Source organism: Tamandua tetradactyla, chromosome 15 (assembly GCF_023851605.1).
Source record: "Tamandua tetradactyla isolate mTamTet1 chromosome 15, mTamTet1.pri, whole genome shotgun sequence".
NCBI lineage: Eukaryota > Metazoa > Chordata > Mammalia > Pilosa > Myrmecophagidae > Tamandua > Tamandua tetradactyla.
In genome coordinates this window covers 61,439,194-61,511,282 of record NC_135341.1, presented here as the reverse complement: position 1 = coordinate 61,511,282, position 72,089 = coordinate 61,439,194, and the positions used below count along the sequence as shown (strand labels likewise).

Below are 72,089 nucleotides of genomic sequence, written 5' to 3'. Positions count from 1 at the left end.
AGATCTTGTATTAGGCAATGGATTCTTAGATTTTACACCAAAGCATCAGCAACATCATCAAGAAAGTGAAAATACAATCCACAGAATGGGAGAAAATATCCAGAAGCCACATAACTGATAAGGGTTTAATAGCCAGAATATATAAATATATAGATATATATAGATAATATAAAGAACTCATACATCTCCACAATAAAAATGCAAACAGCCTAATTTAAAAATGAGTGAAAATGAGTTGAACAGACCATTTCTCTAAAGAGCATATTCAATGGACAATTATATATGAAAAGATACTCAACGTCATTATTCATCAGGGAAATGCAAATCAAAACCACAGTGTGATACCACTTCACATGCCCTAGAATGGCTAATACTATCAAAACAGAAAATAAGTATTAGCGAGGATGCAGAGAAATAGGAACACTTGTACACTGTTTGTGGAAATGTAAAGTGGTGTGTCCACTGTGGAAAAGATTCTTCAAAATGTTAAAATTCATATTACCATGTGACCCAGAGATCCTACTTCTCTCTACATACACAGAAGAATTGAAACCAGGGATGTGAACACATATTTGAATACCAGTGTTCATAGAATTATCAATCACAATAGCCAAAAGATAGAAATGACCCAAATGTCCATCAACAGTTGAATAGATAAACAGAACATGCTGCATACATTCAATGGAATATTATTCTGCCATACAAAGGAATGGAATTTTCATTTGTGATTCATGTTGACCTTTGAAGACATCATATTGAGTGAAAAAAGCCATTAAAAAAGGACAGGTATGGTATAGTTTCATTAATATGAAATAACTAGAATATATGCATTAATATGTACGTTAACATTAATAGAGACAGGAAGTAGTTTACAGCTTACCAAGGGCCCAGGTCAGAGTAGGGAATGTGGAGTTAACGCTTAATTAATCTGGGGATTCTATTTAGAGGGAAGGAAAAGTTTTTGTAATGGGTGGTGGTAATGGTAGCATAACATCGTGAATGTACCTAATGCCCCTTACTTGTATGCTTGAAGGTAGTTTAAATGGGAAATGTTATGTTGTGTATATATGTTACCATAATAAAAAAAATGAAAATAATTTTTTACGAAACATTGTCATATTCACACAATGAAATACTACTCAGTGATAGAAAAGGGATAAATGTATGATACATACAAAAAAACTGGCTAAATCTCAAAAACATTATGCTGAGCTAATGAAGCCAGAAACAAGAGTACAGAATGTATTATTTGATTTATTTGAAATTCTAGAATAGACAGAGCTAATATGTAGTGAAAACTGATCTATAGTTGCCTGTGGCTGGGGATGGAATTTGATTGGCTTCAAAAAGGCACAAAGGGACTTTCTAGGGTAATGGAAATGTCTTAAAACTTGATTGGGAAAATGGCTATAGTTATTAAATTGTCAAAATCACTGAATTACACAAATAAAAATGAGCATTTAATTTCGTGTAAATGAATCCTCAATAAAGTTGATTTAAACAAAATTGCAAAATGTGTATAGAAATGAATGCTTATTTAGAATTGATCAATACCACCAAATTACAAACTCTAAAAAGGTCACAAGTATCACAAATATCCCCATATCAGAAAAAATAACACTATTTTTCAGTATCAAATTATAATTATTGTCATCATTCTAACTGATCACCACTAGTTAATAAGCTTTACTTATGTTTCGTGACATAATCTGCAACTCTTTGATTGCCTTTTCATATAACAAAGGGCTTGTAATATTTCTGTAGAGAAACTGGAAAATTCATTATTTCCTCTGGAATAGTTGCATGGAATTTGTTTTCCTTATTGATCATTTAGAAGAGTTCCTTTTAGCTTCTTTCACCATCATTATTGGTGATGTCACATATCTGACTTTTCATACAGTTTTTGCTTAAGGAGGTGCTCCTTGCACAGGAGCAATCTCAGATGTTTCTAGTCATTTATGTCCCTTGGGAAATGTGAATATGTTAGTTTTACATGGTCCCTGGGACTTCACAGATGTGATTAAGTAAGGATTTTGAGATGAGGAGATTATCCTGGATTGGGTACAACCATTGTAGTCACAAGGGACCTTACAGGAGGGAGGCAAGAGGATCAAGTTCAGGAAAAGGAGAAGTAAAGCTGACCAGAGTCAGGAGCAGTGCTCTTTGGAGATGGAGGGTGGGGCCAAGAGCCAAAGCATGCAGGCAGCATCTAGAAGTTGGAAACTCAAGGAAATGGATTTCTCTGCCAAAGCCTCCAAGAAGGATGCAGTCCTTCTGAAGCTTGATTTTAGTCTTATGAACTCCAGAACTATAAAAGAACAAATTGGTGCTGATTTAGGGTACTAAATTTGTGATAATTTGTTAAGCAACATCAAGAAACTAATGAAGAAAGGCTCCTAAGGATCACTGCAGTGGCTGGTCTAGGTCAGCCAGATATTCTCTTGAGCCTATCCCCCACTGAAACCCCACCTCCCTGCAGCATTGATCTGGGGAATAAGATACCCATGAAGTCTTGGTTAAAGTAGTTCCTACCAGGGAGTGGAACCGCATCTCCTTCAGAATCTTCTCTTTATAAACAAAGGTGAAACCTAGATACCAGATGGTTGCCACCAGACACAAGATGCCAGGGTGTGCAAGTAATACTGGCAGCCCCAGGACCACCTCCCAGGCACAAAATTGATCTCCAGACTTGGGCATTGCTCCATTCCCCTAGCACATGACTAATGCTGTCTTTATCCTCTCTGCCTTCATTCACAGAGAGGAAAATTCTAAACCTTGGAATGGGTCCACGCAAGAGTTGGACACTTGAACTTGAGCATTATTAGCACTTTGAACCTAATATCTTTGTAAACTTATTTAAGCTTAACATCAGTTTCCTCATTTAGAAATTTGGGGTGTGCTGCTGTTGATATTACACAGCTAATAGGTTTGTTGAGGAAAATAAATGTATGTAAAGTATTTAACACAAAACCTGGACCATAGTAAACACTCACTGAATGTTGGTGTCTAGGTGACATTAATCTCTTTAGGATCTTTCATCTACAGTTGACCACTATTCCGAGTCTCCTACCTGTTTATTCAATATATATCCAAAGTAGAAAGCACCACATGGATGCTCTTATGAACCCTTCAAACTTAACCATGTCAAAAGCAGAACACTCAGTCATTCCTCCAGACCTTTCCTCCTTCTTTTATCTGTACTTCATTGATGACAGCACAATTCCTGAGTTTTCCAAGGCAGACATCCAAATAATAATTTCAAATCAGTTTCTGTCCGTTGGAAATATAACGAAGCCACGAATGTGAGCTACAGATGTAATTTTAAAATTTCTATGAACCACATTAAAAACAGTAAAAGAAACAGGTGAAGTTAATTTTGATAACATACTTTAACTCAACATATCCTAAATAGGATATCATTTTAACATATAATCATTATGCAACATTATTAATGAAATATTTTACATTCTTGTTTTCATGTTAAGTTTTCAAAATTAGATGTGTTTTTACACGTATGGCATGTATCAAATTGGATTAAGCACTGTTTTTTTGCCTGGGCAGGCACTGGGAATCGAACCCAGGTCTCTGGCACAGCAGGCAAGAACTCTGCCTGCTGAGCCACCATGGCCCACCCTGACTAGCCACATTTAAAGTGTTCATTACCTACTTGGGGCTAGTGGCTCCCGCGTTGGACAACAGAGCTCAGGACTCCTATAACTTGGCCCTCAAACCAAAACATTCAACTGATCACCTATTTCTACTGATGATACATACTTGACTTCACATTCTCTTGTGCTCTCCTTTTACTTCCCTTAGGTGAGGCTTTTGTCCTCTGAACTGATGCCTCAGTTTCCCCTTGTCTAAGCCAGCTGCTTCTCCTCTGCCTCATGCCTCTACTGGAGGATCTCCTGGTTAGAATGCATTCAGGATAAAGAACAAAACTCATCACACAGGGTTGCTGGTATACTGGGCCTAATGCATCCCCACGGTTGGATTGCTGTCTACTCTCTGACACACTAACCCTTAAACTTATGAATCATTCGAAATTCATTCAACAAACAGTTAGTGCTCAAAATAAGTCCCTGACCTCATTAGGCTCTATCCCATCCACATATGTGTGCATATGGAGGTCTCTTTCTTTGGCAAGACTGCCCCCTCTCCATGACTGTTCTCTAATGTTTTCTTTTCCTTCAGAGCTCAACTTCTGTAACTCTTCCCTCTGACAGATCACTCTCTCTGCCCCTTTAATCAGGATGCCCAACCATGTATTCTCAAAGCTTTCTCTGAATGGGACCATTAAAATGTTCGTTACACTGTTGTGTGCTTGCTGATTTACTCGTTTGTCTCCCACACTTCATTATACATGTGCAATGAGAGTAAAGACAATATTTTAAAAAAATTTCTGCCCTAGCACCATAGGGCATAGTAGGTCCTCAACGAATACTTTTTGAGCTGATGAGTGAAACCAGCACCAGAAGAAGAAACCCTGAGTCCTATTTGGTTTCACTTTTCATCAACAAAATCTAATGTTCAGTTTAAAAGATGAAATAAATGATTTCTTCCCACAGTTTAGCGAAAAGAACATTTCCTAACCCCATTTGCGAAGGTTACTAAATAACTGTAGGAGAACCTTTAAAATGTTTCAAAAACAATTGTCCACACCAAAAGCATCCCAAAGGAAGATAAATAAGCATTTACATAAGAAAAATCTGGCAATGGTATATTTATGTGGGCACATTCAGGGTTCCAAGGATTCCAACCAAGAAAAATATGAGCTCGTGTTTTTATCTGATTCTGTTCTTTGAAGAAAAAGTTTCACTTTTAACTCCTCTTCTTAGCATGTTGCATGAAGAGCAAAGTGGGCAGATGTGCTCCTCTTTTAGTCCACTGATTTATACAAAGTCTGGCTTTAAATTATAAAAGATTTAATTATAAAAGTAACGACTGTAATGAAAATAAACTCCTTCCTAACTAGCAGGAAAACTGCATGCATGCAAGCACATGCAAATACACACACTTTATGCATGAAGTTAAAATTGACCACATTGTGAAAATCTTCAGAAATTATGACAATAAGAAACATTACCTAAAATAATATGGCATAACCAAGATGAAGCTATCTGGCTTATCAATGAAAGAAAAAAAAGGCTTACTTCATCAGCTTAATAGAAAAAGACTTTTAGACTGGATCACAAAACAAAATTCAACTTTATACTATATTTAAGAAACACGCTTAAAACAAAGTGACGCAGAAGGTTTGAGGAAGAAAAAGTGAGCAAAGCTATACTAGGTAAGTGCAGACAAAAGGAAATCCAGGATGGTGCTCATAATATCAAAGCACAGGTCTAACTAAAAAAGTATTAAGTGAAATAAGAGAGGAGTACTTTTTAAGCCTAAGTGCCCAGTCCCCCACAGTAAAGATAAAATAGTTATGGATGTCTATGCACTAAATAATATAGGAGCGAAAATTTTAAAGGCATGAGTTACTAGCAATATACAGAAATATAAAAAGAAACGCTTAGGTCAAATGAGGCTTTATTTCACCTCTTTAGTTCCTGGGAGGCCAATTGAACAAAAAATAAGTAAGGATATGGAAGTTCTAAATAATATAATGAATTATGTGTGCCTTATAGTCCTATATTGAATTAAAATTAAAATTAGAGAATGCCTCTGCTTTTCAAGTACCCAAGAAACATTCATTTAATTGGACATTAATGAGCCAACAAATATAACATCAGGAAATTCTGGATAGTTGCAAAGCAGAGGCAATATTCTCTTATGTCAATATAATAAAATCAGAAACAGATAACAAAGTTAGGGGAAAAAATAAGGCTGTCCCACATTTTAAAAATTCTCTCTCAACCTAGGTTAAAAAAGGACATACCAACTAAAATCTAGAAAACAATGATAATAAAACCCTACATACTGGAACTAATGGGATACACCTGAAACAGTATTCAGAGGAAAATTGATAGCATTAAATACTTAAATCAATGAAAAAGAAAGAACGGACTCAAAAGAATGAAGCATATCACTCAAAAAGTTAGAAAATTAGTAAGATAAAATGAGGGAAACCAGAACTAAAGGATTAAAATGTAAAGCAAGAGAGTTTTCCATATTACTAAAATGTTTTTTTGAAAATATAAAAATTATAAAACTATAGCTATACTAGTTTAAAAAATACGAGAGAAAAGACAAATGAGAAGAGAAAGCATAGAAGAAGAAAGAACTAAAGGAGGAAATAAACCACAATAACAAAGGAATCTTGGTTGTATTTTAAACTGATAATTAGATTCTCTGAGGCCCTTCATCTCATCCCTAAAAATGTGTATAAGAGCTGCTGTTGTAAAGAATAGTTTCTAGGGATGCAAGAGGAGAAGCAGAGACAAGGCTATTGTAATACCCCAAGTGAGAGATGAAGGAATCTTGTTCTAGGAAGGAAACAGTTGAAGCAATAGGAAGAAATTCTGGGTACATCCTGAAGCTACTGCTCAGGGTTTGTTGATGGATTAGATGCCCTGGTGAAGATGGTACTGAGATTGACAGGGGAGCCATAAACGGTTCTGGGCTTTCTGGCCTGAGCCATAAAGCCATTTATTGAAAGAAGTAAACCTGTAAGATGGGTCGAAGACTGGCTCAATGGTGGTGAGGTAGATTCCTAGGATTTGGTGGGTCTTCCAGGGGGAGGGAGGATGCTACAGCTCTGTCTCAAAAGGGCACATTAGGGAGAAGTGACAGTTGCTCAGTGGCAGAATACTCACCTGTCATGCCGGAAACCCGGGTTCGATTCCTGGTGCCTGCCCATGCCAAAAAAAAGGGCACATCATCTCACAAGCTAGTGGACAAATGCTCGATTGCTCTCTGGGCCAGAGACAGGGTATATTAGAACTGGAAAGGTTTAATTATCCATTGCATTTCACATCTCCCATTTTCTAAAAATGATTATAATCTGTACATCGTATGTGTGTGTGGGCATGCAGGCCCACAAGTAGAGTTGGACCTTTGTCATGAGACAAAAATTGGAAGACTTTAATTGGAGAAGTTGAACCATGTATAAAGGAAAAAAAAAAAACTACTTCAAAGGTAAAGAAAAAAAAAACCTAATGTAAAGAAAGTACGAGGGGATGAGGAAAAACTTCCAAAAATGCAGGAGTTTCTGGACAGACATGGAAAAGACATCATGGGCAGCTTCTAGGGAGACTAGAGCATGAAATTGGATTAGAGGATTTGAGGACGTTTTGCCGTGTAATGTCCAATATAATTCTCTCCTTTGCTGGGCCTTTGGTAAAAATAATCATTATTCTTCATGGTTTAGGAGTTGGATTTCTGTTTTTGTTTGGATGCATTACCATATGGAGAAGAATTTCAAGCCTTTATTAGGGCTATAAGCATGTAATAAAAGGGGTGTGGAATTTGGTGTAAAATGATGTGCACGGCTAAAGATAAACACCATGTTTTAACAAAAATCCATTCACATAGAAGATATAAAAGCCATAACTCTAAATGTTTCAAACAATAGAGTAGATAGTTATACAAAATAATAATCTTCAAAATCTAAGGCACTTTAAATAAAATGCACTTGTAATAAGAGATTCATATACACTTTTTTTTTCAAAATTGGAGGAGGATCTAGCAATACAAAATGAATAAAATGCAAGATAAATGAAAAAATAAAGTAATAAATATGACAATGGATATATGGCAAACTTGCATATATCTATGAAACATTTTAAGAAAATAAAATCAAAGTTGACCACAGTGAAACCTAACTACTTATCACGTTTTTTCCTTTTCTTTTCTTTTTTTCATGGCAGGCACCAGGAATCGAACCTGGGTCTCCGGCATGGCAGGGGAGAAATCTGCCACTGAGCTCCCCTTGCCCCTCCTCACTATCCTCACCTGTCTTTTATTTATACTGTGATAAAATGACTAGCAAATAGTCAGAGTCACACGGTCAGAATTCAAAATCGAGCAGTCTGCCTCCAGCGTGCGCCCTCAGGTAGAAAGCAATTCTGTGGCAGCAGTTTTGAAAATAGAGGAAGAGGATGATTTCCTAGCAAAATGTAAATGATTAAAATTGATGCAAAAAAAAAGGGAAAGCTATACAAGAACTAATTTCATGAAAGGGATTGGGAAAGTGATTGATGAATATCCGTTGAAAGAGACACTAGCATTAGATTGGTTTTCAAATGAGTTCTAGTTAACTTTTAAAAAGTGATAATACTTTGTATCAATGTTGGTTTATCAACTGCAACAAATGTATCACATTAGCTTAAGATGTTAATAAGAAGGGATATTGTGTGGGGGGGTGCGTATGGGGATTTGGGAATGCAATAATTTCTGCTCAATTTTTGTATAAACTGAAAATTGCTCTGAAAGTAAATTGCATTAATTGAAGGTTTCAAAAAGGATAATTCCAAAATGATTGAATTTGTTCCAGGTCATAGAAAAAAAATCGACAGTAGCTCTCAAAGCAATTCACATAGCCAGCACAACTAAATCCTGAAAAAGATAGTGCAAAGAAAGAAAATTACATCAAAGTTTCATAACTAGGTGGGGAAACATTTAGAAGTGTAAAGGGGAAAATTCTGATTGTCATAAAGTCTGGAGGGCATGGTACTTGGATTTAGCGTAAGACAGCCAGTAGGCTAAAATCGTTCGAGTCACACAATTAAGAATTATCTTGGCTGAAATATCAATAAACACTGATATAATTCATCGTACCATGAAATACTAATCCTGTCCATAACTAAAGTTGAAGAATTTTAAAAATATGTATTAGCTAAATATTCTAGAAGTGCATCAAAGAATAAAAGTGTAGGGTTCAGTTCAAGGATTCAGTAATGCTTTACTATCAGAAAACTTAATAATCTATTACATCAAATTAAAGAACAAAATCAAATGATCAGATCAAAGGATTAAGACATGGCATTTAATAAAATTCATATATTCTTAATAAAATTCTAAATGAAATAGGAATAGAAATAAGCTAGTTAAAACCACTACTATTAACAAAACCCAATAGTGCATATTATTCTCAATTATAAAATAACAAAGCCATACTAATTAAAATCAGGGACAAGATAGCAATGCTACTGTCAGCATTATTATCCAACAAGATTCTGAGATTCCAATGAAGACAATGAGGTAATACAATGAAACAGCAGATAAAACAACTTATATAAAAAAACATGTAAGTACACGTTTATGAATTCTTCATTGTTTTACATCTGGATTGAGGATAAACATACAAAACTCAATAGCTTTTCTCTATTCTGGTTAAAGAAATAAAGAAAAGGAAATGGAAAAATATTCCATTCATAGTTACAAGAGCAATAAAATATTTAAGATAATTGATTTAAAGAAAGGCACAGGCCTTCTATGAAAATAACTTTAAAATCCTACTGGAAAAAATCCCACTGAAAAATATAAAAGTTAAACTAATGGAAGTATATAACATGTTCTTGCATAAGAAATTTTAGTATGATATAAACATAAATTCTTATATCAAGACTGGACATTCAGGAGCTATTAGAAGAGATGGGCATCTATGACTATATAGAAATTTAAATTTTTGTATGGAAAAAGCTAACATAAATCAAATCAACAGAAACAAAATATAGCAGTAAAATATTTTTTGATGCAGAGAACATCCTGAGGGTTCTTATCTAAACTATTAGTATGCAAATAGTTCTCTGCATGGGAAAGAGTGCTCAAATATCTAAAAGGAAAAATGAGCAAAAAGTGTGGGGAGTGGGTTCATATCACCAAAGAATACCAAATGGTCAATGGAGATATGGAAAGATGCTCAAGCTCAGCAGTTCCAGGAAAAATACAAAGTTATCAGATGCTACACTATCACTTATATCCATCAGACTGGTCAAAAATTAAAGTGAGAAATTGATTACTATGGACCAATCTAAAAAGAATGAGTTTGCTTTATGTCCATTGATTTGGGGGTATTTTCCTAGTATATTTTTGATTGTGGAAAGCAAGAGGCAGAAAAGCACACATCTTTAAGCTACATTTTATGAAAACAAATGACGATAAACCATATGTGCACGTCTGTATATATGATGCAGGTTTGTACACATTCTTTGAAGACTGAGAAAGAATGGAAGGATACCTACGAGAATGTTAACATGGATAAACTGGGCCAGGGCAGGGAAGGGGAGAAAAATCATGGTGTGGGGGAGCGTGGAGAGCTTTGGGAGAGGGAGCTAAGTGGGTAAGCACGTGAATTCTGGAGTCAGACTCTTTGGATTAGAATCCCAGCTCTTACAAGTCACAACTCTCTGCACAATAATTCCCTTACCTGTGCATCAGGGATAGTAATAGTGTCTACATCATAAGGCTATTGTAAAGTTGAATATAAAATGATTAGAATAAAGCCTGGCACATTGTAAGCATCACACAAATGTTTACTAGTTTTATTATATGTATGTGAAAATCAATCTTAAATTAAAATCCTGCAGTGCTTCTTTAGTCAAAAAAAATTCATCTGGTTTGAATTCTAGTCTTGTCACTTATTAATCTCTGTGCTCATGGCCAATGTACTTGCCAGAGGAACTTAACTACATAGGCTATGCACTGATCATCACTATTCACGGCAAAGAACAGTGGATACCTTCAGAAATTATATATAGTCAAAATGGTGAAGTCCCTGGAGGAGACGAAGTGGCCTAGTGAACAGGGCTTTGGGGAGAGATAAAAAATAGATTGTTATTTCAGTTCTGCTCTGTGTTTCTGAGCAGTTGTGGGCCAACTAGGCAATTCTCTGGGCCTCTCCTCCTTTGTATTTAAAACGAGATAATGTTATATACTTTGTACTAAACTAGGGAAGATTAAAGTAGGAAAAAACACATGTGAACATTGGCATAGTGTCTGCACATAGTAAGCCCTCATTAAGAGTTACTTTTATTTTTATGACTATTCAAAAGTGATAGAGAGACAGGAAGAAACAAAAGTTGGACGAAGGAAAATAGGGCAGATTAGTAGAAAACGCAGTAGAAGCTTCAGTTAGATTTTCTGAGGCACTGGACTAATTCATGATTTAGCTGTGGATCTGCACAAACATATGGGTTTGTTGAGACAAAAAGATTCCTTTGTGGCGGGTAGGAGTAAAGGGGAAAACCCCTTTGGAAGAAGAATTTGGCACAAAAATGAAAAGAGGTGGAAGAAGTTGAGAGAGAGAACACATCGGGCGCTTGGCAAAACTAAAATCCAAACCAATCCCTGTGAGTCTGCTGGAAGCATCATGGAAGCATTGCTGGGATGTGTTTTTCCTGCCCTTTTTCTATATCCTATCAGAAATGTGAAGTTTGGAATGTTTTTAAAGGCTGCTTTATGCCCTTTGCTCAAAGGCTTTGAGAATCATGAAAAAAACCTTACAACGAAAGCCATAACAACAACAACAAAGAGGAAAGTCATAAGAAGAGTACCACAGCCCAGCAAACCAAGCTGGCAGGATGCTAGGCTGCTTCTTCACAGGATCTGCCCCAGCTAGGCTCGGTGGTAATTTATAGTCCAGGATATGCATCTCGATATTGCTGGCCTCTGGTCAGTGAAGGACCACCAGCAGGGGCTGGGATTCTGATGCCCACACAAGGCCTTGGGCGTGATTCTGCGCCAAATGGTCTTACCATTTATTGAGTGTACACAGTCCCCATCGAACCACCAAGCTTTCCCATTCATTGTGAGGTTAGTTTTATCCTTCTACTTTGTGGAAAATTCTCCAGAAAGTTAAGAACTTGCCCCCAAACATTTAGCATCCAAATGTCAGGTCTGAGGCTAGAGCCCAAACATACTGATGGCAAATTCAATTCTTGTTGTCTGGCTGCAAATGGGTGGAAGATAACTGTGGGGATACGGTGGGCTCTGGGGATAGAGGCAGGCCAAGGCCTTAGCCAGCCTGAGGTTCTGGTGCTTCATGGTAGAAGGACCTACAGAGACCCCTCTCTCCTCATTTAAAAGGAGCCCCACAGTTTCATTCTGTTTTCTTTAAGAGTTCTGGAGGTCCAGTTCCTTCACTTGTTTGCATCTCAATTTCCTCTTCCAGAAAATAGCAACAACCTCACTCTAGTCGATATGCAGGCTGGTAATGAGAAAATGTCAGGAAAGTTTCCAGAAACTCAGTGACATTAAAATGAGGCAATAATTGCACAATTCTTTGGTAAACTGCAACTTTGTATACAGTCATGTTTTATTTTTCCTCATTTAATTACCATCATCATCGCAGCACAAGCTCGCTCAAATTATAGCATGCATCTAAATCACCTGGGTGGCTTGTAAAGCATAGATTGCTGAGTCTGCCTCCAGAGTTTCTGGCTCAGGTGGATCTGGAGTAGGGCCTGAGGATTTGCACTTTGCAAATTAAGATCTGATGCTGGTTTGGTACCACACTTTGAGGAGCATTATCCTAGCAGAAAGGCGTCTGGTTCCCGCTTGACTGACTATCCCAACCTCCTCATGAATCCTCACTTTGAAATCTGTTTAATCCATGGGTTGGAAGTTATAGGAGAAAGACTTTGGAGTCACTTCTTGGTCTACAGAGCTTCCCTCATCCCTGAAAATAAAGGGCTGAGGCCCCACTGAACCTATTCTGAGCATAAACATGATTCCTGGCCAGCAGCTGGGACCTCTTCCACTGTAAACCCTCTAAGTCCTCTCAGGATAACAGACAACATCTTTAATATACGTATTAATCAGAATAGGCTAACTACTGTAATACCCCGATATCCCAGTGGCTTACTCTAGTAAAGGTTTATTTCCTCCTTGGTCAGCTTCCAACCCAAAGAAGTTGGTAGAAAATAGGTCTGCTCCATGTAGTCATTTGGGGCCCAGACTCTTCCAACTTGTAGCTCTGTTATTTCCTAGAGCTTGGGGGTCCTGTGTTGGTTCTTCAGAGACCAACAGACAGACCGATAAAGGGGACATTTGAGAAGGAGCTTTCACGGGCCAGGCCTGAAGGTATTGTTTATTGCTTCCGCCATTGGTCAAAACTCGCTTAAATGGCTGCACTTAATTTCAAATTTGACCATGATCTCAGGAAGAAAAGGGAGGGATTTGGTGGAACATAGACATTTCTCTTAAATGTGGCTTTTAAGGCCTTTGGAATCTAGTCCAACCTATTTCCACAGGGCTTCCTTCCATTCCAGCTATAGGATGTATGCTTCTTTTTCAGGTGAAATATTCTTTATCTCACTGTTTCCTTCTAAGCTTCCAATCATTCTTTCAATTGTAAGGTGATTCTTCGGAAATACCTTCCTAGAATAGGTTATCCAATTATATACATTTCACAGAAGAAACTGCCTCTTCTGCATGAATTTTAAATTGTGGTAATGATGTTTGTATCTGTGTGATTGTTTCATGACTATCTCTATTCTCCATGAGGCTATAAATCCCAAGAGGATGTAGACTTGTTAGTTTTGTTTATTGGACCCCCACACCCTAGCAGAGTGTTGGGTCCAGAGCAGGCATTCAATAAATATTTCTTTAATGAAGGAAAGAAAGATAAGAAAGAAAAAAGAAAAAAAAGACTCAATAGGTCTGCTTTTTTTGTTAATGGTGGAATTCCACAGAGAAGTTCCTTGTTCTGATGCTTTTGAGATTCCTGTATTTTCTGATTCCTGGACAGTCAACAACTCCTTAAGTTCTCTAAGATTCCTAACAACTTTCTAATAAAGTCCATCTTTGAAGTTCAAGTTAAACAGAGCTAGTTTTTGTTGTTTTCTAACAAAATAATTCTGTCAGCGTTTCTTAAATTTTAGTGCATGCAAATACATGCACATCAGATTATCATGCAATTCTGGTTCTGTAGGTTTTGGAAAAGCTGGGGTCTGAGATTCTGTATTTCTAACAAGCTCCCAGGTGATGCTGCTCAATCATGGACCACACTTTGACTAGCAAGACCTGTTTTCACACAATCATACAACATGTTCATCACTCAAAGAACTTGGTGCAGAGTCCAGAAAAGGACTGTTGCCACTTGATTCATGGAGAAAGGAGTAATTTCTGTCCATCCATCCTGGCTTCCATGCTAGGAGTTGGTTTACACCATATAATTTCAGGTTAGCCACAAACTTTTCTGATGGTTCCTTCAACTCATTGTCTCATTTGACTCCTGTCTCCTCAGGTGATGCTAATGTAAAATATGGCATCATAGTCCATACTTTAAAGTCCACTAGACTGTATGAATATTTGCTCACAGGATTTAATTGACTAAGACAATAAAATAGCTATCAAAATGCCAAGCTTGGCAGATGGAGTATTTTCTGTAAATGACATTTTCACCACTGTTACTTTAAATGGCTGAGGAGCCATCTTCTCATGGGCACCAGGCGGTCTTTTGTCTTTGAAAAATAGCAACCTCTTTCAAAACAGAAACATTCTACAGAACATTAATGTCTCTCTGGAAAAAAATTAAAATACTTTATTTTGACTAGTTCTTCATACTTTACAAAGCATATTGGTGTATGTTATTTCATTCGAACTTCAACCCCTTAAAACTAGCTCATATTATTCCGATTTCATAAAAAAAGGACACGATGATTGTTTGAATTATTGAAAATATTTATACTCCCCACTCCAATGTCTATTTTCTTTCTCTCATTGATGTTGGGGTTAGCGACTTTTGCCAATGGAATGCTTGTGTATGTGATACAATCAAGGTATAAGCTCAGTTTGTGATGTTGTATATACCTTATTGTGCTTCTTTCATGGTCATGTAAATAGCTTCCCCCAGACAGCTGCTATTTCTTGCACCTTCAGTTTTGACTCCAGAATGAATTCAAATGGAGAAAATATGAGTCTAACCTATAGTGAGGAGACCAGTCCAACTGAATCCACATTTGAAGCAGAGACACTCAAAGGAACCCAGCCAAGATCAGCCAATCTAGTTCCAGATACTGAATGGAGATTAAATACTTGTAACTGAGTTTTGTTACGAAGCATTATTGTAGCAATAGCTGACTAGTACAGAAACTGAAGTTCAGACAAATTAAAAAACTTCTTCAACATTACACAGTTGGTAGGTACCTGCTATGACCCTCTGGAATCAGGTTGCCTAGATTTATATATTTGATTTTATATTTAATGTGTGAACTTGGGTAAGTTCATGAACTCTGTCTTCATTATTTCACTTTTATATAAAATAGGGACAAAAATTATCATCACATAGAATTACTGCACAGATTAAATATGGCTATAGAGTTTAACATGTAATACATGTTTAACACATATGAGCTATTATTTTTCACCATTAATTAGTGCTGATTAAATAGTGGTTTTAATTTTTTTTTTTTTTTGCATTATGTTTATTCTACTCTATACTACCACAGTGGATTGGAAAATTCTGGAAAATCCTGACTCCCTTTGCAGGATAAGTGTTCTGGTTATGAAACCAGTGCTGAGCATGTAAAGGAAATTTCCAAAGAACGAGTATATAGAAGCATAGATTCTCAAAACTAGAGTGAACCTTGATCAAATGTCATGTGAATGTTTTCGTTTTATAGAATGTTACAATGCAGCAAAATACCCTGTAGACCAAGTTCTCCCCTATTGATTGCAAGGTAAAATGTGTGGTGTGCACTTTATGTATATGTGCGTGTAAGAAACTCAAATGCACCTTCAAGGGGCAGGGAGGTAACATAAGTGCATATGAAATAAGGCAATAACAAGTTGTGAGTACTAGTGAAAATGGAAAATTTAAACCCTGCATCAAGGAGTTCAAAACAAACAGATTTTCAGGCCATATTCAACTGTGGGTCACCATTTCAGGGTCACTTTTATGTTGGCAGGTGAAGGCGAATGTTTCATATCCTTACTGCTAGTAGAGCTTAGTGAGACATATCTGTGCAAATTGATGCACCGGGGATGTCAGAAGTCCATGAGCATCTGCTTGCATGGATTGATTGGCTTGAAAAGGAACACTCTGAAGAAGTTTATGGATAGGTACCAGGCGATAGATCCTAGAAAGGGAAGGTGAGCTTGGCATCAGCTTCGACAATGCAATACCATTCGGCAGAGGTGGGCAGGTTGTACATTGTACAATATAAAGGAATCCATTTGCATCATCATCTATATGCATGGCACCTCCTAAAACTGGTGCATTGTCCCACTCAGGTACCACAGACTTAAGTATGAGCCTGTATAGAGATGGCTGTTTCCTGAGAAGTTCTGTGACCTGAGCAGCATGATATGAGCCCTTAACAGTTTCTAATACAAACAAGCAGGAATTCCTCTGCTGTACCGAGATGTACATCCTTCCAGGAAAGTGTTTCAGATGAGAGGGGGTGCATTAGTTTATAAAACCAGACTCCAAAATGATTCAACTCTGTGATTGGTTTTCAGCCATTGAAGTAACTTCAGTGGAAGGTAAAACATTTTTTACCCGTGTATTAAGGAAGCTTTAGCCTCACTCCTGTTCAGTCATATGATTCCAAGTGATCTGGGTCTGACTGTGGATACGAAGACTTGTTCAGGAGCACATGGGAGCCTTCCCCAGGGGACTCCAAGAAATCCACGCTGCTCGAGGCTGAGGACCAAGAACAGCAAGAACTACGGGAATTTGAATGTTACTGCTATTTTCTCCCTTTTTGCTCACAGCCTGGAAAATTCTCAGAAAGCAGGAAAATGTGGCCCAGACTTTGAGGAAATGTCAGTGCATGATTAGTTTAATACAAACTACTAATTTTAGTAAAAATGTAGACATTGTCATCTTGTAAGTATGGCTGTGTTTTATATGGACACACACACACACACATGTGTGCACATGTGTGAATTTACTCTTAAGAACCCTTCAAAATGAATTTTGTTATCTGCATTTTAAACATGGAAGAGCAGAGGCTTAGGAAAGATGAAGCAACTTGCCCAGGGTTACATGATTGGCATTTAAACCCAAGCCTGACTGACCTCAAAGCCTATTATTACAAACTCTGTTTCAGTAATTTGTGGACCTCCTGTGCAGACCATCTGACCAGAACATGCACATGACAAACTGGGATACAGGAAAGAGAGAACTCCAGGCTCCATTATTATCTCTACTGTTTATCCATGCTGAAATTATGTGAAACCTACTGAGCCTTGTGGTTCGCGAATTGAATGCCCAGTGCTTCTACAACATTCTACTGAGAAGCTGAAAATTGAATCTATTTTGTCAAATTCCTCATGGTCTGGAGAACTCCAAGTTGTCCCTGACTTGCTGAAGTGATCCTTGGAAGCTGTGCTATCACCTACCCATCCCTTCATCAGATAACCACTTTTTGCATTTGAATCAGAAACTGAGATTCTCCTGCCATGACTTTCCACATGAGAAACAGATTTCATGTGTCTGCCACGACCTTCCAAATGAGAAACAGATTTTGTGTATATAAACACGCACCCTTGCTGAACCATTCTACTCTTCACATATACGAATGGCAGAAAATTGTTCATCTTTTGAACTGAGAAGAGAGACTCTGTTTCCTTTTCACTATGAGTCCCTGCTTTGCCTCATTCTTTTCAGGTTGTTGGTGCCACTGGCCTTGGCACAGAAGCCTATTTGGCTCTTTGGGCTACTTTGGAGCTAAAGGACTCAGAGCTGAAAAAGAAATTCCACAAGGCTTGTCGATTATTTCCCCTACAATCCCTAAACTCAGAAAGGGGATAAAAAACATATGCAAAATAATCATAGAACTTTAATATTTAAAAAATGCATTAGCAAGTGCTTACTGAGTTCCAAAAGAAAGATATTTTTTTAAAGCTTTCTTTTAATAAAAGTACCCAGGGAAGAAAATGAAGGAACACAAAATGTGGAGATGTGGTTGAAAATAATGTTGCAGGGCTATTCTACATGGCCATGTGATGGAGGCATAGATGCTGTCACAAGCCAAGGAGCACCGAGGAGTGCAGATAACTGCCAAAAGCTAAGTCATGGAGCATATTCTTCTACATGGACTTTTAAGGAACCATGGCCTTGCCGACTCCTTGAATTTGGACATTAGCCTCCAGAACTAAAGATGTGACAATAAAACAATCTGCTCTTGGGTAAGAAGTGGAGTCAATGAAACTGAAGAGAAATTGGATGTTCCTGTTGACTGGAGAAGTACCTATGAATTATGGCAGGAAAAGCAAAATGGGTCACTGACAATAAGAGGTCAGAAGTTAATAAATAACTTCGAGAAGAGTTAGATAGGTCCAAATGACAAGAAATAAAGATTAGCATTTCTACTGGGTCCTTCGCTCATTGGAGAAATGACTAATGCCAGACCAAGGGGAAGAAATGTCCAAGAGGAGCTTGAAACAACTTGTCCTACGTGAAAGTAAGGATGTTATCGAAGACTACTGGAGTCATGTGAAAGGACTCAGGAGACTACTTGAAGAGCTTCTGCTGCCCAAAAAGAACAATTTGAGCATCATAAAAATAACTGATTCATAAAGATACCAAAAAAAGAAACACAATTTTGGGCAGATAAAAGATAGCCACAAAAGTTTTGACAGTATTCCCAGCTAGAAGTGGGTGCCATGTTCCTTCACCTATGACAGTTGTAACCAGTGGACTATGGCAAAAGTGATGCATGCCATTTGCTGGGCCCAGGCTTTAGGAGACCTGTGGCTTCTACTTCCTCTTTGGAAACCCTTTCTCCAGGAACCCCAAGCGGCCATGGGAGAAGATTGGCTACACTGAGGTTGTTCTGCTGAAGATGCCACTGCAAGAACTGAGGATGACAGTTGTAGTTGTGCCCAGCCTTCCAGCCATACCCATCGAGGTGCCAGATATGGAAACTAAGCCACCCTGGACTCTCTAAGCCAGCCCATCTGCCAGCTAAATGCAGAAGATGACCTCAGTCAGTGCCACATGGAGCAGAAGAATGCTCGGCCACACCCAGTCCAAATTCTTGACCCACAAGATCATGGAATGTACCCAAATGGGAGTTGTGTTCATTGCTAACATTGTTTCGCAATGGTGCATAACCAGAACATAGCTCATTGCACACCTAAGGAAGATGGTGGAGAACTAGCTCATTATTTTGTAAATTGATAAAGGGAAAGAATCAGGCATTTATTCTGTCTTTTCTGTGTAAATTGTTTCCCAGTGTATTTAAATCATTGATGAAGGGAAGTATTTCCTTACTGAAATATTCCAGTTAATAAATGAAAGAGGAATGAATAAGTAGAATATCACCTTTGCAGCTCCCAATGAGATCAGGGTATAGGCCTGACCAGTACAGTAGTCACTAACCACAAGTGGCATCCGAGCACTAGGAAGGTGGCATGTGCAAACGGAGATGTGCTGCGCATGTAAAACACACACCACGTTTTGAAGACTTGTATGAAGAAAAGAATATAAAATTTCTTATTACTAATTTTAGATTGACTTTAGTTTAAAAAGACAATATTTTGGCTATAATAGGTTAAATATTATTAATTATTTTCACCTGTTTAAAAAAAGAATTCAAGGGGGAATAGGTGTAAATTGTGATGAAACACTCCAGCATCTTAATTCTGATCAGCTTGTCAACACTTTGCGAGATCACATTTCAGAACCTAGGATCTAAATGATTAGTTTAGTGTTCCAAGAGCTAGATAATTGAGAAATACTTCACCTCATGGTGGACGTGTATTTAGTCATGGGAAGGAGCATAAATATATCTTTACTTCTCCATTCAGTAACTGAAAATCTTCTTAGACTGAAGCCCTCAGCCGCAGTCTGCCTGAGAACCAATTTCCAGTCTTTTAAAATGAATCTTTCAATGAATACTAATGTTCTCATAAGAAAACACCCAGAGGCCAGCAAAGCACCAACAAGAAAAATTTGCTTTGAAATGCACCAGACATTCAGGATCTTAAGCATCAGGTGGGAGTTGCTTAGGCAGTTGACAAATCCCAGAAGATACCAGGTGGAAAGTTTTCAGGAAATGGTTACATCTTACCGTGTAGAACTCTCCAGAAGGCCCCAGGTGCTGAGCCTGAAGGAAGTGAACTCACGTGATCTCCAAACCCGAGACTGTGCAGTGCCTTGACAAATCCAGTCTTCAGTGAATCTTATCCACAGAGTTTACAGACGCATCACCCTATTAAGCCCATATGGACACAGAAGGAAAGCATCTCAGGACGATGGTGAAGACTGGGAACTGCTTCCTGGAAACTGGACATCACAAAAGTAGGGGACCTGAGTGTCTCTTTGATACCAGTGGGAGCCCACAATGTGTTCACGGCCTCAGGGTGATAGAATGGGAAGAGTGCTAGATGGAGAGTGAGGGGTCCAGTCTAATGCCAGCTCAGCCATTCACCATGGCCTTCGCTTTCCTCTAGGAAATAAGTAAAGAATTCTCTATTGCCCAATATGACAGTTCCTAGCTACATGGGAATTAAATTAAATTAAAAATTTACTTTCTTAGTCATGCTAGTCACATTTCATGTGCTCGACAGTCACATGTGGCTAGTGACTGCCTTGTGGGATAGTGCACATTATAAGCCATACCCATCATCACAGAAAGTTCTGTTGAGCAGCCTTGGTAGAGATGGTGTATCTGGTCCTTTCTAATTCAATCATTTTGAATCCATGCCCATACACCATCTGTGTAAGTCATAATTATAAGGCATGGACTTCTGGCCCTAGGACAGCAGCCCTTGTCTGCTAAACATGATAATAAGGTGGCATTTGTAACAGAGTGGGGGGGTGTTGGCTGGGATTAGCATTCACCCACCAAGCAGCTGCAACAAGGAACACTAAGGAGAATCCGACTAAAGAGGAATGAGAGAGAAAGCTGACTGGCCAGATGGCACTCCTGGATTTTCACCCCTTAACCTCCTCCTTGGCCAAAGTATAGAACAGACCCGAAATATTAGGCCCAGCCCTCAGAGAACAATGCCTTTTATTGTATATTTACCCATAATGAGTTGACTTAGGATAATTCATGCCTTAGAACCTGGTTAATGCTATAAGATCTTAACTACTAAAGAATCTGCCTCTGTAGAAGCTAGCATCATGGATTTACTTTCCTGGAAAGCGGTAAGGAAAACGCAACCCAGAGTTACTATCGCTCTGTCCTGGAAACATGGTGCTCCCTGAGCCAAACCAAGAAAACTTGGCCTCTTAACTCCTAGTCTTTCCTAGGACACAGCTGATTTGGTTGCTAATGTGATTGTTCAGTTTTTAATTTTTGAGTCAAAGAGAGCTCTGAGACTAGAAGAGGGAGCTCTGTTGGTAGGATATAGGGATCCAGGCCAAATGGAAATAATTCCCACAAATTATTCCATCTAATAGGGTGCAACTAAATCCACAGCTGACTCTCATTTAATCATGGCCCCGGGGTCTGGAAAACTGAGCCAAAGGAAACTCCACTGCAGCACTCTTTCAACTCAAAGTTTACATTCTCTACACAATCTATGTCAGCGCTTCTGATAAAACAAGACTCATCGCTAACAATTATATAGCCCGAGTTATATACTTGGCATGCTTCCAAATGCTTTAGTTATATTTGCTCAATTAATCCTCACAGTAAGCTTATGGTTGCTGGCAGTGGGCAATATTATTATATGAATATTATAATAATGAGGGAGTAATCCTGGCCCTATTTTACAGTTTTGGAAACTGAGGCACAAAGAGTTTAAATGACTTGCACAAGGTCACACAGCTAGCAAATGATAGAAACAGATTTTGCACTCGGGCATTCTACTTTAGAGTCTTCATGCTTAACCACAATGTGATGTAGCCTTTCTAAATAAAACAGAAGCCAGCTTTTAAATAGAAAAATTTATTTAAAAGGTGTTGTGTCAAGGATAACACATCTTATATTAGAAAAAAAGCGACAGAAAGAGCAAAGCGACTATTACAGGAGCATGGGTGAACTTGGTTGACCCTGCTGGAAACAATTCAGTGAACACACAGCCCAGCAAATCAAAACCCAAAACACAGCTTTCCAACAGAGCTTCTTACCTAATACAGCATTAACCAACTGGACTTTTTCTTTGAGAAGAAAATTGCAACCGTGAAATTCTAAGAGTACTCAAACAGTGAAATAGTCATAAGGAAGAAAGTCAGAAGGAGGATGAAGGCAAAAAACAAAAATGAGAGAGAAAAAAGCAAGAAAGTGAGAGTGAATATAAGGCAGATGAGAAGAGCCCGCTTGAGGCCAGAATGATGTCTGTCATCCTTTTCAACCCTTTTAGATGGTTTACTATACTGAGGGGCACAGCAGGGCATGAGTTACTTCCTTGTAGGCTGGAGCCTGCAATTCAGGGAGCTGCCACCCCAAGGTTAGAGAACTTACTCAGCTACTCAGCTAGTAGAGTTAGTGTGAAGCCATGCCCTGAAACAAATGCCAAGACAAGTCATTAACAAAAGTTAAGGCACACTCAACACACCACCTATGATTTGGCAATAAAATTATCCCATCCTATAAAGCAGTAAAATGCAGGAGTTTAAGGATTTTACTACAACAGGAACAAGATAAGTAGCAACTATAAAAATTAATTTATCTGAGCGCTTTGTAACCTCTTCCGTAGTCACTTTGTATTGATTGCTACTTTATCTTATGTGGTAAACTGCCTTAAATTTGTTTTCCGCGGGCAAAGGTCTATCTGGGAAATTTTTCCTGCTATAGCTAGTCCTCTCATCTCCAAAAGCCCCATTTCCAGCACTCCTGCACACACAACTCTTAATCTGAGTTCCAGTGGCAAGTTTTATAAGCCTTTATCATTCTTCTTTCAGGCTTCTAAGATTTCTGTTCATTTCCTCTTGCACCCCACTGCTGTCCTCCGTTCTCTAAATGACGAGCTCCTCTCTAGAGCGAGAATATATATAATCATATGATTGTAGATCCAGCCAGTTTTAGATTTGGCCAGACTAGCTCTGTTGATATGGACTATTTTCTTATCCTCTGTGAGCCTCATTTCTCATCTGTAAACTAAGGCTGGTGTTTTCTACTCCACAGGGTTGCTGGGTGCAGATAAAATGCCTGGCACCTAATAGATGTTTGCACTATCAGTTTCTTTCAACTGTTTCTTCCTTTCTTATCTCCAGAGTCTGAAAAATATTGCATATTAGTAAGTGCTTGGTGAATGTGTGTATAAATGAAAGAACAAGTGAATGGAGGAGAGTTTTCAGTGGGCAACAGTGGTTTTGAGCTTGATGTGGTAAAAACACCCTCTGGATATACTTGTTAAGTAGATTCTGGCCCCTTACTTTCCAAAGTCCTTTTCCCTGTCTTTTTACAGAGGAAATGCACCACAATCGCCTTTGTTCATGTTATTATAATGATATGTCAGGCTATATAGATATGTGGAGTCTAACAAATCTGTGAGCTATGTAACCCTAGTAGCTGGGAAGATGATGAAAATAATTCAGAATAGAATCAAGCAGTTGGATCCAATCAAGTGTTAAGGTTGGATGGATTGCAAATTTCCTTGAATAGACAGAAAAAAAAGATATTGAGAGGACTGACACTCAGAAGAGGGGAATATGACCCCCTGCCATAATTAAGTTTTAGAGTCCCTGCCATGGTTACCATAAGAAGCCTGCAGATAAATTTTAATCAAGGTCCTAGACAGTATCTCTAGTTCTTATGTAACCTTCACTAGTTGAGAAAGGAGCTTCAAAATCATTTATATAATATAACTCTAGTTAGTTGATAAGAATGTTTTAACCTTGAGAAAATTTGGAATGTAGACATGTTTAGGACAATGAATGGTGTTAATATTTTGTTATTAAATATGTGCTTATATTTTAAGAGTCTGTAATATTTAAAAGAATTTTGCCTTTGAGACTAACATATTCGTTTTATGATTTCAATGTGAAATGTGCAACTGAGTAATTGATTTTGACATGTGATGAGGTTGAAATCTTACTGAATATCTCTCTATATATTTGGTAGGGCTGATTTATGCAATTTAAAATCTTTATTCTCAGTAAATTTAATCTATAGATTTGAAAGTTATTTTGGCGCTTAAGGAGATTTATTTTGCATGTTAGTTATTTAAAGATCTAAAAGAGGAAATTTAATATATAAATTTATAACAAGTTTAAAATATTTAAAAGAGTTTAAAATTTACTAAATTTTAAAATGGAACAGATGAAGTCCTTTAAAACCAAGAGTTAGATTACATTAAATTTATATGTATACAATAAGAGATTTTTAATGGAACTTAAAAACTTAAGAAAAAGCCAAATGATTGAATTAATTTTAATAAATTAATACTATTAAAACAAATTAACATACAGAAAATCTTTTCTGTTAACTCATGTCTTCCTAGGGAACCCTTACCTGAATAGTTCTCTACAACTGGCTTTTTCACCTTCTTTTGGCTGACTCTCCCAGAAATGGATTATGCAGCTGCCTGCCTCTCGTTTCCCTGAGCAACATTGTCCGTTATAGAAGAAATGCAAATGTAGCCAACTCCCCAGGCAGTTTGCGGTGCCCACATGCCCCTGAGATGGGGATGGGTAATGGGGAAGGTAGATGAGGAGGAGAAAAAGTGAAAATGACAAAAGTGAAGAAAACTACAAAACCATAGCGATAGGAAAACTAGACCAAACTAAATCACCAATCCTGAGCACATACTAACCAGATGGCAAAGTCAAGCCTGAGGTTGGTTAGGTCAAGCAAAAAAACAGAGCATGTGCAGGGGATTCTCACTCCTGAAAGGAGATTGAACCTAACATCTAAATGTCAAGCCATTTCAAGTGCACTACAAAAAAAAAAAGAAAAGAAGGAAAACTGGAGGGAAACCAGGAACTAGCAAATATTTAACCTGCATGAAAGCATTTTGGAAGTTATTTCTTGATGTTGTGCAAGCAAGTTACTTCTGTCCAAAATGAGTAAAAATAACTGCCTGTAACCAGTTACGTGTGTCAAAAAATTGTGCTATAAAAGGTAATTGCAAGCAAATTATGGCATTGCATATATTGGTACATATAATAAACCCCTTATTTTGAATTTATAGAATGAGATATACAATTAGCCCCTCAATAACAAATATTAAATGAAAAATTAAGAAATATCAGTTTGAAAAGCATGTTCAAGCCTCACTCCTTTCTTCTTATCTATCCGGGGATTGAAGTTTTGCCAAAGGGAAATTTGATATCCCTATCTGTACAAAAGATAGAGACTATGTTCTCTTCAAACAGAATCAAAATGTTTTCCAGTTTGGCAACAATTCTGATGCCAATTGCACCTTTACTTTGTTCCCCTTCTTTCCTAATTAAACCTTCTCTGGTGTTTGAGTCAGCAATTAGTAATCAAATGGGCGACTAAAGATGACACCATTTTAAGTTTTCTTCCAACAGATTTTTCTTTTAAATAAAAAGGAAAACAGGATATTTCAAGTGCTTTAACATTCCACTTTCTGAACTTTTGTAATAGACTTTGATTCTGGAAGAATATAATCACTTACAAGGACAACTTAATAGTGTTTTGTCCAGCCAGGTTAAGATATGAGGGCCCACTGATTTATATTAACTGTGTTCCTTTAGGAGGCAAGTAAGCTTGAGGGACCCACAGCCTTTGCAAGAAAAGTGTTTTGTCAATCTTCAATACCAGGTACCAAGTCGTGCCTGGCGTAAGTTTGTCAAAATACACCAATTTACTGACTTATAGAGTCACTAGTTAACGGGTGAGTTTGCAGACTGTTCTACAGAGTAGCGAGTGCTCAACTTCCTTCACAAAGTGCTTGGAAACCCAGCTTAGGACAACAAATAGTCTCCCTGGGATAGGAGACATGGGGTTGCTGTAAGTGTAAGGACCTGTGCTATGCTTGGCTCATATTTCCATAAGTGTTATGGAGCGCTAGCAATTTTCAATGAACGCTCTTACTTAAATGGTACACTTTGATCTATAAATCCAGTTCATAGAAACTGAAATGTGTGTAAGAGGAAAAATGTGAAAATAGGAAGCCAAGAATCAGGGATGTAGATTAGCCATTTGACATCAATGGATCAGGCTACTTCTAATCTGAGTTTCTGGAGAGAAACAATTTTTAAAAATCAGACAAAGGTAAGTCAGACTGCACATTTCTGCCAAAAGATCGTACAAAGTCTGGTATTAGAACTGATACAGAGCCCCATATCCCTGGAGGATAGACCAGGTTTACATTGGGTGGGCCTGGCTTTCTGCCTTAAAAAAAGTGCCATACAATAGATAATGACCCAACAATGAAAAAGAACACACATGCAACCACCTGATGACTTTCAAAATATTGAGATAAGAAAGCTATAAAAGTGTATACCATATGTCTCCATTAGTAACAAGTTCTATGGTGTTTCTATGGAGGTAAAAATTATGAGAATACCCCTGGAGAAGGTTTTGATTGGCTGGAAAGCAGCATGAAGGAAATTTTTATGGTGATGGAAATATTCTATATCATTATCTGAGTTATGGTTACTTGGTTGAATACATTTGTTACAGTTCATTAAGCTGTACATTTGGGAGTTGTGCATTTTACTATATTTAGCTTTTATTTCAATAAAGTATTTCAGCATAAAAAATAAAGCATATACATGCACACACAAACACACACATACATACACACACATACATGCATGCAAGGAGCTACCACTACACACCCACCATAATGACTAAAACGAAAATGAAAAGAACTGCGTAGTGTTGGCAAGACTGTGAAGCAACTGGAACTGTCATACATGACTGTTGAAAATATAGTTTTGTAGGATAATGTTGGGAAAATGTTTGGCAGTTTCTACTAAAAATACTCCCATCCTATGGCCCGGCAAATCCACTGCTAGGTATGCACCCAATAGAAATGCTTACATAAATGCACCAAAGAAATACATGAAAATGTTTAAAGAAACTTTTTTTTTTTTTTTTTTTTTTTTGGTAATAGTACCAGGCTTGCAACTGCCCAAATGCCCATCAAAAGTAGAATGGGTAAAGAAACTATGGGACAGTCACACAATAGCAAACTACACAACAATGAATCTTGCAAACACAAAGTTGAATAAAAGAAGCCAAACACAAAAGGATACATACTGGATGGTTCCATTAATATAAAATAAAAATGGGCAAAATTAATATACAGTGCTAAAAGGAAAAATAGTGGCTACCTCTGCAAGGAGTGTAACTGGGAGGAAGCAGGAAGGAGACTTCTGGGGCACTGGTCATATTCTCCTCTTCATCAAGGTTCTACTTACATGAGTGTATTGTTTGTGAAAATTCATGGAGTTGTGTGAATAATGTAGTTGAACTTTCCTGTATGTGGTGAATACATACGCTTGATTTTTAAAAGTAGAAGAATAAACAAAACAAAGTTTCCACTTGTTCTCCTCCTCATTCCTTGTTCTTCCTCTAAATCTGCCTTCAAACTCAGAACCACAATCACCCAGATCTCTTTCCTGGGCAGCCATTTGTTTAGTATTGGCAAGTTTGAAGGTATTAAGCACCTCAGAAAAACCATGTTTTAATCCTGATCCAATCTTCTGGGACCAGCTGATGTGACACACCCAATTTGGGGTCTGACCTTTTGACTAGACGGAGATGTGACTCCCCATTCAAGATGGATCTTGATTAGTTTACTGGAGTCCTTTAAAAGGGAAAACAATTAGAAGAAACTTCAGAGCCAATAAAGAGAGCCAATGTAGACATTTGGAGATCGAGACAGAATTAGCCTGGGTGCTAAGCAATAACTCACAGAAATAGCCGGAACCCAAAGAAAAGATATCTCTGGCTCCAGCAGAAGCTAGGCTCAGAGATGAAACCTAGAGTTTTGTCCTGGAGCAGCTAAGTGAAGGCCCCAGATGCTTAGAGAGGAAAACACTGGCATCAGAAGCTGGAAACAACAGAACTGGGAAGAAAGACAAGCAGACACCAGCCACATGCCTTCCCAGATCACCCTTCCTTGAGTCATGGTATCTTTCTCTGGATGCCTTAGTCAAGACATATTTATGGTCTTAGAACTCTAAACTTGTAACTTGTTAAATTCCCTTTGTGAAAGCTATTTCATTTCTGATATTTTGCATGCCAGTAGCTTTGACAAACTATTACAAGCATATTTCCAGCTTTGGTTCCTTCTTCCTAGTGACTTAGCTATCCTGGCATTGCACTGTCTTTCATATAGTCCAGTGGTGCTTCAAGTATGATGCAGCTAAGAAATGTTCTCAGTCAGCACTCTCGACACCCCACTGCCTAGCCCAGTAAGGAGTCTATGGTAGACAGTCAACATCTGTTCAGTGAATATACATATAAAAAAAAACATCAAATGCTCCCAACAAACTGTTCTCATCTGCCTGTACCTGACTATGCCTACCTTGAGCCTAATAAATGTCAGTCTTGTCTTAATTGATCTAGAGCCATTAGAGGTGAAAAATTTGCCCAAATATTCCCCACCCAGTAGCTGGTACCTGAACTGCAGGAGAAATAACAGGCTGCCAGAAAGCTCCTAGCAGCTTCTAACAGTCACCCTCCCTCATCCACTGATGAGCTCATCAGGCAGCTGGCCCATTCTCCCATTGTGGATATCTGGTTCTGGGTCCACAGGAAGTTGAGTCTGTTTGAGCTGCATCATGTATAAGCATGTAATTTGTGACAAGGACTACATAAAGGTAGAGGCATGGAGGTATATAGGAACATAGTTTGTGTATACTATTGAGGTTAATTTGGTATCAAAACAAATGAGAATTTTATAGATTTAAGATTTCAAATTTAAGTCCCATGGCAATGACAAAGAAAATGTCAAAAAATATGCAAGCTCATATAGGCAAAAATTAGAGCACAGGTTGCCAGGGGTGGTAAGTAGTGCAATTGGGGAGTTAATGCATAATGAATGTAGACTATCTGTTTGGGGAGGGGGAATGTTTTAGTAACAAGAGATAGAAAGTATACCACAACAGAGTGGATATAATTAATTTCACTGAATGGCACGTTTGGGAGTGGTTGAGATGGGAAAGTTTATGTTGTATATATGTTCCCACAATAAAAAAGAGCAACTAAAAAGACAATGACAGGTAAAAACAATACACGATTCTGAACACCCTCTAATGAGGGGGGAGAGAAGGCTCAAAAGGACATTATTGGAACATATGAAAAATGGAATATAGACTATAAGTTTCACATCAGTGTTCAATTTCTTGAACTTCATAATTTTACTTAACATGGTTCTATAGGTGAATATACTTGTTCTTAGGAAATGTACATGGCAGTATTAAATGTTCAAGGCACGTGATATACACGACCTATACTCAAGAGTTCAGGAAATGGATTGATAGACAGATGGATATGCAGCTAGATGGGTAGAGAGAATCATGGCTAGATAGCTAGAATGATGTATGTAGCAAAATGCTAAAATTGCTGGATCTGGATATCTTGGGGAATAGGACTAAGTTGAAATTCTCTGTATGGGGTTTGTATTATTTTTGTAATTGTCCTGCAAGTTTGAAAGTATTTCAAAATAAGTTTTTAAAAGCTCATTTAAACTTAAAGGTGGAAACCATTTGTTTGTGTAGAAAAATGGGTTATGATACACTTGAGGATGGGAACTTAAAATTATTTTGCCTTCTTGCTACTTAAATAACTTTAATACATTGTTAAAATAGTGGTGAATTAACATTGATTTGTAGGAAGGCCACCCGAAATATGATAGAAACTCAATGAAGTTTTGGTATTAGCTGCAACTGATCGAGGGTGTTGAACTATGTATTTTCTAATTCTTCCTTATGAAAGCTAAGCTTTTGAAGTATTCAGCCTTCATTCCTTGTCCTCATCTAACTCATCTAAGCCAAGCTGATAGCACTTTGGGGAAAGAACGTACTTGGGTAATTTCTTCCCACATCCTTCCTTGTAATTTCCATAAATATTTCTGATATGTGCCCATTCAATTTGGTTCTGCTTTCAGAAAAGTATAAGACTGCTTGCCAAAAGCCTCTAACTGAATGTTGCCACTATTCTGAAAAAATTATGAATAAGATGGAAAAACACTTGGGGAATGAAAGTAACAGAGTAAAGAGTATTCTAGAATGTTTCATGACAATCTGCACAAAAAAGGAATAATGGGTACTGTGGGATAGTGCTAGAAAGGCTGTTCTTATGTAGAATTCAAAGGCTGATTCAGGGTATGCTTTAAACACCAGTATCAGAATTCCACTACAGCAAAGGTTAAGTTAAGCAGTGAAAGGAGCTTGGTAAGAGGAAAGGAAAATGTAATTACAGAGGATTAAGAGAGCAGGAAATTAGTATACACAACTAAGTATATAGAGAAAGTTTGGCAGAGACATTTGAGAATAATGAAATCCAAACCTTTACTTTCATGGATGACAGGAGCTTACAAGTTTTGACCAAGATCAGTGCTAGTGCCAGGAGTAGACCGCTGGTCACCAGCTTTCTTGGCAATTCCCTTTCTGGGCACCAGTGTCCTTTGAATGTTGATGCTTGTTGGTGAGATCAAGTATGAGCCAAAAGACTGGTTGGTCAGCTTACCCTTAGAGCTCCCCACCCTTCTCCCTTCAGGATTCATCATTCTTTTCCCTTAGAAATGGGGAGTCCTCTTCCAGTTAAATTTATTTACAAAATAAACAGGTGAATAATCTGTGGGCCATAACTTGTTAATTAGATTTTTAAAAATTTTGCAGTAAATAGTATTCATCTTGACTACTGGGTTTTTTGGCATCCATTTAAATTGGGCTCTTCTTATTATCCCTGTTTTGTAGATAAGACTAGAGTGGTTGGGTAACATGCTCTTGGTCAGAGGCTGGCAAACTACAGCCTGTGGGCCAAATTTAGCCCATTGTATGCTTCTACAAATAATGTTTTATGGGAACACAGCTGCACTCATTTGTTTACATAATGTCTGGATCTGCTTTCATGCTACAACAGTAGAGTTGTATAGTTTTGACAAAGACTGTATGACTCATAAAGCCAACATATTTACTAACAACCCTTAAAAAGAAGAAGTTGCCAACTTCCGCCATAGATGTTTCAGTTGTAAATGGTAGAATCTGGACATGAACCCAGTCAGACGAACCTGTGAACACACATAGCCAAGTCATTATGCTCTACTTTCCCCCAGTGATATGTGTACTTGTTCTAATTTTTAATGTAGAACTCAATTTTCTTTTTCTTTTTTTAGAAACCATTAAATCCACATTTTTGCCCTAAATTGTAAGACCTCATTACCCTTGGGGTAGAATAAACAAATTTTCTGTGGATAATGACTTTGGGTCCAGGTTTAGGAAAAATAAGCACTGCTAAATATTTCATGTATTCTTTCTGGGAATAAAAAAGCATGGTGAGGGCTTTGTTACAGAAGAGAGAAAGGGGATATCGGTGGAAACCTAAACAATAGGGACGCCAAATCAGAATGTAGAAACTTTGGGCCCTAGCCTTGATTCTTGATCCTTGGAGCTTAGGGATGGGGAAAGATACCCTTGCAGGGGAGATACGCTGCAAGGGGCACTGTTTCCTTGCCTAAGAATGTGAGGGAATTCACCTACTCTGAAGTTACCTTTGGGATAAAATTTGCCAAATCTTACCAGCTGCCCTTGACTATGTCACAATGTAAACCATTCCATATCTAGAAACCCCACAAGCCAGTTGTCTCATCATAATGTAAGTAGGCCAAAATCTTGCCCATTAAGGGTCATATTTTTTGCCTACTCTGAAGGCCCCTTCTCTGACACATATCAGTATATTTTAAAGCATAAAGGGACTCAAGAGCATTGAAAGGATTAGGAATGAGGGGTGGTTGCTTCTGAAATTTGGGTTGGAGTTGAGCAAGCTAAAAGCACCCCAAACTTATATAGGAAGTGGAAATTTCTCACACAAGAGCATTAATTGAAGTGAATGAAATCATGTACGCAAAGTGCTCTTTAGAGTATCTGGTATATTTTAGGCACTCAATAAGTGCTCAGTTGATTATGATGATAATGGAGGATATTAAGATAACAGTGAGGACACTGCTCCCTGTATAGTGAGGAAGGAAGATGAGATGTGTAGACTCTGGATTCTACAAAAATCTCTGAAATGCTTTAATTTTTGGATGAGACATTGGTAACTATCATGTTAATTTTGGAAATGACAAGACATCTGCTTAAAGAGATGAAAATTAACTTTTTTGGCCTTCACCCTTAAGGCAGTGAAACACTGCCCAAGTTTATTCTATCCATTTAGTCAATAAATCCTTTGCTCCATGGATAATAAAGGGGTATATTACAGCCCAACCCTTTGGAAACACAACAGATTGTAGATGAGAGGATTTCATACCAGTACAGTCTGTGCTGAAGGATGATGCTTTGGTATTGATGATGGTGTCATTTTCTGAGTCAGAAGCAAGCTTTGTGTCCAACATTGCACCATTAATGGCAGCATTAAAAACAGTCAAGACTAGACAACCTTGGCTCTTTTACAACCTCTGCCTCACCTCAAGGCCAGTATTTCCTCTAGGGTTGGCAGTGCTATTGGACTGCAGACTTTGAAGCTGGATTTGCTACTATTAAATTGTTAGCAAGTTTAAATTTGATGATCAGCAGCTCTAACATCAATGCCAAACAGTGGTTGGGTTCTTAAGGCTTTTAGGCAGGGCATAGTTTATCACTCTGTAGAGGCTACCAAGAGACAATGAAAAACTCTCCTGCTTTGTGTCTGCCCCAATCACAACTAATGCTATCTGCTCCTCTGATCTCATTTCTCCAGTTCACACCTAATGGGAGCTTCATTTCTCTGACCTTAGCTGCTAAGCAACATTAAGATAGGGGTAAACAAAAAGTACTTCATCGCATTTTTCCCAAATCCCACCGATAACAGAAGGAACATTTTTTAAGCACTCTTTCCTTGCTACTCAAATCCATATGTAATTCAATTCAGTTTACAAATATTTAGAAAACATTTTCCATGCTTCTAGCACTTTGTTGGCCATTTTTGGGGGAACCAAGACAGTCCAAAGTATGTAACTTGAGGGCTAAGAGCATAAAATATTTCCTGCTAAAGAACAATTCACATTGAAAGCTTCATGCACAGCCTACAATTGTGATAAAATGAGTAAGAGATGTCAGACAAGCTGTCTTCACTGGGGACTCCCAAGGGGTGACTCTAAGTTGGTCAATAGCACTTCAGGGCTGACAAATGAGTGTCATTTCACTTAGGGGTGGACAGGCCCTGAGGTATTGATTTTCACAGACCTGATTTTCTGTTTGTACCTCCATTATTGCACTTGCAGTATTGTATTACAGCTCTTGCCCCTAGCAGGCTGTGAGGATAGGAAACCCAGTAATCATCTGTTAACTTTGAAATATGGTAAAATGCCTAGTTCTGAAGAAAGAATTATTAAATGCTAAAGGAATAAGTAAAAAGATGAGTGAAGAAGTGTCAAAAACAGAGGACAGACAAAATTCTTTGATGTTTCGGATAATTAGGACAAAACTCTGCCTTCATTGAGTGTGGTAGGCTAAATAAGGGCCCCTCCCACCCTGCCCTAAAGCTGTCTGTGACTTAGACCCCCAAACCGGCAAATATGTTAACTTACATGATAAGAGGGACATTGAAGACATAATTAAGTTAAAGATTCTGAGGTGGGAAAATAATCCTAGATTTTCCAGGTGGGCCCAATGTAATCACAAATATTCTTATGAGAGGAAGGCAGGAAAACAAATGAGTAATAGGAGAGATGCAACAATGGAAGAAACAGGTTAGAGTGACGTGAGGAAGTGAGCATGGGCCAAGGTATTCAGGCAGCTAGGAGATGAATAAAAGAAAAGAAAAGAATAGAATTTTCCCTTCAGAGCATCCAGAAGGAACTATCCTGGCCTACCACATGATTTTAGTTCTGTAAGACTCGTTTCAGACTTCTGACCTCCAGAAATGTAAGAGAATAAATGTGTATTGTTTTACACCACTACGTTTGTGGTAATTTGTTACAATAGCAATAGGAAACTAATGCAAATTTTGGTACCTGGAAAAGGGTGCTGCTTTTACAAAAATCTTAAAATGTAGAAAAGCCTTTGAAATTAAGGAATGTTAGAGGTTAAAAGAATTTTGAAAAGCAAGATAGAAAAAGTCAAGATTTCCTTGAACAATCTGTTCATAGAAATAAGGATGTTAAATATGATTCTAATGAGGATTCAAAAGGAAGTGAGGAATGTCATCGAGAAAATCTGTATATTGTCATGGCAAATATTTAAATGGACAGAAAGACTGTTGGTAGAAATATACACATTAAAGGAACTGCTGGCAAGGGTTCAGAAGGAAATCAGGATATTATTGGAAACTTAAAGAAAAAAGGATCCTTATTATTTAGTGACAGAAAGATAAGCTGAGTTGATTCCTGCAGTTAGGTGGAAAGTAGAACTGCTAATGGTGAACTTAGGTATTTTGCTGAAAAGATATTTTCAAGGAAGGTGTGCAAGATATCCGGTTTCTTGCTGCTTACACTAAAACATGTGAGAAAAGAGGTAAATTGACAGAAGAATAGTTAAGCAAAAAGTAACCATGAGTTGATAATTTGGGAAATTTTTAGTGTATCTAAATTGCAAAAGATGCCGAAATTGGGAGATTCAGTATCAAGAATGCATGCTATGGAGATAAAGTCAAAGTTGTGTTCAGGTAACCTTCTGCTAATGTCATGAAAGTATCAAAAGATCATAATATGCAGTCAGAGTGTTCTTTGAGGAGATTAGGCATGAGACTCATGGATACCTTCAACCATATTGGCAGAAGACAAAAATAGAGTTGGGACTATCTAGGAAAAACTTGTAGAAGAGCATCCTGTGTAATGGGGCGACTACCTCACACCTACACAGGAGACCAGCAAGTTTCTTGATGATGTTATGCCAGCAGAAATGCTACCATCTTAGACTGAAAGTGACAGAGAGAAGACGAAATGAAACATGGCTGATGGACTCCCGAAAGAAAACAGGCTGGAAACAGGTTGATAAAACTACTCAACTACAAACTTGTGACAACCTTTGTGAAAGGGGAAGGGTGACTCCAAGGACAGAGCCACAGATCCAGAGATCAGAGCTTTCAGCAGAGAGTGGGCAGCCAGAGGCCTCAGAGGATTATCCCAAACCTTGGAACCTAATGAAGTTTGTCTCATTGGATTTCAAAACTGCTTAGAGCCCGTAACTCATTTTGATAGTTTGAAGCTTTACATACCCCCACAAAAATATGTTCTTAAATCTAATCCATTCCTGTGGATGTAAACTCATTGTAAGTAGGACCTTTTAATGCAGTTATTTCAGTTGTGGTGTGTCCCACCTCAACCGGGATAGATCTTAATCTTATTACTGGATTCTTTCGTATGAGAATGAAATCCAGACAGAGAGAGAGAGGCGCAGAAGCAAGAACATGACATCAGAAAACCCAGAAGACAAGGGAGAGACCAACAAATGCTGCCAGGTAACTTGTCATGTGACAAAGGAGCCAAGGATTGAAGACCACTGGTCTTTGCAAAGAAAACATCTCCATGATGGTACCTTGATGTGGGCCTTTTCCTGCCTCAAAACCGTGAGTGAATAAATTCCCATCTTTTAACCCCACTCATTTCACATATTTGCTTGAAGCAGCCTAGGAAACGAAACACTCCTTTTTTCCCCTAATTTATTCCCCTTTGGAATGGGAGGGTCTACAATTCTTATTTATGCCTGCTCCATCATTGTTTTTAGGGACAAAATAACTTGATTTTTGAGTTTCATAGGTTCTCAGATAGAAAGGAATTTTGCCCTAGAATAAATAGCCATATTCTCACCCATACCTAATTTAGATGATTTATATGATGATATTTCAGGGTCTAATGAGTCTTAGAGGAGATTTTGTATTTACGTTGCTGCCATAATAAGTTGAGACTTTGGGGGGGGGGGCTGGAAATGAAATAAAAGCATTTTCTATGTGGCACGAACTTGAATCTTTAGTATGGCAGCAATAGGAAACTAATACATTTAGTTATTTAAAAGACCCTCTATTTTCTTGTTGGTTTGTTCTTTGCTGCTTCAAAAGGTGACCATCTGAAAGTGAATGCAGATAATTCAACTTTTACTAAATTATCCTCTTAATTCAAAGTGGGCTAAAATATCCAGAGAGTCGTTCCCTTTACTGGGTAGATTGTGTGAATCTGAGTGCACATCAAAGAAGTCAGTTCTTTATTCTGACATTCTGATTGGATATAACAGAGCCAGGAAATCTATAAATTGGGTTCCTTCCTTTGGGTTCAGATGCAGTATCTGGCAGACCATAGTTAAGTTTCCATGACATACTATCATATTCATTTGTATCCCACTGAGCCATATTTTCTCCTTAGTTTACTGTTTTATGTCTACATACAATGAAAGATAGCTTCAATTGTTTGTTTCTTGACTACTTATCAGGAATCCTAATACCTAGACTGCATCTCACCATATAAGATATAGTAGGAAACATCAATAGTGTTGATTTTATGTTGGGAAAATTAAGTCTCACTGAAAAACTTCTTTTGGGAACTAAGAGAAAACCCATTATTGCTTCTCTACCCCTGAAATATTATGTATTTAAGCTGATGTGTGTATTAATTATTTTGTTTTGATATATTTAATCAAATAGAATTCAGTCCAGAAATGAATACTGCAATTCCATATTCTATATTCTTAAATGCCATTCAATATTGTATTGTAAAATGTTTATCTCTTTTATACAACTTAATATAGAAAATGTTTATACCTGTCCTGAGATTTATAAAATTGGCAATTGCTACCTAATATTCAAAGACAAGGTAGATACAGTCTAGTCCTCTGAATTTATTAGTATTTGTTAAATGATGAATTGTTGCTACAATCAATTCAATGAGAAAAAAATTATTTGTGTCAACTAGCTAAAACAACAAGATAATGGCATTTTATATTTACTTCTCATCCAAAAACTATGGAGTGTTTGTAGAGACCATCTACTTTTCATCAGCCAAGAGAAGATTCCCTGCCTTCAGATGCTTATAGATCTCAGAACTTCACATTCATTTACGAATGCTGGTTGGTGAATCAGAAGCCCACATGAGGCAATTACAGACCAAAATAAAAGGAGAATATCATGTTTCTCAGTCACTCAGTGGGAATTCTATTATTTGCATAGGAACAATGAGGCATCCAAAGATTACTTATAAATATTTTTCTTAAGAGCAGTTCACTTTGTGACAAGGCAGATGTGTTAGTTTGTTAAGCTGCAAGAATGTAATATTTCAGAAATGGAATGGCTTTTTAAGAGGGAATTTAATAAGTTACAAGTCTATAGTTCTTGTGTCAAGAAAATGTCCAAATTGAGGCACCAACAAGAGGTTACCTTCAGTCAAGAAAAGTTGATGCCGTCCAGACACCTCTGTCAGCTGGGAAGGCATGTGGCTGACAACTGCTGGTCCCTTGCTCCTGGGCTCCATTGCTTTCAGCCTCTGTTTCATGTGGGTCTTCCTCATTTGGCATCTGTGGGCCTTCAGTTAGTTCCTTTAAGACACAATTCTGGATTCTGGTTTGCTTGGCATCTCATAAGGAGGCATGGTGATGTCTGCTGGGCTCTGCCTCTCCGAAAGTCTAAGCCTCGTGTTGGCTCTGTCAGCTTTGATGTAACTGTTCTCCAAGCATCCGCATTGACTCTCCGAGGTTTCTTCAAAATGTTTCCTCTTTTAAAGGGCACCAGTAAACTAATCAAGAACCATCTTGTATGGGCAGGGTCACATCTCCATTTAACCAAAAGGCCACACCCACGATTGGGCACACCAAATCTTCATGGAGATATTCTAATCAAAAGGTAACAACTACAGCTGAGAGTGTCACATCTCCATGGAGACACTCTAATTAAAAAGATTTCCACCCTACAGTATTTGAATCACGATTAAAGGACATGGCTTTTCTGGGATACACAACACTTTCAAACTAGGAAAGTAGATCACTATCAAAAAGAAATTTAATATTCTACTATGTGTATAAAATTATAATATTAGAAGGAAAAGTGGAGAAAAATAATTATGCCTTAAGTTGGAACAAATATTTACTTGCCTATCCAAAACCCCAAATTCCTTTATAAAATAATGAAAGAGGGGAGAGAAGAGTTTATGGCACAGCCTTCTCTTCATCATTTTCCACTTATCCTTGCTAAGGTACCCTATGTCATTTAAATACCAGCTATTCACAGACAACCCCAAAATATCAATCTCTAGCTCAATTACTCCACTGAACTCAATATGCAGGTACTAAATTGTTAACTGACAAACCCCACATGAATGTTGTACAGATTTCTCAGTTTCAGCAGACCCAAGAAAAAGTTATCTTTTCTATAAACCTATACACCTCTGGGGTCTGCTATATTGGTCAATGGTGCCACCATCTGTCCAGTCACCAACACCAGAAATCTGGACGTTATAGTCACTCTCTCCCTTGGCCCTCAAATCCAATTCATCACTGAGATCTATTGATGACATATCTATAGTATGGTCTTAAATCTCCATTCCCATGCCACTACTTATTGCAAGCTCTGGAAATCTTTCCATTGAACTATTTCACTAGCACCAAAAAAGCTATTGACCTGTCATCCCACCATCTCTAGCTTACCTCTTATATGGCCACCAAAACTGTGATCTTTCATTTTTAAGTTAGATTTTAGAGCAATGTAAATAAAATTCAAAAACAATCTCATTGCGTTCTAACAATTAGGATGGAAGTTAGTAACAAAATGTTCAATAGAAACTCTGTTCATATATAGAAATTTTAAAACATACTGCTGAATAAGTCATGGGCTAGAGAGGAAATCCTAATTTGAAAAAATTAAAAATACTTATAACTATATAATAAATTATGTACGAAATTTTAAGGGTGCAACAAAAGTGGTACTTCATTGAAAATATGTAACCTTAAGCAGTCTTAAAATATTTATACTGGGAAGGAAGAAATTTTAAAATTAATAAGCTAAGTACCCACTTAAAGAATTTAAAAATAAATTCAAAGGAAGTAGTGAAAAGAGATAGTAAAAATGAAAGCAGAAATCAAATGAAGAGGAAAAATATAATAAAAAAGAATAAGAGAGTCAGAAGTTGTTTCTTTGAAAAACCTTAAAAAAAGAAAAGCCTGGCAAAGTGATTAAGAAAGGAAAATATAAGTTACAAGTAAACAATAATATGGATGAAAAGACAAATATAATTCCAGACCAAATAAAAATTTTAAAGATAAAATAATATAGTAAGGTTTCAGATTTAAGGACAATTTAGATTTCTATATTCCAGCAACAAACAAATATAAAATATGGAAACATACAATAGCATGAAAAAAAATCAAAGAGCAAAGAAAAAATATAATGAAAGTTGTACATTAAAAACTATAAAACATAATTGTGAGGATTGTAAAATGCTTAAATAAACAGAAGGCCATATAATGTTCCTGGAATATTTGATATAAGAAAAGTTAAAAATCACATGGTTTGTGTATGTGTGTGTAAATAGAATAGCTAAGACAACACCGAATGAAAAGACCAATGCTGGAGAATTCTTATATCCAAATAACATATTTAGTATTAAGGAAGATGTATTGAGACCTGCACAGTGAAACAAATGGCAAAGAACCAAGAGTTCAGCAATAGACCCATTCATATATAATTACTTGACTTATGATAAAGGTGCTACTGAAAGGAAGTGGGAAAATGATGGTGTTTTCAATAAATGATGCCAAAACAACTAGATGACCTTATGGAAAATTGTCTTGACCATACCTCACATTACACACACAGGCACACACCCAGATACTAATTAAAAAACAAAGAAAAATCTGAAAATTGATTACATGTAAGATAGAAAGTTAAAAAAATAAAGCTTTGGAAGAAAAAATAGTAGAATATTTTCAAAATCTTCTATTATGTAAAGATATTTTAAACAAGTTACAAGAATAGCAAAAATCACAAAGGAAAAATATTGATAAATTGAACTAAATTTAAGACAGTGTTAAAACAGTGAAAGGGGAAACCATAGAATGGGTGAAGATATTTCCCAGGTATATATCTGATAGAATATTTGCATCTACAATATGTTTTTAAAACTTAGTAAAAAAGATGAACTAAAAGACTTTAACAGGCATGTCACAAAGGGTATCCAAATGACAAATATATATAAAGGAATCAATATGATTAATGAGAAATAAATGGAAATTAAAACTACAATGAGATAATCTATACCACTAGAGAGGTCATAATGAAAAAGACTGGTAGTATCAAATATTGGAGAGACTGTATTGCAATTAGAATTCCCAAACAGTGTTGATGATAGTGTAAATTGGTATAACCAGTTTAAATGAATTTTTGAAAATGTTCATGCCCTAAGGCTTAGGAATTCTATTCCAAAAGGCATATATAAGAATTTTCTGGAGTAATTTAAATAATATAGAAATTATGGTATTTTAGTTTGCTAAAGCTGCTAAAATAGAAATTGGCTGGCTTTTAAGAGTGGGAATTTATTAGTTTACTAGCTTGCATTTCTGAGACCATGAAAATGTCCAAATCCAGGCATCATCAAGATTTTTACACCTTCTTACTGAAGATGGGCTACCGGTGAGCCTGCACTCCTCTGTCACAAGGCAAGGCACAATAGCAGTGTTTACTGGTCTCTCCCTTCTCTTCCAAGTTTTGTTTCTATCTGCTTCTGGTGTGGAGCAGAGCTTCCACTCTGTTTCTGTATCTTTCTCTTGGTCTAAATTTAATTTTCTCAAAAAGTGTCCAGTAAGAGCATTAAGACCTACTCTGAATGAGGTGGGTCACATCATAAGATCCTACTCACAAAAAGATTCTACTTAATATAGGTCCACAACCGCAAGCAAGAATGGATTAACTTTAAGAGCATACATTTCTAGGGTCTGTTAAACGTCTCAACCATCACATATGGACTGTTGGAAATCTGGTGGAGCTTAACTTAAAAATTATTCAAAACAGATAACTTATTTATGGGTAGATAATCATCTACCTTATATTCATGAAATAGCCCAAACTGGGAAAAAGTCCAATGCCCATCCAAAATAGAATGAATAAATACATTCCATGCACTCAGTGTAATACTATACATAGCAAATTATGACCACATGCTAAACCAAGCATAAATCTTTCCATTACAAGAAAAAGATAGACAAAAAGAGAACATATAGTGAATCAGTTCATAAAGTTCAAAAACTTGCAAAACTTGTCTATGGTTTTGTAAGGCAGCTAGGATTATCTTATGGTAGTTTTCCTAGGGGAAAATGAAAAGATTTTCTGAGATTTGAAAATATTATATTACTCCTACTGGGTATTTCTTCTATGGATGTATTTAGTATGTTAAAATTCATCTATTGTACAAGTGTTGCCACTCAAAAGCGAGTCCTTGCTTGCTGTGCACCAGAGTCAATTAAGTGACACTGGGATTTTGAGAAGAGAAAGGTTTTATTTAGCAAAGAAGCTAACCTCGCAACAACAGGAAGACAGTTCCTCAAATCTGTCTCCCTGAATTGGAGAAACTTTCAGTGTTTTATAACATTTAAACAAAGGCAGGCAAGTTTAGATGAGGAGGTTAGAGATAGACCAATCTCTGAATATGCACAGATCAACTACATGCTTAGCTTATTTGGAGCTTCAAGTTTAGGCTATTGTACATGTCAGCCAAGGGCTGACACTGATTAAAATTGGCTCGGTCAGTACTGGGCTGACTCGTGTTACCTCATTAATAAACATTGAGCAGCTACCTGCAGAGGTATCAGAATACAGGGTTGCAGAAGAAGATAAGGGGATATATGTTGGTCCAGTCTTGAGTTATCTCATTACTGTTCAATTATAGGGTAAAGATTTGCAGTTATAAAATATAACATCATCATCAAAGAAATAATTAATTTGGATTATAGTTCAGTGAGTTACGATACTTAAAGGTAATTGCTTCTGGCTTTATCACAATATTTCAGAAAGTTAGAAAGCATTTAGATAATTGATTCAGTAACTATAATTATATACTTGTTAGCACTAAGTTACACAAGTATCACCTGAACATTTTATATGTATATGGTGTTCCAATAAAAAATTCTAAGATACAATAAAAAAATTCTACAAGACTAAGAGAATGGTATTGCCAATATATGCTAAAAACTGTGAAAACATGAAATGGAAAAATTACTATAAACATATAACTTTTCAGAATTCACTCAAGAAGAAAGAAAATGTATTAATACTCCTAAACAATTAAGTATAATGAAACTTTGTGTACATTCCTTTTTCATTTTTGATGTCAAGTTACACTGGCTTTATAGAATAATTGGGGGATATTTCCATATTTACCATAAATTTCTGTTCTCTGGAGCAATTTTAATAAAATAGAATTGATGGTTTCTTGTAAATTTGTTGAGAAGCAAAATAGTATTTGGACCTGATGTTTATTTACGGGTAGATAGTTGCCTACATTTAATTTCCTTCTATTCAAATATCCTACCACTGATCTATGCAGGGTTTTGATTTTTTTTTACTTCTTTTTAGATTAATTTTTCCTAGATCCTGTTTACTCCACATTTGCATTTATCTAGCTGCGTTATCAGTTGCTGGGTAATATGCTCACCCATCCTTGAAGGTAGGAGTAGAACTCCTTCTATGGAGGTAATATTAATTTTTGTAGCTTCTCCGTATAGGAGAATTAAGAAGGAGAGGGATAAAGCAAAAATGTGTAAGAAAACCGTATCATTCTTCAAGTTTTTATTAAAAATTTTTTAAGTTAGGCTCTCTCTCCGCCGGACCGCCGCGCGGCGCACGCGCCCCGCAGCAGCCGAGCCGCCCGACCTCCCTACCCCCTCTCTCTCTCCGCCGGACCGCCGCGCGGCGCACGCGCCCCGCAGCAGCCGAGCCGCCCGACCTCCCTACCCCCTCTCTCTCTCCGCCGGACCGCCGCGCGGCGCACGCGCCCCGCAGCAGCCGAGCCGCCCGACCTCCCTACCCCCTCTCTCTCTCCGCCGGACCGCCGCGCGGCGCACGCGCCCCGCAGCAGCCGAGCCGCCCGACCTCCCTACCCCCTCTCTCTCTCCGCCGGACCGCCGCGCGGCGCACGCGCCCCGCAGCAGCCGAGCCGCCCGACCTCCCTACCCCCTCTCTCTCTCCGCCGGACCGCCGCGCGGCGCACGCGCCCCGCAGCAGCCGAGCCGCCCGACCTCCCTACCCCCCTCCTCCCCCTCCTGCTCCGGCTGCTCTCCAACCAACACGGTGCCCTCTTCCCCCGCCTTCACCATGCTCCTCCGCTACCAGCCTTGACAGCCTTGCCGCCCTCACCTTTCCTCCTCCAGAACAACTACTGGGGGAGTGGAGATAATACAGAGCAGCTCCCGGAGCCACGAGGGAAATCAAAGGGACAGCGTACCCCATCCTGGAACGGCTGACTATCTGGGAGAACCAGCTCCGGTGAGATCACCAAGGGGCACGGGCTTTCCTGGGTGGGACAGCAAGCGACCGGAGTCCCTCCCTTCCACCTTCCCAGGCCAGCTGGTAGAATTGGACAGGCGGTCCCCTTAGGCCGCGGCGGCTGGTGCCCCCACCACACGAGGCCCCCCGGAACAACTGAGATAGTTGGGTCGGAAATCCCCAGACTGCGGAGAACAGTGACCGGGGGATCCCTTCCAAACACGTGACTCCCCCGTCGGCTGGGAGCAGTGCACTCTCCCGGGCTGCGACAGCTGGCGCCCTCCCGCCACGCTTGGTGCCCCGGGCCGACTAGCTAATTTGGCCGGACGCTCTCCTGTGCTGCGACAGCCGGCGACCCTCCCCGCGTTTGGAACCCCGGGCCGGCTGGCATTCTTCCAAGACGCTTCGGTTGCCGAACCTCCCCTACGGCGAGAGTTTTCCAGAGTTGAGGGACCCACAGCAACTTTCGCTGGTGAACCCACAGACAGGCGTGTGCCACGTGTGCCACCTACTGGGCAGGATAGGAAGAACAGAACCCAGAGACTGCGCAGAAAAATCTTTCAACCTGTGGGGTCGAACACCCGGGGAAATCTGACTAAATGCCCAGACGCCAGCAGAAGATAACGGATCACGCTCAGAAAATTGAACATATGGCCCAGTCAAACGAAGAAACCAATAGTTCAAATGAGATACAGGAGCTGAAACAACTAATGCTGAATATACGAACAGAAATGGAAAACCTCTTCAAAAACGAAATCGATAAATTGAGGGAGGACATGAAGAAGACATGGGCTGAACATAAAGAAGAAATAGAAAAACTGAAAAAACAAATCACAGAACTTATGGAAGTGAAAGATAAAGTAGAAAAGATGGAAAAAACAATGGATACCTACAATGACAGATTTAAAGAAACAGAAGATAGAATTAGTGATTTGGAGGATGAAACATCTGAACTCCAAAAAGAAACAGAAACTATCCGGAAAAGAATGGAAAAATTTGAACAAGGTATCAGGGAACTCAAGGACAATGTGAACCGTACAAATATACGTGTAGTGGGTATCCCAGAAGGAGAAGAGAAGGGAAAAGGAGGAGAAAAACTAATGGAAGAAATTATCACTGAAAATTTCCCAACTCTTATGAAAGACCTAAAATTACAGATCCAAGAAGTGCAGCGCACCCCAAAGAGATTAGACACAAATAGGCGTTCCCCAAGACACTTACTAGTTAGAATGTCAGAGGTCAAAGAGAAAGAGAGGATCTTGAAGGCAGCGAGAGAAAAACAATCCGTCACATACAAGGGAAACCCAATAAGACTATGTGTAGATTTCTCAGCAGAAACCATGGAAGCTAGAAGACAGTGGGATGATATATTTAAGTTACTAAAAGAGAAAAACTGCCAGCCAAGACTCCTATATCCAGCAAAATTGTCCTTCAAAAATGAGGGAGAATTTAAAACATTCTCAGACAAAAAGTCACTAAGAGAATTTGTGACCAAGAGACCAGCTTTGCAAGAAATACTAAAGGAAGCACTAGAGTCAGATACAAAAAGACAGAAGAGAGAGACATGGAGAAAAGTGTAGAAAGAAGGAAAGACAGATATGATATATATAATACAAAAGGCAAAATGGTAGAGGAAAATATTATCCAAACAGTAATAACTCTAAATGTCAATGGACTGAATTCCCCAATTAAAAGACATAGACTGGCAGAATGGATTAAAAAACAGGATCCTTCTATATGCTGTCTACAGGAAACACATCTTAGACCCAAAGATAAATATAGGTTGAAAGTGAAAGGTTGGGAAAAGATATTTCATGCAAACAACAACCAGAAAAGAGCAGGAGTGGCTATACTAATATCCAACAAATTAGACTTCAAATGTAAAACAGTTAAAAGAGACAAAGAAGGACACTATATACTAATAAAAGGAACAATTAAACAAGAAGACATAACAATCATAAATATTTACGCACCGAACCAGAATGCCCCAAAATACGTGAGGAATACACTACAAACACTGAAAAGGGAAATAGACACATATACCATAATAGTTGGAGACTTCAATTCACCACTCTCATCAATGGACAGAACATCTACACAGAGGATCAATAAAGAAATAGAGAACCTGAATATTACTATAAATGAACTTGACTTAACAGACATTTATAGGACATTACATCCCACAACAGCAGGATACACCTTTTTTTCAAGTGCTCATGGATCATTTTCAAAGATAGACCATATGCTGGGTCACAAAGCAAGTCTTAACAAATTTAAAAAGATTGAAATCATACACAACACTTTCTCGGATCATAAAGGAATGAAGTTGGAAATCAATAATAGGCGGAGTGCCAGAAAATTCATAAATACATGGAGGCTCAACAACACACTCTTAAACAACAAGTGGGTCAAAGAAGAAATTGCAAGAGAAATTAGTAAATACCTAGAGGCAAATGAAAATGAAGACACAACATATCAAAACTTATGGGACGCAGCAAAGGCAGTGCTAAGAGGGAAATTTATTGCCCTAAATGCCTTTATCAGAAAAGAAGAAAAGGCAAAAATGCAGGAATTAACTGTCCACTTGGAAGAACTGGAGAAAGAACAGCAAACTAATCCCAAAGCAAGCAAAAGGAAAGAAATAACAAAGATTAGAGCAGAAATAAATGAAATTGAAAACATGAAAACAATAGAGAAAATCAATAAGACCAGAAGTTGGTTCTATGAGAAAATCAACAAGATTGATGGGCCCTTAGCAAGATTGACAAAAAGAAGAAGAGAGAGGATGCAAATAAATAAGATTAGAAATGAAAGAGGAGACATAACTACTGACCTCACAGAAATAAAGGAGGTAATAACAGGATACTATGAACAACTTTACGCTAATAAATACAACAATTTAGAAGAAATGGACAGGTTCCTGGAAAGACATGAACAACCAACTTTGACTCAAGAAGAAATAGACGACCTCAACAAACCAATCACAAGTAAAGAGATTGAATTAGTTATTCAAAACCTCCCTAAAAAGAAAAGTCCAGGACCAGACGGCTTCACATGTGAATTCTATCAAACATTCCAGAAAGAATTAGTACCTACTCTCCTCAAACTCTTCAACATAATCGAAGTGGAGGGAAAACTACCTAATTCATTCTATGAAGCCAACATCACCCTCATACCAAAACCAGGCAAAGATATTACAAAAAAAGAAAACTACAGACCAATCTCTCTAATGAATACAGATGCAAAAATCCTCAATAAAATTCTAGCAAATCGTATCCAGCAACACATTAAAAGAATTATACATCATGACCAAGTAGGATTCATCCCAGGTATGCAAGGATGGTTCAACATAAGAAAATCAATTAATGTAATACACCATATCAACAAATCAAAGCAGAAAAATCACATGATCATCTCAATTGATGCAGAGAAGGCATTTGACAAGATTCAACATCCTTTCCTGCTGAAAACACTTCAAAAGATAGGAATACAAGGGAACTTCCTTAAAATGATAGAGGGAATATATGAAAAACCCACAGCTAATATCATCCTCAATGGGGAAAAATTGAAAACTTTCCCCCTAAGATCAGGAACAAGACAAGGATGTCCACTATCACCACTATTATTCAACATTGTGTTGGAAGTTCTAGCCAGAGCAATTAGGCAAGAAAAAGAAATACAAGGCATCAAAATTGGAAAGGAAGAAGTAAAACTATCACTGTTTGCAGACGATATGATACTATATGTAGAAAACCCAGAAAAATCCACAACAAAATTACTAGAGCTAATAAATGAGTACAGCAAAGTAGCAGGCTACAAGATCAACATTCAAAAATCTGTAGCTTTTCTATACACTAGTAATGAACAAGCTGAGGTAGAAATCAAGAAACGAATCCCATTTACAATTGCAACTAAAAGAATAAAATACCTAGGAATAAATTTAACCAAAGAGACAAAAAACCTATATAAAGAAAACTACAAAAAACTGTTAAAAGAAATCACAGAAGACCTAAATAGATGGAAGGGCGTACCGTGTTCATGGATTGGAAGACTAAATATAGTTAAGATGTCAATCCTACCTAAATTGATTTACAGATTCAATGCAATACCAATCAAAATCCCAACAACATATTTTTCAGAAATAGAAAAACCAATAAGCAAATTTATCTGGAAGGGCAGGGTACCCCGAATTGCTAAAAACATCTTGAGGAAAAAAAACGAAGCTGGAGGTCTCGCGCTGCCTGACTTTAAGGCATATTATGAAGCCACAGTGGTCAAAACAGCATGGTATTGGCATAAAGATAGATATATCGACCAATGGAATCGAATAGAGTGCTCAGATATAGACCCTCTCATCTATGGACATTTGATCTTTGATAAGGCAGTCAAGCCAACTCACCTGGGACAGAACAGTCTCTTCAATAAATGGTGCCTAGAGAACTGGATATCCATATGCAAAAGAATGAAAGAAGACCCATCTCTCACACCCTATACAAAAGTTAACTCAAAATGGATCAAAGATCTAAACATTAGGTCTAAGACCATAAAACAGTTAGAGGAAAATGTTGGGAGATATCTTATGGATCTTACAACTGGAGGTGGTTTTATGGACCTTAAACCTAAAGCAAGAACACTGAAGAAGGAAATAAATAAATGGGAGCTTCTCAAAATTAAACACTTTTGTGCATCAGAGAACTTCATCAAGAAAGTAGAAAGACAGCCTACACAATGGGAGACAATATTTGGAAATGACATATCAGATAAGGGTCTAGTATCCAGAATTTATAAAGAGATTATTCAACTCAACAACAAAAAGACAGCCAACCCAATTACAAAATGGGAAAAAGACTTAAACAGACACCTACCAGAAGAAGAAATACGGATGGCCAAGAGGCACATGAAGAGATGCTCAATGTCCCTGGCCATTAGAGAAATGCAAATCAAAACCACAATGAGATATCATCTCACACCCACCAGAATGGCCATTATCAACAAAACAGAAAATGACAAGTGCTGGAGAGGATGCGGAGAAAGAGGCACACTTATTCACTGTTGGTGGGAATGTCAAAGGGTGCAACCACTGTGGAAGGCAGTTTGGCGGTTCCTCAAAAAGCTGAATATAGAATTGCCATACGACCCAGCAATACCATTGCTAGGTATCTACTCAAAGGACTTAAGGGCAAAGACACAAACGGACATTTGCACACCAATGTTTATAGCAGCGTTATTTACAATTGCAAAGAGATGGAAACAGCCAAAATCTCCATCAACAGAAGAGTGGCTAAACAAACTGTGGTATATACATACGATGGAATATTATGCAGCTTTAAGACAAGATAAACTTGTGAACCATGTAATAACATGGATGGACCTAGAGAATATTATGCTGAGTGAATCCAGCCAAAAACTAAAGAACAAATACTGTATGGTCCCACTGTTGTGAACGGACATTCGAGAATAAACTTGAAATATGTCATTGGTAACAGAGTTCAGCAGGAGTTAGAAACAGGGTAAGACAATGGGTAATTGAAGCTGAAGGGATACAGATTGTGCAACAGGACTAGATACAAAAACTCAAAAATGGACAGCACAATAATACCTAATTGTAAAGTAATCATGTTAAAATACTGAATGAAGCTGCATCTGAGCTATAGGGTTTTTTTTTGTTTTTGATTGCTTGTTGGTTTGTTTGTTGTTGTTGTTTTTTACTATTACTACTACTTTTATTTCTTTTCTTTGTATTGACATTTTATATCTTTTTCTGTTGTGTTGCTAGTTCCTCTAAACTGATGCAAATGTACTAAGAAACAATGATCATGCATCTATGTGATGATGTTAAGAATTACTGAGTGCATATGTAGAATGGTATGATTTCTAAATGTTGTGTTAATTTCTTTTTTTTCTTTCCGTTAATAAAAAAAAATATATAAAAAAAAAAATTAAAAAAAAAAAAATAAAATAAAGAGAAAAACACACGCACACAAAAAAAAAAAAAAAAAAAAAATTTTTAAGTTAGAAAACTTTGAGTATAATGTCAATATCTTATTTTAGCAGGATTTATGCCTGCATGCTGGTTGGCATGAGTCTGAAACAATGAGGTGTGCACTGATGGATGAATGAAAAGTTTTAAAAAAAACCTTGCAGAAGGAAAGAATTATTGGAAGGACTCTGAGCTGAAACTGGGATTGAAATTAGGTTTATCTGTGTTTCCCATGTGCAAATATTTAGACAACACTCATATGTCCAGTTCTTATCATATTAGTTGAGTCAATGTAGGCCCTCAATATATGTGTATTAAATTGAATCACTGCTTGGAAACTGAGTATAAGAAAGCATTTCATCCTCTTCTTATGGTGATTAATGGATTCTGGATGATATCCCAGATGATTGAATGAATAAATGGCCTTTCACCTTGCAATCTCAAAAAAGTTGTTGGATCTCTGCTCTGAGCACTGCACAAATATCCAGTAGGTCTATCAAGTGACCCAAGATCCAAGCAATATGTCCCATTATTACATCAAGCCCCAGGGAAGAGAAGCAAATATGAGAAAGGAAATGACAAAGTATATAGATTTATCATTAGGAATAAAGGACCTTGCTAGCAGTTGGATAGCTGCAGAAAGGAAATCAGGTTTTCACTCCCTCTTCTTCCACCAGAAATACCTCATGTGGTAGTTAGATTCAGTTGTCAACTTGGCCAAGTGGGTACCTTGTTCTGTTGCTGTGGACATGAACCGATGGTACGTGAGCTTCATCTGTTGTCATTATATCTGCAGTTGGCTAAGAGACATGCCAGCTACAATGAATGATGTTTGATTTAACTGGCTGATGCTTAAATGAGAGAGCTGAACACAGCACAGCCAAGCAGCTCAGCATACCTCAACTTGCGGCTCAGCCCAGGCCTTTGGAGGTGCAGAAAGAAATCACACGGGGGAAAGTTGTTGGAACCCAGAGGCCTGGAGAGAAGGCCAGCAGAGATAATCCTGTGCCTTCCCACATAAGAAAGAAGCTCAGTTGAAAGTTAGCTGCCTTTCTTCTGAAAAACTAATGAAATAAATCCCCTTTTATGAAAAGCCAATCCGTCTCTGGTGTGTTGCATTCTGGCAGCTAGCAAACTAGAATACCTCATGATACCATCTTCTGCCTGTTTTCCTCAGCTTCAGTATTCATGTGTCTATTCATTTCTCTAGCTAATTCCAAGCGTTACAAAATGTGATTGACCCTTAAAGCAGTCATACTGACATGATAAAATGTGTATTTGTAGCTGATTTGGGAGGTTACTCCAGAGAAAATGCCATGGGAAATGGTTCTTTGAGCTCTTGAGGATTTTCATTGTGCAGGACAGTCTTTCTGTCATGTGTGTTTTGCTTCATCCTTTACTTTGGATTTTATAAGTAAATGATTCTCTTCTTTAATGCAGAAGGAATTATGGGTTAAACAAACTGATTGTGAAGTCAAAATCAATAATTTTACTTGTTTTTTCCCCCTTAAAAACATCAAATTATCTATAGATTGTCTCACTTGACACCTATACTTTTATCTATGGTCTAAGTATTTATTTCTACAAAGAAAATGTTCTTTATCTTTTTCTTATTTCTACCCAGTGTTGGACTACAAAGGTACCAGGTGTGGACCAGGAAGGAATACACCAATGCACAGTTGTCAGTGACATGTAGAAGTGTCAGCTGCTCTGCTGGATGTGGCAAGTCATGGTGGTTGGTTCCTCCCCACCACACTTAGGCATTTCCCCTGTAGTCACTTATCTAGAACCAGTTTTATAAGAGACTTGACATTACATTTAGCACAAAAAGAACATCTAGATAAAGACTTTTTCAAGCAAGAGTATTGAAGTATTGGTATACAACAATCAAATTCTAGTTCCAATAATTTAATTTATTATTTTAGGGAACAAAACAATCAGGTCTCATATTTATTGTCCAAACTGATGGGCAAATTTGAAGCAATCAATGTACTAGGACATTTGTTAATCACACTATAATCTAAATGCAGATTGCGACTAGCCAGAATGATTCAAAGTTAGACTAGTTTGACTGTTGTTGTGCAGGTAAAACTCTAGGGAAGGAGAATGCACTAATAAAGGTAAAGGGTAGGCAGTCCTAAAAATGTAACATAATCCACTTCTGATTAATAAACAAACAGCTCTGGCTCATATTAACATATCTCTTCTCATCATAAAACTTGGCTCTAGTAACTGACATCAGAGTATGTTGATTGATACACTGCAAACACATATGTTGGATCAAGCATAGTAATGAACTCTTTATATTTTAAGGCAAGTTGGAAATTGTGAGAATTTTCCTGACTAATCACCCTTTAGAGTGGCAGGAAAAATGGAATAAAATGTCACAGATCACAAAAAGATAGGCAAGCATGTCCCGAGATGTCTTATGTCTAAGAATTAGAACAAAAGCTGCAAAGCCTGCTGCCATATGTCCTAATAATGTTCCTTCATTCATAAAAATTGAGGTTGATAATGTGTTTGAAGGGAGAATGAAAATGGAGGTAAATGCATAGTCTTGTTGGTTAATTGTGTCTTCTACTTCTTATATGATTCTTATTAAAAATAGGTGCTAAGCTGGACCTACCTTCTGGAATTTCTATTAAGGGAACATTAAGTGAATAAATATAAAATTCTGGAAGCCAGATAAGTCTTTTTCACCTTTGACTTACACTAAACACTGCAAAAGATTACTAAAAAGTGAGTTGTTACCTATATTAGTATCTACAGAAAGCATCACACAAAGTTATTGTTTAAAAATGAATAAACATGGAGTGCGTGGGTGCTTCAGTGGTAGAATGCTCACCTGTCATGCGGGAGACCCAGTTTTGATTCTCGGACCATGAACCCCCCCAGAAAAATGAATAAACATGAAGGATCATGGTATAATATACGTTAATCAATCTAGATCAATGGCTCTTACTTGCTTACTGTGTCTATTAAGCAATGAGCACATGTGAGGAACATGACAGTACTCAATTACTATTTGTTAAACAGATAAATAAATGAATTAGTGAGTGAATTAATACAATTATTATGAGGTCAGGTGGCACATTCACACTATGAAATGCAGGCAATGTGTCTTGCAGCCCTCACGTCACTGAGTGAGGTGGTGGTGGGAGGGGGTTACACACAAGAAATAAATGTTGAAAATATAAGTTATAAAATAAAGTGAAGCATGACTTATCTTTAATAAATACAAATACACATAAGTATTTTTCTTAAATGAAATATAAAAGGAAATAGACGCCAAATGAAAAAAAATACCAGAACCATAGCATAAGCCTGAGACAAACATGCACAAACAAAATTATAAAGAAAAGAGTTAAAACAATGAAATGGTGACATTTTACTCAAAGATAATGCAAAGAGTGTCAGTAAAAACTCAAAAAAAGTAAAAGACCTAAAGCTTATTACATACAATGGCATTAATTTTAAGTGCTGGATCAGTCTAAGCCAATTTCCATGTTCCAGTAAATGAACCATTAGTGAAAGTAGAATGATTATACACTAATTTGTCAATCATTGGAATACATTAGCCAGTTGATGGATGTTATCCAAACATAAAACAAAGTACTGTGCAGCTAGCAAATTATTGTTAGCAAATTCTATCACAAATCTTGGCATAAAGTAAAAAATGTCCTCAAATTGGATCTTAAAAGTAATAGGACTTCTACTTTCAATAACGAAAGTCACAAAAGACCGTTACTTCTATCTTAACAAAAAAAGCTGGGTAAGCTACAAAATCACAGTTTCTCAAATATGTTAGAAACCTGAGGATTCAAAAAAACTTAAATAAACTAATTTCCAGAACATGACAATCCATTCTTAAGAGTAAGACAATCTGGTCCATTTTCATCCCTTGCAGAGCAGTGAAAGGAAGAACCCACCTTAGACAGAAATAAAGAGAAACCAGAAAAATTTTAACAAACTTTTAAAGTTTCACATTGAATGATATGATGAAACAATTCTAAGAAGTCTCAACCACAGAATGAGTCTGCACTCACCTCACCAAATATTTTCTCTGAGCCTTCCCTGAATTCATGGAGTAGCATGCTGATCATTGGAGGCAGGCAGGAGAGCTGAGATAAATCCTTCCTTCACCAAATGCATTGTATTCAGCCTTCAAAGGCTGGGGAAAGGGCAACAGAATAGATTTTTCTGAGTGCAGAAAAGCCGAGTTGGGAATAGAGAGTTAAGGAAACTCCCCAGCAAACCAGACAATAGATGACAAAGAGTTAGGCTGTAAATCAGAGAGATATTACAAGTGGTTTACAAGCTGGCAGTGAGGCTATGAAATATTAAGAGATTTCTAGAATCTCCAAGATGCTTAGATACCAAGCCCTGTTGGCTTATATCCTATTTTTGAAAGAAATAAAGCTGAACTGAATCTAACTAAGCCTGCAAAACCCAGTCTTAGCTCAGTTATAGATTAGACTAATCTAGCTCCCTAAATCAATAGGCTTGCAGAAGAAGTCCCTTTGGTCCATTTGTGGGGGATAAGTATCATTTACTTCAGCCTCTACACACACACACACACACACACACACACACAACGTTCAACATAAAAGCAGAGATTATCAGACATATGCAAGAAAATGTGACCATTAACAAGAAAAGAGTATATTGTCAATTGAACTATCCCCACATGTGGACAGATGTAGGAATTATTAGAAAGCATTTTTTTAGATAACTCTGATGACTACATTGAAATAGCTACTGTAAAAGTAAACAACATGCATGAATAGAAGGGGATTTCAGTAAATAGGTGGAAACTATAATTTGAACCAACTGGAAATATTAATGATGAAAACAAAATATCAGAAATGAAGATTTTATTTAATGGGTTCAATAGTAGACTGGACATAGCAAAGAATCAGTCAATTGAATATAGGTCACTATTCTATTCAAAGTGAAACACTAAGAAAAAAGTGAAAAGAAAACAAAACAGCAAAATCTTTGAGACAATACTGAAAGTCCAACAAAAATGAGCAAAACATTTTAAAACACCTATATTTAAGCACATGGAAATGCGTTCAACATCATAGTCATCAAGGAAATACAAACTAAAATCACAGTGATTTCTAATGTATTAGACTGTCTAAAGTAAACCAAATTGGCAATACCAAATATTAGTATGGGTATTAAAGCAATTGAAACTCTCATATATTTCAGCTGCAAGAGTAAAATGGTACAATTACCTTAAAGAACTGTTTGATAGCTTCTATCAAAGTTAAACATGTGTCTACTTTGTAATACCATTCCATTCCTAGATACTTATCAAAGAGGATTAAAATGCATGTCCAAAATAAATTTGTATCAGAATGCTCATAGTAGCCCTATTTATAAGAGCCAAAATTAGAAGCAACTCAAATGTCCATTAACAGAACTGATAAACCAATGGTGATATATTGATGTATTTGAACACAGCAATAAGAGAAAACTACTCATACATGCAAAAATAGGGACAAATCTCAAGTTCATTCGTTGACTGAAAGTAGAAGCAAAAGAGTGATTACATGTGTTTCCATTTGCATAACTATAGGAACAGGTGGAAGCTAATCTATGGTTTTAGAAATCAAAACCTTGGTTACCTGTGGCCTGGAGTTGGGGAGCGAGAATCAACTGGAATGTACAAGAGGGAATTTTCTAGGGTGATGGGAATGCTCTATACCTTGTTTTGGGTGGTGGTGTACATGATGTTGTTTAAGGTAGTGTCTGAACTCATGGAACTAGACATTTAGGCTCTGAGAGTTCCATTGTAAACAAATGTTACCTCAATAAAATATGTAAATTGGAATAGAGATAGAACATCATTATTTTTAAAAGAGAAGACAAGTTTGTTCAAGAGGTGTTTTTTTTTTATTGTTTTTAGCTTTGCTTTTAAATATTCCCTTCCATGGAACATGAAATTAGATGAAAGAATTTAAAAAGTAATATTCCATATCTGGAAAGGGACCTGGAAGTAATTCTTCCAATGCAAAACAGACAATAATTATTTTAGAAAATAGAAAAGTTTCTGCAATGGCTCTTCATTTGTGAGTATGTGAAAAATTTCAAACATCGGTAGCAGTTCAACATATTTCATGAAACAAATGTTTGATATCCTGCCTCAAAATATAAGGGCAGTTTCCTGGACCATGCACCCCCAAAAATATATATATAAAAGCAAAACATGCTAACCACCAACTAAACCAAATGACAAAGCATATTTTAGGAAAGAAGGAAAAACTGCATGGCCTTAATGAGAAATAATGTATTAATCAGATATAGTATTGAAAAGATTCAGAGAAAGAATTCTGTTCAACAATGTTTTGGAAGAAAAATTCATCTGAAGACACAGGCTGCTCCTAAGTCCTAAAATAGATCTCAATTTGAAGAAGAAAATAGCCTTTCCCCACCCATCCCAGTATTGTAGCTAAGATATTCAGGGCACACTCAGTAAGGCTGAAAATATGAAAAAGGTACTTGGTTCCTGACCTTTCCCATTTTCCACAGAAAATGTTTCTTCTGGTAGCCAATGAAAAAACAAAAAAGAGGGGTGGGGGGCATTTGTATACCTAAGATGTAATCAATGACATGAAATAAATGTAGTCATCATATGTGATGAAAACAGTACTGCTTTCAGCTAAAAAAAAAAAAAAAAAGAAAAAAAGCATTCCATTTTATGTACACATAAGCCATAAGAAATCAGTGTCTTTTCGAGGTAAATTGTTTGCCTCTCAGCATCAAAAGCCACAGAGATTTTTCACTAATTCTCCGGCTGTGAATTTGTTATCTAATATTTGTGACATAATTCCTTTTCTCTTCTGGTTTTATTTGGCCTATAAAACTTGCCTTTATTCATTAAGAATTTGGGGAGGGGAGTGTTGTAAAATAAATTCAATAATGGGATCAGCACTATCTCTGATTTCAAATATTAGTTCAGTTTTTTTGTTTTTCTGGAAATGAAGATGGAATCAAGTTGAGAAAAGAACGTTTATTACCAGGTCATTTAAAATTCATTTTCAAATATTTTGGGGGAAAAACTCATGGAAAATAATTAAAATCAGCCTTTTCCATGAAACTTACTTGAGCAGACTCATTAAGATTCCTATGCAAAGTCCTGCTTATTTTTTAAAAAGTAAATGAGATAAAGAGGTCTCTCTTGTGCTGTTATGGTCTTTAAACATCTCTGGGTCCCAAATCTATCATAAACCATGTATCTTAATTTGAGAAAATTAGTAATTCATTATGTGGAGCATATGCTGTTGGGGTCCTACCCAAACCCCCTGGCTCTTTCCACTCACACACCCTTACCAGACCTCCAGCGGCACCCCTGCTTGGTCTCAAGTCCTTCCCTGCCTCTTGGGGTTCACCTTGCTACCTTCGTGGCAAGTTGAAAGTGCCAAAGTATGATGCCTCCTCCCTCCCCCAAGCAGCCTTTCACCAATGAAAAATTGGAGTTGATCTATGAATACCCGTTTGCTCACCCCTCTGGAGGGATAATTTAAGTTCTGCACTGGCTCCAACGCTCCCGAGAAGGATTAATCTCCAATTGTCCACAGTGGTAATGTGGTGGTACTGAGTTCCTTACTGGTTGGCTTCCTCTGACTCATTCCCCCACCCCCCTTCCAGTATTCTCTGGGATCACCTCCCATGTAGGCTTCTTTTTCTTTCATCTTTGCCTCTGGGTCAGCTTCTGTGGACCCAGACAAAGGCATTATGGAATTAACTGCTCTTTTATGCTGTGATTGTTCAGAGGTTTAAATTTCACAAATGAAATCAATCAGCACTTCTTAACTTCAATGAGCACTTTCAAAATGGCTGATCCAAAGTGTTTTCATTGATGAGGCAACGCTGCAAAGGTCTCTAATGGCTAAATAACAGCGGAATGTAATACAAGTTCAGCCTGCCACACACAGATAGCCTTTGGGGGGCCATCCCAAACCTTATTATCTGTGAGTCTTTGAGAGCAGGGACTGCTTATTACTGTCATGCAGGAAAGAATTCTCCAATCCACTGCTTCAGGAGTATAAGATACTGATATTCCCAGGGCAGGCAGAAGGTTCACTTAAGTTCTCATAATTAATGCAATCTCCCTGTTTACCTATGTGTGTTTCCGGGAGCCGTGAGATGCTTCTTTCCCATTTCTCAGATTGTAAACCTCTACTTTCTTTCAGGGATGTGAGGAGAGGTAGCGATTGCTGCCTGCAGGAAGTGAAAGTGGGAAACACCTTTATTAATTCAACTAGCATCCTCTTTTCAGCCCATGCCATTGTCTATATTCATTGGTTATCCACTTCTGGGACTTTCCAGGGAGAAGCAAGGGACACTAGCTTCTCCTTGGTATACTGAAGATGAGACCTTCCCCTCCCCAAATACAGGTTCATCACTGGGCAAGGCTTAATACACAGGCACACAGAAGTGGCTGTGGAGGAAAAAGAGGTTTTATTTACATGGGTGGCAGGGGAACATTCCCAGATCTGCCTCCTTGTAGTGATTTTTCCTGTGGCTTTTATACATGTTAGAGACAAAGAAAGTCAATCATCTTGGGTAATGTGTAACATTTAGCAGAGGTCTGGAGAACTTCCTTAGTTTCTTGTCTCAGTTATTCACTGCATCTTATAGGATCTGCATTCTTCAAGATACATGGTGCCAGGAGTGATAGAACACAAACAACAGTGATTAAATGCATAGTTTAATCAGAATCTATAGGTGTCTAGGGCACATCCTACCTTTTGCTTCACTGTGAAACTAAAGCTTTGGTCCATAGCTCGCTTAGAGTTTCAGAGTTACTTTTAAAATGCTAACACTATAATCTGAAACCTAAAAGGAAGTTCTTAGGTTTTGGCTTCCTCTGCTCTATCAGTTTTTGCTCTTCCATCCTGTGCTGTGCTTCACCCATGGCTGCTCTCCAGTCCACTTCTTCTTGTCTGTTGACTTTTTCCTTTCTTTCTTTGACCTTTTATGTCATTTTGGTGGACTTTTAGGCTAGAATGGAGAGAAACACTTGGATTAAACCCATCATGTTTAACAAAAACTAGAATTTGTTTTTCAGAGAAGTGTTTGCCAAGGCTATTAAGACGTTCTTGTCCTACGTTCCAACTGGTTTTACGAAGTACATGATTTGAGAGTGTGCGGTGAGTGCTCTGTGGCTTCTCAGGAGAGACATTTCTTTATTCTAAGGGTAGAGAATGAAGACCTGATTTGCCCTACTGAGAAATCAGGTCCAAGATATAAAAACCTTTCACATTTTTGTGGAAGCTGTGCTGTTTTCTTTATTAACCAAGATCTTCTCACAAGATCAGAAACATGTAGTTTTGTCTGTGTTATATATGCAACATACATGTTATGCCTGTAAGAAAATTAAGTTTAACTTTCACACGAGATGGCACAGGAAAGGGCTGCAGAATAGCTCAAACTGGTTTTGCAGGCAGGCAAGGAAAGCACCTCTGAAGTAAGCCTAAAATTGGCATGAAATAGATAGAAACAAAGGTTAAATAAGTAACGGCCACGGTTCCCAGTGCTTGCCCATGTAAAAGAAAAAGTAACGACTAGGGTCATTGAAATGTAAAGCGTAATCAAAAGTGGGAACCTTCTGTGGGAAGTTTGAATTAGTCAGACTATCCAGATAGGCTGTAACTTCTGGAGTATCCAATCTGTGGAGAAACAGGGGAGGGGCCTGTGTGCTAAGCTTAAGATATAAATACCTGTAGCGTTCTATTGTTTTGTGTGTGGACCCCATTTTTCAGGTGGGTGCCTGTTCTTGCAAGATCGTGAATAAATTCTTTTCTTCTTCACAACTGGGTAAGCACTTACTCTCTTACGAGTACGATGTTCTTTCTAACATGTCTGTGTGTTATGTATGTTACATATGCTGGATGGAGCCAAAGTGGTAATTTTCGCCTTTAGGAAAAAAAAGAGCTTGAACATCATTAAACTAAAAGGGTCTTAAAAAGGAGGAACCCGCAAGATGGCGAATTCGAGCAAAAGAAGAAGCACACCTTCCATAAGTTGACCCCTACTGCAGCATGGACCTCAACCAGCTGCTGGACACGTCCTGTGAGCAGTTGATGCAGCTGTACAGCACCACAGGAGCAGAGGCAGCTGATCTTCAGCCTGCAGTGGAAGCAGCACTCGCTGTTGAAGCAACTGCACAAGGCCAAGAAGGAAGCGCTGCCCAGGGAAAAGCCAGAGGTTGTGAAGATGCATCTGTGAGACATAATCATCCTGTCCTAGATGATGGGCAGCTTGGTGGGTGTCTACAGCAGCAAAACATTCAACCAGGTGGAAATCAAGCCTGAGATGATCGGCCACTATCTGGGCAAGTTCTCCATCACCTACAAGCCCATGAAGCATGGCCGGCCCACCATCAGGGCCACCCATTCCTCCTGCTTCATCCCCCTCAAGTAACCTACCCAACCTATACAGGTGCAGACTTTTCCAAAAAAACAAAAGGGGTCTTAAGAACAGTCACACACACCTGAGACTAAGAGTCAGAGCTCTGAAGCTATGAAAGTCAGCATTACCCTACACAGCAACTGTTAAAAAAACTAGAAAAAGTGATCAGACTTCGACTAGAGATATGAATGAAGCTGATTTGGATAGGACTAAGGTAAATTAGAATACCAAGTAAAGGATGATATGGCCCATATTTTCGAACATCAACCTCTATTTGAGACCAAAGGGGAAGATATTTATTTGGTGCAAAATTTGTATTTTTAGTAGCACATTATTGAATTCAGCTTGCATGGTCAGTTTATTCAAACACCATAATTACATGGATTCTTGAATAAGGAATGAAATTTTGTTGGTTTGTCCAGGTTAGTGTCATGCCCCAATACAACCCAGAGTAATTTGGGATATGAACATAAAGTATGTGCAAAGTCCCATTGAGGGACTGGGGAGAAAGGGAGGAAATATTCAACTTCCACATATGGGGAATTCCTGATATTCTCACAAGCAATGGACAACCAAATCTATAGGCTGAGCCCTTGATCTTGGAGCTTGCCCCTATGAAACTTATTCTTACAAAGGAGAAGCTAAGCCTATTCATAATTATGCCTAAGTATCACCTCCAGAGAACCTCTTATGTTGCTCAGATGTGGCCTCAATCTCTAAGCCAACTTGGTAGGTGAACTCACTGCCCTCCCTGCCTCTGTGAGACATGATTCCCAGGGATGTAATTCTCCCTGGCAATGTGGGAACAGACTGCTGGGATTAGCCAGGACCCAGCATCATGGGATTGAGAAAGACTACTTAACCCAAAGGGAGAAGAGAAAAATGAGACAAAATAAAGTTTCAGTGGCTGAGAGAGCTGAGAGTTTATCCTGCAGGTTATTCTTAATCATTGTATGAATATCCCTTTTTAGTTAATGGTATTTTGGAGTGGCTAGAGGGAAGTATCTGAAACTGTTGAAGTGTATTCCAGTAGCCTGAATTCTTGAAGATGATTGCTTAACTAATATAGCTTTTAAAATGTGACTGTGTGATTGTGTAAACTTTGTGGCTAATGTTCCCTTTATCCAGAGTATGGACAGGTGAGTAAAAACTAAGGATAAAAATTAATAAATAATAAGGGGTAATAAGGGGCAAAAGAATTGGGGGTAGATTGCAATATAGTGGTCAATAAGAGGGAGGGTATGGGGTATAGGGTGTATGGGTTTTTTATTTTTTCATTTTATTTCTTTTTCTGGAGTGATGCAAATGTTCTAAAAATGATCATGGTGATGGATACACAAATATGTGATGATATTGTGAACCACTGATTATATATTTTGGATAGACTGCATGGTGCATGAAGATATCTCAATGAAAATAGTTTTTAAAATGGAATTAAAAACCTATCTCAGGGCGGGCCGCGGTGGCTCAGCGGGCAAAGTGCTTGCCTGCCATGCCGGAGGACCTCGGTTCGATTCCCGGCCCCAGCCCATGTAAAAAACAAACAAACAAACAAAATACAATAAAACAAGAAAATGTTTAAAGATGTTTCCCTTCCTTCCATCCTTCCTTCCTTCTCTCTCTGTCTTTCCTTCCCTTCCTCCCTCTTTCTTTAAAAAAAAAAAAAAAAAACCTATCTCACTGGGCTGGGCGGGGCCAAGATGGCGGCTTAGTAAGGTATGTGCGTCTTAGTTCTTCCTACAGAGTAACTACTAGGTGAACAGAAACAGTGCAGAACAGCTCCCGGGGCCACGGCAGGGAATGGACACACAGCGTACCCCAGTCTGGACTGGCTAGTCTGACTGCGAGACTCTGCTGCGGTGAGATCCCCGAGCAGCGCACGATTCCCTGAGCAGCGGCAGCTGTGGCAGCTGGAGCTCCTCCCTCCCTCCTTCCTGGGCCAGCTGAGAGCCTCGGAGAGGCAAGTTTCCCAAGCTGCGGCGGCCGGCGCCCCTCTTTTGCGGGCGGCTTCCTGGACCGGCTACGAGTATTGGATCAGAGGGCTACCCAAGCCTCAGTGGCCCTCCCCTGTGGGAGGCTTCCTGGTCCGGAGGCGAATTCCCCAGGCCGCGGAGGCCGGCGACCGACGTGCGATGCCACTCCCCCGTGGGCGGCTTCCTGGTCCGGTGGCGAATTCTGCGGGCCCACTGTGGCCGGCGACCGACACCCCTCCAGGGAGAGGAGGGAATTTCCGACAGTGGCAGTGACTGGGTCCAACCAAACAACAATAGGGGAATTAATAAAGGAGCCACAGGGTCCCTTCAAGCCGTGGCGGCTGACGCCCCCACAAGGCGCGGCCCCCCGGACCAACTGAGAGAATTGGATCAGAAATCCCCAGGCCATGGAGAACGGTGACCGGGGGGATCCCTTCCAAACACGTGAGACAAACGTGTGCCACGAGCACCACCTACTGGGCAGGATAAGAAAAACAGAAACCAGAGATTTCACAGAAAAATCTTACAACCTTGTTGGGTCCGACACCCAGGGAAATCTGACTAAATGCCCAGACGCCAGCAGAAGAAAATGGTCCACGCTCAGAAGATTGAGAATATGGCCCAGTCAAAGGAACAAACCAATATTTCAAATGAGATACAGGAGCTGAGACAACTAATGCTGAATATACGAACAGAAATGGAAAACCTCTTCAAAAATGAAATTGATAAATTGAGGGAGGACATGAAGAAGACATGGGCTGAACAAAAAGAAGAAATAGAAAAACTGAAAAAACAAATCACAGAACTTATGGAAGTGAAGGATAAAGTAGAAAAGATGGAAAAAACAATGGATACCTACAATGATACATTTAAAGAGACAGAAGATAGAATTAGTGATTTGGAGGATGGAACATCTGAATTCCAAAAAGAAACAGAAACTATAGGGAAAAGAATGGAAAAATTTGAACAGGGTATCAGGGAACTCAAGGACAATATGAACCGCACAAATATACCTGCTGTGGGTGTCCTAGAAGGAGAAGGGAAGGGAAAAGGAGAAAAACTAATGGAAGAAATTATCACTGAAAATTTCCCAACTCTTATGAAAGACCTAAAATTACAGATCCAAGAAGTGCAGCGCACCACAAAGAGATTAGACCCAAATAGGCGTTCTCCAAGACACTTACTAGTTAGAATGTCAGAGGTCAAAGAGAAAGAGAGGATCTTGAAAGCAGCAAGAGAAAAACAATCCATCACATACAAGGGAAACCCAATAAGACTATGTGTAGATTTCTCAGCAGAAACCATGGAAGCTAGAAGAGAGTGGGATGATATATTTAAATTACTAAAAGAGAAAAACTGCCAACCAAGACTCCTATATCCAGCAAAATTATCCTTCAAAAATGAGGGAGAAATTAAAACATTCTCAGACAAAAAGTCACTGAGAGAATTTGTGACCAAGAGACCAGCTCTGCAAGAAATACTAAAGAGAGCACTAGAGTCAGATACGAAAAGACAGAAGAGAGAGGTATGGAGAAGAGTGTAGAAAGAAGGAAAGCCAGATATGATATATATAATACAAAAGGCAAAATGTTACAGGAAAATATTATCCAAACAGTAGTAACACTAAATGTTAATGGACTGAATTCCCCAATCAAAAGACATAGACTGGCAGAATGGATTAAAAAACAGGATCCTTCTATATGCTGTCTACAGGAAGCACATCTTAGACCCAAAGATAAACATAGGTTGAAAGTGAATGGTTGGGAAAAGATATTTCATGCAAATAACAACCAGAAAAGAGCAGGAGTGGCTATACTAATATCCAACAAATTAGATTTCAAATGTAAAACAGTTAAAAGAGACAAAGAAGGACACTATCTACTAATAAAAGGAACAATTAAACAAGAAGACATAACAATCATAAATATCTATGCACTGAACCAGAATGCCCCAAAATACGTGAGAAATACACTGCAAACACTGAAAAGGGAAATAGACTCGTATACCATAATAGTTGAAGACTTCAATTCCCCACTCTCATCAATGGACAGAACATCTAGACAGAGGATCAATAAAGAAATAGAGAATCTGAATATTACTATAAATGAGCTAGACTTAACAGACATTTATAGGACATTACATCCCACAACAGCAGGATACACCTTTTTCTCAAGTGCTCATGGATCATTCTCAAAGATAGACCATATACTGGGTCACAAAGCAAGTCTTAACAAATTTAAAAAGATTGAAATCATACACAACACTTTCTCGGATCATAAAGGAATGAAGTTGGAAATCAATAATAGGCGGAGTGCCAGAAAAATCACAAATACGTGGAGGCTCAAAAACACACTCTTAAACAACGAGTGGGTCAAAGAAGAAATTGCAAGAGAAATTAGCAAATACCTCGAGGTGAATGAAAATGAAAACACAACATATCAAAACTTATGGGATGCAGCAAAGGCAGTGCTAAGAGGGAAATTTATTGCCCTAAATGTCTATATCAGAAAAGAAGAAAAGGCAAAAATGCAGGAATTAACTGTCCACTTGGAAGAACTGGAGAAAGAACAGCAAACTAATCCCAAAGCAAGCAAAAGGAAAGAAATAACAAAGATTAGAGGAGAAATAAATGAAATTGAAAACATGAAAACAATAGAGAAAATCAATAAGACCAGAAGTTGGTTCTATGAGAAAATCAATAAGATTGATGGGCCCTTAGCAAGATTGACAAAAAGAAGAAGAGAGAGGATGCAAATAAATAAGATCAGAAATGGAAGAGGAGACATAACTACTGACCTCACAGAAATAAAGGAGGTAATAACAGGATACTATGAACAACTTTACGCTAATAAATACAACAATTTAGATGAAATGGACGGGTTCCTGGAAAGACATGAACAACCAACTTTGACTCAAGAAGACGTAGATGACCTCAACAAACCAATCACAAGTAAAGAAATTGAATTAGTCATTCAAAAACTTCCTAAAAAGAAAAGTCCAGGACCAGACGGCTTCACATCTGAATTCTATCAAACATTCCAGAAAGAATTAGTACCAACTCTCCTCAAACTCTTCAAAAAAATCGAAGTGGAGGGAAAACTACCTAATTCATTCTATGAAGCCAACATCACCCTCATAGCAAAACCAGGCAAAGATATTACAAAAAAAAGAAAACTACAGGCCAATCTCTCTAATGAATATAGATGCAAAAATCCTCAATAAAATTCTAGCAAATCATATCCAACAACACATTAAAAGAATTATACATCATGTCCAAGTAGGATTCATCCCAGGTATGCAAGGATGGTTCAACATAAGAAAATCAATTAATGTAATACACCATATCAACAAATCAAAGCAGAAAAATCACATGATCATCTCAATTGATGCAGAGAAGGCATTTGACAAGATTCAACATCCTTTCCTGTTGAAAACACTTCAAAAGATAGGAATACAAGGGAACTTCCTTAAAATGATAGAGGGAATATATGAAAAACCCACAGCTAATATCATCCTCAATGGGGAAAAATTGAAAACTTTCCCCCTAAGATCAGGAACAAGACAAGGATGTCCACTATCACCACTATTATTCAACATTGTGTTGGAGGTTCTAGCCAGAGCAATTAGACAAGAAAAAGAAATACAAGGCATCAAAATTGGAAAGGAAGAAGTAAAACTATCACTGTGGGCAGACGATATGATACTATACGTCGAAAACCTGGAAAAATCCACAACAAAACTACTAGAGCTAATAAATGAGTACAGCAAAGTAGCAGGTTACAAGATCAACATTCAAAAATCTGTAGCATTTCTATACACTAGCAATGAACAAGCGGAGGGGGAAATCAAGAAACGAATCCCATTTACAATTGCAACTAAAAGAATAAAATACCTAGGAATAAATTTAACTAAAGAGACAAAAAACCTATATAAAGAAAACTACAAAAAACTGTTAAAAGAAATCACAGAAGACCTAAATAGATGGAAGGGTATACTGTGTTCATGGATTGGAAGACTAAATATAGTTAAGATGTCAATCCTACCTAAATTGATCTACAGATTCAATGCAATACCAATCAAAATCCCAACAACTTATTTTTCAGAAATAGAAAAACCAATAAGCAAATTTATCTGGAAGGGCAGGGTGCCCCGAATTGCTAAAAACATCTTGAGGAAAAAAAACGAAGCTGGAGGTCTTGCACTGCCTGACTTTAAGGCATATTATGAAGCCACAGTGGTCAAAACAGCATGGTATTGGCATAAAGATAGATATATCGACCAATGGAATCGAATAGAGTGCTCAGATATAGACCCTCTCATCTATGGACATTTGATCTTTGATAAGGCAGTCAAGCCAACTCACCTGGGACAGAACAGTCTCTTCAATAAATGGTGCCTAGAGAACTGGATATCCATATGCAAAAGAATGAAAGAAGACCCATCTCTCACACCCTATACAAAAGTTAACTCAAAATGGATCAAAGATCTAAACATTAGGTCTAAGACCATAAAACAGTTAGAGGAAAATGTAGGGAGATATCTTATGAATCTTACAATTGGAGGCGGTTTTATGGACCTTAAACCTAAAGCAAGAGCACTGAAGAAGGAAATAAATAAATGGGAACTCCTCAAAATTAAACACTTTTGTGCATCAAAGAACTTCATCAAGAAAGTAGAAAGACAGCCTACACAATGGGAGACAATATTTGGAAATGACATATCAGATAAAGGTCTAGTATCCAGAATTTATAAAGAGATTGTTCAACTCAACAACAAAAAGACAGCCAACCCAATTACAAAATGGGAAAAAGACTTGAATAGACACCTCTCAGAAGAGGAAATACAAATGGCCAAAAGGCACATGAAGAGATACTCAATGTCCCTGGCCATTAGAGAAATGCAAATCAAAACCACAATGAGATATCATCTCACACCCACCAGAATGGCCATTATCAACAAAAGAGAAAATGACAAGTGCTGGAGAGGATGCGGTGAAAGAGGCACACTTATCCACTGTTGGTGGGAATGTCAAATGGTGCAACCACTGTGGAAGGCAGTTTGGTGGTTCCTCAAAAAGCTGAATATAGAATTGCCATACAACCCAGCAATACCATTGCTGGGAATCTACTCAAAGGAATTAAGGGCAAAAACTCAAACGGACATTTGCACACCAATGTTTACAGCAGCGTTATTTACAATTGCCAAGAGATGGAAACAGCCAAAATGTCCATCAACAGACGAGTGGCTAAACAAACTGTGGTATATACATACGATGGAATATTATGGAGCTTTAAGACAGGATAAACTTATGAAGCATGTAATAACATGGATGGACCTAGAGAACATTATGCTGAGTGAGTCTAGCCAAAAACTAAAAGACAAATACTGTATGGTCCCAATGATGTGAACCGACATTCAAGAATAAACTTGGAATATGTCATTGGTAACAGAGTCCAGCAGGAGTTAGAAACAGGGTAAGATAATGGGTAATTGGAGCTGATGGGATACAGACTGTGCAACAGGACTAGATACAAAAACTCAAAAATGGACAGCACAATAATACCTAATTGTAAAGCAATCATGTTAAAACACTGAATGAAGCTGCATCCGAGCTATAGGTTTTTGTTTTGTTTTATTTTGGTTTGGTTTGTTTTTACTATTATTACTTTTATTTTTTTCTCTATATTAACATTCTACATCTTTTTCGGTTGTGTTGCTAGTTCTTCTAAACCGATGCAAATGTACTAAGAAACGATGATCATGCATCTATGTGATGATGTTAAGAATTACTGATTGCATATGTAGAATGGTATGATTTCTAAATGTTGGGTTAATTTCTTTTTTTCCGTTAATTAATAAAAAAAAAAAAGGAAAAGAAAATACAGTAACAATTCACAGCCAAAAAAAAAAAAAAAACCTATCTCACTGGGCGGGCCATGAGGGCTCAGCAGGCAGAGTTCTTGCCTGCCATGACAGAGACCTGGGTTCAATTCCCAGTGCTTGTCCATGTTAAAAAACAACAACAACAAAACAAACAAACAAAAAACAACCTATCTCACAAACTCATGAAGATTAGTGGAGATGATGCATGAAATTGTCTAGCACTGAGCTTGGCCCATCGAAAGAGATCAATGAACGGTAGTGATTATTTAAAAAAAAAAGTCACACATAGTCAATAGACTAGATCCACAGTGCCATCTTAATAGCTAGTTTCTTGAAAAACACTGAGGGCCAAGAAAAGAAACTCAAACAGAGGCATAAAATCAGAATTAGTTCATAAAAATTAAGGTGTCTAATGAAGCATGAACCTAGAATGTAAAGAAGAAAAAATTCTTTCTTTGTAAATAGGGTGACCATATGTAAATATATGCCCTTCATAGCTTAAACCAATAGCAACCAAACGCAGATCAAAGCAGTGCTTTGAAGTGCTTCCTTACCACTAACATCAAAAGCCTGCCTTTTTAATCAATAAAATGTAATTTTACTCTAAGATCAAACAAAGAAGGAAGTTGTATGTTTTCAATTTTATTCAGATTTGTCATGGCAAAAGAATAAGCAAATTGTATCACTTGTGGGAATCAAAGGATTTGCAAGAGGTGTAACTATTAAGAGGTATTTAATACTGAAATTTAGTTGCCTTTCCTAAGGATTGCCTGTATCATCAAATAAAGAAATTTCTAATTCTTTCCTCACAAGTTCTGCAACTAAGGTAACCAATCATTATACTATAACTGGAAACAACCACATAGATTACAGTAGCTAAATGGTACCATGTGTTTTATAGCCAGGGGAAAGTGGTTCAATCTTGTGTTTAGTTTCCTTTTGATTTCTAATTTCTTTTGGCCATTTGAAGTACCTGTAGAGTATGATAGAAGAAATAATACAAGGGCCATTATAGTACATACCAAGGCTCTAAACAATGCATCCCTCATATTTTATCAGGGCTATAGTTAAAATATGCAATAATACAATATTAAAGTTTACATACTCTAGCTTCTCCCATCAACTGCCCATGCTTGAGCTGTGAAATCAGAGAAGCAAATAAAGAAAAGGAAGAGAAGAAAGGAAAAGAAAAATGCTGTTTTACATTGTACATTAAAAGAGTCTTAAAAGAAAAAAAAGGATTCTTAGAACAAATACCAATTTTTTTTAACTGCAATGCGCAGTTATAGAGTAAAATGAGTCATTGACATATTAGGAAGAAGGAATAAGTCATAAGAGAGAGAGGGAATGCCTCTTATAGTGCATGAACAATTGTTCTTAATAAATCTCAAGAAGATAACAGACGAATTCTTCAGGGAAAGTACAAGGATAAAAGGTTCCTGATAAGCCAATTTTGTTTGATCAGTTACAAATAAATTCTAAATTCTTCCTAGTATAGTAGCAACTATAAACAATTTTAGCTTTTTTAAGATGTTTGATATAAGTGATTGATACCATTGAATTCTTTTATAAGCCTTTTTAAAAATAGAATTACAGTTGCTAGTGATGGATAAGGTAACATTATGCCTAATTTTATAAGATAACATTAATGAAACTGTTGCATCTTTTGTTGAGTTAGTGCTTTTGTGCAATATCATTTCCAATCCTTTCACTTTTATTCTTTCTGCACACTTTTTCTCTAACAACATCTCTCGTGACCATCATACAGTTTGGGCTTTTAATTTGTTTGTTTGCTCATTATTATCCAATCTAGTAACCTTTGTCTTTTTAAAAAGTCATTTAACCCATTTTCATTTACTGCAATTTCTAATATAGAAATTATAACATACATCCTGACTTACCAAAGCCTAACATGTATTTTTACCTTTATTTTCCTCCTAGATAATGCAAGGGCATTAGAACACCTTAATTCTACTTATCACTCCTATCTTATACGTTATTGAGATTATTTTAACATTATTAAATAACTTCAATATTTTAATGTTATATTATAATATTATCTTTATTTATATGTGTATATGTATATTTTAAATACAACATCATTACTCTTTTTCGCAGTTAATTTTCCTTTAGAATCATCCATGTATTTATTGTCTTCTTTGATATGCATTACTTCTGACATGTCTATAGTTCCACATGGAATCATTTTCTTTTGATTTGTGAACATAAAAATTTTAGTGCAAGTCTGCTGGTGATGAATAGCTCCAGAATTTGATACTTTGACAAACATTTCCACTGTCATCTGACTTTCAGCAATGCTGCTGAGATGTCACCTGCCCGTCTATTCATAACTCCTTAAGGGTAGTCAGTCTTTTTCTCTACCTGATTTTAAGAGTTTTTTCTTTGTGATTTTCTTCAGTTTTATGTGATGTCCCTACAATTGGATTTATTTTTATTTGCCCACCTCCTTACAAAAGCCCTTCCAGGTTCCAGTCCATGGTAAAGTTTGTTATTTGTCTTCTCCTTGAGATAAACTACCTCCCTTCCATCCTTTAGCCCTTTCAAGCCTTGACACTTTTCTCTGAGTGACCTCCAAGTATCCACAGATGACACCAGGACAAAAGCAACAGTCCTTTGAGAAATCTGCCTTGGTGATGGGGGAAATAAAACGGGTCCTCTGCTGAAGCTACAGGGACATAGGTCTCTGACCCTTGTATTATTTTCTTAATCAGGCTTTATTTCACAGTCCTGCCTCTTCAGGATCAACAAATGACCCTGGGACAAAGCATCTATTATTCACCTATTTAAACTCTAATCCTATCCCTAATCTAAGTTTCATAACTCTTGTCTTATTAGATCTTTGATGCTTTTATGAAATTGATTTTTCTTGTTTCACTCAGGTGTGAAAATGGTCTTGAGCATGGAGTTGAACTAAACCAACAAGCTGACTATCACCAACAGCTTAAAGTTTAATATTGTACTTTTCATTGTTTGCCTCTTTGTATATTATGGACTGTGAATGAAATAAATACACTATTAATTTAAAGTAATCCATATACAAATTTAAATGTGAATGAATAATTCTACAGAATGACAAGAATCTACAGGGAGATGCTCAGTAGAAGATAAGGCAAGCATGGAGGATTTTCATTTTTGAATAGAGGAGGGAAAACAGATTTTATTAGAATTTTTTTAAATTAAACAATTACATTAAAAATCTAAGGGTAACCAATGATAAGTTAGAATTACAAAAAAATCTTCAAATAAGGCATGAAAAAAGGGATAGACATGGAAGAATAAAGAAATCTTTATGAAAAAAGATTAGAAAGAAGAAAAAAGGAATTAAACAGAAAAGATGAAAACAAATATTAAGATGTGGTTTTAAATAGTTCATTATTTAAAAAATAAAGAACTGTAGAAGTAAAACTTGAACATCTCTTTTGGTGTCTGGAAAGAACAAAAATTCTTATATAATCACTTTACATTTTTTATGATGCTTGGTGAATCCTTACTTGTTTCAATGATAAAGTTCAAGGTATGTTTATTTTTCAAAAATGTAGGTTTCCCAAACTGAACATTATTGTTCTCTGTCTCCCTCATTTCATATGTGATTACTCCATAAACTACTAACCAACTCATTTCATAAAAAATTGATCCACAGAAATGATCCTGATTCTGGCTGTTCTCAGCTGAATTTCCTCTCAGGAAGAAACACCTGCTATGGTTTCTCATTCTTCACCCATTAAACTCCTCCACACTGAAGAAGGCTGTTATGCTTAATGGTCTCATTAGGATACCATATCTTCCCTAAAAATTCTATGTAGCTTTTATTCTTGGCCAGTTTCTTCTTTTGTAGATATGCAAATGAAGGCTTGCCTACAGTAGATATTCTCAGAAAGAGACGTCAGAATCACAAATTCAGGGAATTTGGAAAGTCTTGAAGATTATCTCAAGTATGACTTCACTACAGGCTAAAGTCATAAGGGTATACCACTACTTACCAGCAGAAGAAGCTAAATCAGAATCATCCCTATCTTTTATAGATCTCTCTACATGACACTAGAAGAGTCTGTTGAAAGTGGAAAGAGTGTTTTGGATGATTAGAACATTTGTCTACATTTTACATATATGTATGTTTGTAAGCTATAATGTTATCTGTGCCAATGAAATGTGAATGTTTTCTGGGAAGTCTAGTTGTCTCTCCCAGGTAAATTTATAACTTCCCTGCTGCCATCCTGGTACTAAAGAATTTGTAAGAAACTCCTATGACATAAGCCCATAGCAAAGTTTAGAGATTTCAATGACAGCTAGACTGCCCATTAACTTCAACCTCATGCAAAAATTTATAAGCACCTACCTCCACATCAGACTATGCAGCTCTATTGATTTATATTACAATTATAAGATGTTAAAAGCAGAAGTCTTCTTGGCAATCGTCTGCTTCCTCATTAATTCATGAAGAAACTGAGGCTTAAAGTGAAGTGTCAGGTAGTTCACATGAGTGTATCCACTAGAATACAG

General features: G+C 37.6%; 1 pseudogene; it reads left to right on the top strand.

Moving 5' to 3' along the window:
• Window positions 1–15,886: 15,886 nt before the first annotated feature.
• On the top strand, window positions 15,887–59,724 carry LOC143656839 (small ribosomal subunit protein uS19-like; annotated as a pseudogene).
• Window positions 59,725–72,089: the final 12,365 nt, after the last annotated feature.